Source organism: Miscanthus floridulus, chromosome 11 (genome assembly GCF_019320115.1).
Source record: "Miscanthus floridulus cultivar M001 chromosome 11, ASM1932011v1, whole genome shotgun sequence".
Classification (NCBI taxonomy): domain Eukaryota; kingdom Viridiplantae; phylum Streptophyta; class Magnoliopsida; order Poales; family Poaceae; genus Miscanthus; species Miscanthus floridulus.
In genome coordinates, this window is record NC_089590.1 from 83,387,838 (window position 1) to 83,459,926 (window position 72,089).

At 50.7% G+C, this 72,089-nt stretch overlaps 1 protein-coding gene across 1 annotated transcript; it reads right to left on the reverse strand.

Annotated features, from left to right (window-relative positions):
- Positions 1-25,468: 25,468 nt before the first annotated feature.
- Positions 25,469-29,969, reverse strand: LOC136493629 (probable cation transporter HKT1;4). The gene is made up of 3 exons (XM_066489726.1): positions 28,619-29,969; positions 26,104-26,325; positions 25,469-25,925 (listed from the first exon to the last, which is right to left on the reverse strand). The coding sequence occupies exons 1-3, from the start codon at positions 29,950-29,952 to the stop codon at positions 25,727-25,729; spliced, it is 1,755 nt and encodes a 584-aa protein (XP_066345823.1). The 5' UTR covers positions 29,953-29,969; the 3' UTR covers positions 25,469-25,726.
- Between the last annotated feature and the right edge of the window lie 42,120 nt (positions 29,970-72,089).

Sequence of the window (72,089 nt, forward strand, 5' to 3'; positions counted from 1 at the left end):
TACCGTTGTCCTCGTCATAGCCGCCATACGGCCGGTTCCCCTATGGCCTCATGTCTTCCACGGACGCATACGCCTAGGGACTCCAAAAGGTGCTGGTGCCGCACCCTCTCACGTCTGAGTTCGTGGGGATGGCGAGCTATGCTCCCACCTGTTTCCTCAACAATCATGGATGATGACATCGGGAGCGACGGCTTCAACATCGGCGACGTGGCGCCTAGCCACCGTCGGTCCTGAGAGTATGCTGTGGCGGACGCCCTGGAATAGCCGCTAGGGGTAACAGAGTCCTTCCAGACCCATGCCCCGCTGGGCCCTCATGTGGAGACCCCCGAGCTCACACGTGAGCATGGGGAGGACCTACGACGACAGTGGCCGCATCAGCCACCAACTGCACCAACGCGCTTGGTGCACCACACTTCGCCCCATGCGCATAGACCAGTGAGCGGTGCTCGGGGTCACACCCGTCAGCCCTAGCGCAACGCCCTAGTTTGGGGGACTGACCCCCCACAGTTCGCTCGGGCCAGTCAAAACATTGCCGCCGCGGCAATGCTCCTGCATAGCCTATCTGAGCCGAACGACCCTCAGGAACAGGCGATCCACCGGAACCTCTAGGCACTGGTGGAGACCACCGCCGTTCAACAAGCGGAGTTCTTTGAATCATGACGCCGACTCATGACCTTGCTTCCCATCCGAGGAACAGGGACGCAGCAGATGGGGCACTACACCCTGCCATCGCCACAACCACTGATTGTGGCACAAGAAGCCACAACCGCACCTTGTCTTGACTTGATGACCGCCCTGTGCTGATCGCCGATCTACACATGGCTCAGGCCAAACCAAGACGCGTGCAGCATCAACCGGAGTCCCAGCCCTGATAGCTTGGAACCACGGACCTTTGTCCAACACCCCTAGCAAGCACCTTTTCTGCCACACTTCAACGGGGGCCGCGACAAAGGTATGGCCAAGCGCTAGGATCAAGACGAGGGCCCCTCCACGTAGAGGGGAAAAAGAACAGAAAGGATCACTGCCAATCGGCTAACTTCACGTCGGTCGCCGTGACTGGTCATGTGGGCACATAGCCCCAGCAAGACCCTCTAGGCCATTTCCACGATCTCATGGAGAGCCCATGCACCAACCACGACTACTCCATCAAGCACCTCTACAAGGACTGCCAGCTCCTCAAGCGCCTGCTGAGGTAGGCTGGCAGGCCAAGGAAAGAAGAAGGTGAGGAAGCAGCAACCAAAGGCAGGGGCGCAGTGGACAAGGATCCAGACGACTGAAGTGATCCAACCAGAAGCCTGCCGACTGAAGGGCAACAACGATGACGCCCTCTCTGAGAACCTTGGAATAGCTATGTGTTTTCTTCTTTTCCAAAGTTTCAGTCTTACCTTTGCTTAGCGAACGCTCCTATAAGAGCACCCCGACCTAAACACTTTTTGGCTCGAGGCGCTCGGGGGCTCCACTAGGGGGCTCTACTACCCCTCTATTTTTGTTTTTACCTTAAGTACTCTTTTACTTTTGTATGAAGAAACTCCTTCCTACCCAAACAAAAGGGTAGTTCGTTCCTTTGTTTTACCTTACGTAACTTTGATTTAGAACATTTCGACTAATCGCACCCTGCCTTTTCCTACGGCTATGACCGGCAGAGCCTCGCGGGCCATGCCCCGGGCTTGCAAAATTGTAGCCCATAGAACAAACGAGCAGGTACGAGAAAGAAAGAAATTTAAAACAAAATTATGCTAAGGAAGAACTAAGGAACGAAAGGGAACAAGCTTCCACGAACTGAGCAACTCCATTACAAAAACAAAAACCGATTGCAGTCATTAAAACACACATGAACATTTTACACAGGGGTTCCCCCCCATGAACTTAAACTTCTTACATTTTACTAACTACTTATATTTAAAAAGGTATTAAACCGACCCGACGGCATCTGCTGACGGCGCGACCAACAAAGGCGTAGGCTGCTCGCTCCCCAGCAACATGACGTTTGGCTCGATTAGGGTCGAGGCGACGTTCCCCCCGAACTAGGCTCCGTGCTATCTGCTGGCTCGGAGGCATCCTCTCCACACATGCTTCGGGCCAATGTCTTGACGGCGAACATCCATCACCCACTCGGTGGAGACTTGCTCTAACACCGACCACGCGTGCGGCAGCAGGCTCACCCTGATTGACTGGATGTCCTCCATGCTCAGGCCTTCAGCATACCCACCGAAGATAGTGGCAAAGTCCAGATTCGGGTGGTACATCACCACCGAGGTCAGCACCCCCGATGCTCCATAAAATAGCCCACTCCTGACGGGGTCCTTAACCGCGTCTGGGACCTTTGCCAGCTGAATTACGGGCGCGCTAGTACTTGGCGCCGACCCAAAGACTTCTGTGACGATGAGCTGGGCAGCGTTGTGGATATGGCCAAGCTGCCCTTTGAGAGCATGTCGCTCTTCACGTGACTTGGCCAGCTCCTTGACATTCTGGCTGAAGTTCGTCCTGGTCGTCTCTAGGTCTCGCTCCAATGCCTTCACCTTTTCACCCAGCTCTACAAGAAGGGCGACAAGCTCAGAAATAGGCTGGGAAAAAAATCAACACCACAAGAAAACAAAAAGGTACACACTGATGCGAGAGGCCTCAAGAGTGGAGAGATCCTCTGCCTACCGAGCCACCTAATCACGCAGCCAGGCACTTGCGCCCTCCATCCCCATCACCTGGTCCCAGAGCATGAGCACTTCCCGATCCGCTTTCGACCGGGCCCTCTGCTCTGCCTCTAGGGCCTTCTGTGCCAACTCTAGGGCGGCTCGCTCTGGCTCAAGGGCTGCCAAGGCCTCTTGGAGCGCCACCTCGATGTTCGCTAGGGACGTCCATAGCCCCGCCTCAGTCTCCGCCTGGCGGACCTTTGCTGCCTCAAGTCCTCGCTCGGCAGTAGTCGCCCGCTCTACCGCACGCCCCCCTCCGCCTGTGCCATAGCCGACTTGGCCGCCCGAGCCTAGGACTCGTGGCAGGTGGACTCCACCCGGTGCTCAAGCTCGGCCATCCGGGCGTGTTCCGCCTGGAGGAAGTGCGACTTGCGAGACGACACCTTCCTTATTTCCTATGAAAAATAGGCATGATAAAAACAACCGACGAAAGATTCAAAGGGCAAGGAGAAGTACCAGAAACTCACCTCTGCGGTGAGCTGCAGGTCGACCTCAACCAACTGCCAGGCAAGCTGAGCCAGCTTTCGGGCGCTCTCTAGCTTCGTGGACAACTCGGTGAGCTCGGACACCGCGGCATGCCCTTGCCCGCCAAAAATGTCCCAGAGTTGGTGCTCCCGAGAATCAGGGAGGACAAACCTTGCCTTCGATGGCTCCTTGGGGAAGGGCCACTCCAAGTCACCCTTCGATGAACTGCCAGAGGGCCCAGCCTCCAACCGGACCACCGCTAGCTCCTGCAGTGACATTGGCGGATCTGCCACGGTATCCGCCTCATCGTTAGACGAGATTTCCACCACCATGTTTGCATGAGACGTCGCCTAGCATCCCAACTCCATTCCGGCCATGCTTCCCTCCCGTGACTTTGGCTCTGATGGCAAGGATGGGGCGTGCAGCCCTCCACCTAGCGAGGTGGGGAGCTCGCCCCCCTTGTCTCCTCCACCATGACCGGAGGAGGAGGGGCCTCAAGGGTTACCTATGCCAACGGCATCGGGATCACTGCCAACAATGTCACCCCCACTATCACGTTACTAGCAATTGCCCTAGGGGACACCACCCCCGGGAGGGAAGGCTTCGCCGCTGCCACCCTGCTGCCCCCCCTTGCTCACCGTAACACGCTACAGGGTGGGCCTCCAAACCTCCTACATGGAGGTCAGGGCGATGCTCAACCCCAGCGTCCCCCGGCCGCTAACAAAAATCGTGGGTAAGCTACACTCCAAAAAGACTCAACCACCAAAAGTCGAAGAAGCAACAAAAGGAAACATACCGGGTGGCGAGTAGCACTACTCTGAAGATAGGCTCCGACGATGATGGGCCCATAGGACAAGGACCGCTCCCGAACCGCAACCCGTGCCCCCTCACTTCAGACGGGGTTAGAGTCATCCCAACCCGCTCCTACCCAGCCTGCGGGTTGCTATGACCTCTGGCTCGGGGCTCCCCTACTGGAGCAGCGGGTAGGGCGTCCCCTGACTATGAGTCACGCATCGACAGGGCTCTAGTCTGCCCCTCAGACCACCCGGACTATTCGGCCGCACCCATGGTAGGCAGGGCCTCCTCCGGCCGCAAGTTTGGCATTGACACTGGCTCCATCGCCGCATAGTCGCCAGGCCGCTCCACGGACCGCCCGGCTCGTCCAGCCACGTCAGCCACAGGCGACAACGGAGCTAGCAATGTCGCCGAGGGGCACGGTGACTGCGTCTGCTTCGCCACTCACTCGCCAACGGCGTCTGCACCAGCTGCACGCTTCCTTGATGCAGGAACCTCCGTGTGCCGCATGGCCTCCTGCTCCTCACTAGCAGACATCGCCGCAAGGTTGCAACACATCGCCGAGGTCGCAATGACATCCCAACTCTCCTCCTCGTCTGAGAAGACCATGTTGTCTAGATCCGTAGGATCATCCGACGTGAGTTCTGACTCGATGTCGCTCGCATGTTCCCCGGCTCTCACACGCCGAGCGACCTCCTTCTTCTCTTCTTTCAGATAAACCTCCTTGGTTTTCTTCTTCTTCTGGGCGTCTGCCACCTCCTTCTGGGTGGCCTGCCGGGCCCGGCCCGCCGGCCCCTTGGGAAGGTGCGGCCGGGACTTATACCTCCCAAGCCCCTATGGAATGAATGAACCAAAATCAAAAAAGAAGAGGGGTAGAGGAAAAAAGCACGAGCAAAGTAAGGGAGCATACTAGCGTGGACACGATCGAGGCATTAAACGGTATGGGTTTTCCCACCACCGTCTCTTTGGGCCTCGGCTACAGCACTCGGCTGATGTGACTCCAGATCTTGTCGTCCGGTAGCTCCTTCGGCGACGCGCGGTCTGGGTCTGACCGACCGTCACACTTCCACATCGGGTGCGTCCTCCGCCAACGGCGTGACCTAGCAGCGGTAAAGGGTGTGGAACACCCGCACCTCATCGAGGCCGCCCCTTATGAGCTTTTGGAGCTCCTCCTCGATGGCCTCCACCTTATGCTTCTCCATGTGGGCGTAGCCCCATGACCAACTCTTCTGCTTCACCGGCCTCTCGCCAGTAAACACCGGATTCCTAATGTAGAACCACTCCCCATGCCATCCCTGGTTGGAGTCACATGGGGAGTATGCTGGATACAAGCCTCCTATGCGCGGCTTCCTCTACAGGGCAAAGCCTCCAACCAGAGTGATCTCGGCCGAACTCCAGTCCACCATGGCTCTCCTAGAGAAGAAGAGCCGGAAGAGGTCCACGTGCGGCTCCATCCCAAGGAAAGCCTCGTAGACGGTGATGAAGCCTGCAATGTGCAGCACCCCTGTCGGATTGAGGTGCTATAGTTCTAAACCCCACTCGTTGAGGAGCCCACACAGGAACCAGTGCGCGGGGTATCCTAACCCATGCTTGTGGAAGGTAAGGAAAGACACCACCTCATTGGGATGAGGTTGCAGGAACTCCTCCTTCCCGGGGATCCTCCAGTGTGCCACCTCCTATGGTGGTAGGAACCCCTTCATGACGAACGCCTCCAGCACCGACGCCCACATGGTGGATGACCTCCAGTCTGACGTTTTGATGAGTTCCTCTCTTCTCCTTTGCTCTCTCCCTTCTTTTCTAGAAACCTCCACAGCTCTTAGGAACACTCACGGCAAAGAGGAGGAGAGAAGGCGGCGGCAGACGAAGAACGGGCAAGAGAGTAGAATGAAAACCCTCTCCCCTCTCCTACTTAAGATAAAGGGAGTGGCGGTTATGGAGGGACGCACTGATCGGGGAAGCTGGAACGATGGGGTGAGATTTTCTCTCTCTTTCATTTAATGCAGATAAGATGCGCCCTGCTCGATGGAATGGCTCCTGATTGGATGGGACGTGGCCTGGCCGTGGCCCACCACTACCGCATGATCAACCACTACCACACGATGGGCATAGGAATCGAAGCACCACCGCACATGGGTGGCTCCCCACTTCCCTAGGCCAAACCTAAAGGAACTAGAACGATAGGTAAGGATAGACATCGACTAACAGGTAAGGAAGTGAAGGGGCACCCCATGTAGGCCATGCCGACTCCATCATGGACGACGAGCACGGGTCCTGGTCGGACATTTCTGACTGAAGCTCTCCGAACCCCATCACTCAGGTCGTCAGAGTCCCAGTCAGACTTTTCAGACTAAGGCTCTCCGAGCCCCGTCACTCTAGTCGTCATTGTAAACATTACCAAAACCCCCTCTATTTCATTACAAATCATTCATACATCCAAAAGCACATTCATCTCATACGCCTAAACCCCCCAGACGGTTAGGGCATGAACCGCTCGAGGGCTCGGGAACTAAGCATCGCACGTGCAGCAAAATTCACCAAAACGCTCTGTGTTGCGCCATGAAGTGGCAATTTGCCTCATTCAACATGAGCAACCAAATAGAGCCAGGGGAGAAAACCGTAGATGAGCACTGTGCGGCCTTCGCCTGGTCTGGCAAACTGGGTCATCTCAATCTTCTCATTCAATCCTGAACCTCTCGCCAAGCCCACAGAAGCTCCATCGAGGGGAGGCCATTAGGCCACCCGGGTCGGTCTATGAAATGACCTAGGCATCTGCTAGGCTACAGGTAAAGGAGTAGTGAAGAATGCCATAAGAGGGCTATGCTGACCTCATCACAAACGACAGACCCAGATTCTGCTCGATCACACCCGTTAGCGAGCTCACCGAGCTAGTCTTCGAGCCCGAGCGATCGGGACAGGCAATGAAACTCAGCCCCTCCAATAGTGAGGAACCAGATGGGGTAGCACAAAATGACTCACACCAACCCCCGCGAAGGCCTGGCAAGGATTAGGGGCTCAAATGCCAAGGGACCATGACTCTGAACTCGCGTCGACTGGATCAGTGACATCCAGCTATGGCTCTTGGGACTGTGACTCCAAACTCGCGTCGACTAGATAGGCGACATCCGGCTATGGCTCTTGGGATCGCGACTCCGAACTCGCATCAACGGGATCAGTGACATCTGGCTATGGCTCTTGGGATTGCAACTCCAAACTCGCATCGACTAGATCGGCGACATTCGGCTATGGCTCTTGGGACTGCGACTCCGAACTCACGTAATGGCTTCACTAACTAAAACTAAATCTCGATCCATGGCGTGCATCGACGCCTAGGTCTACCAGCGACTCCACCTTGCCTGATCCCACGGCGCGCACCGACGCCTAGGTCTACTAGCAACTCCACCTTGCCTGATCCCATGGCATGCATCGATGCCAAAGATCAAACTCTGTTGCATCAAAACTAAGCTATCTCCGTTCACAGCGCGCACCGACGCCAGGGTTTGTCTCAAACTAAACTTCCTCGCTCGATCCCCGGCGTGCACCGACGCCGGGATCAGTAAGTTCTGTCTCAATCCAATCCCTACGCTTAAAAACACCTTGGCTGCACAACGACACCATGGTTAAACAAAATTATGTCCCAAAACTAAAAACACGCACAACCATAGGTGCGCTCATGCGCACCCACCGACACAACACAAAAACCCCGCAACCGGTTCCTCCTGAACCACTTGGGGGCTCGGGGGCTACACCCATGGGTGCTCTCACGCGCACCCACCAGCAAGACAAAAAATCCCCCGGATGATTTGGCTCAAATCGCCTGGGGGCTCAGGGGCTCCTGTCGGGTTCATAAATCAGGGGTCCCTCAAGGACCGGCTTCCATGCCTGGGCTCGGCCTAGGAAAACAACATACAGTTCATGGGCCAGCCCAAGAGTCTAAAACACAATGGGCTAGAAGGGTGGTCTGGTCGCCGACCGGAAGGTCTACCCAAAAGAACAAGTTCCTGTTCATCAGCTTCTTTGGCCCACCTCTCCGACCAGAGCACTCGCTTCAGGCACCAACCATCTCCAAGCGGTCTCTCCAATTGGAAGGCCTGGCCCAAAATGCTGCTTCCTACTCTGACCCCACGACTCTGACCCTATGACCGGGGCTCGTGGGAACCCTGCTCATCGCTCTTCTTCGACTAACGCATGGAGAGCTGACTGGAGCCCTAGGCATGGTTTAGAGCATCCAACATGGCCATAATCCCATTGCTAAGGCTCTCTTGGTCCATGCCCTCGGCACCATCATCGAGGGTGAAGATCACCGACGACGGATCCTGTGGACTCCCCCACCAGAGCAGGGGCTCATCCCGCGTGGGTGGGTGGCTACCCCTTGATGTTAGAGACTAGGACAACTCCCTGCTGGTCTCCTTGGTGACCACTGTGGTGTCCGAAGGTCCCTCGACAGTGACCCCCTCCATCCTGCCCAGGACGGGCGTCACCTTGGGGGCCACCGGCGGCGCAGAACGCACCACCACCTTAGGCGCCGCCACCCTAGCTTCTGGCTACGACCCATCCGTCATAGTCACCATCACCTCCGCCTCCATCGGTGGGACCTTGTCTGGCTGCGCCACGACCGCCGTGGTCACCACAACAGATGCAGCCAATGGCTCTGCCTGCTCCGACGCCGAAGGCAGAATCACTTCCATCACCGATTGCGCAGCAACCTTTGAAGGTGATCCCCTGGCTACGCTGATTGCCTGACCCACCAAGGGTGCAGGCACCATCACGAGCGGCGCCAAATCGGCCGACGAGGCTGTGGCGCCGGCTCCGCTCTCACCAAGAATGGAAGCAATGTCAGACGGTGGCCCCTGCCTCGCCTAAAGGGCGAGGGTCTTCTTGGGCACCAACGCTATAGGAGTGCCCCGTCTGACTAGCCCCCTGGCGCTATGGAAAAAACAAAGAGCATGAGTCACTGTAAAAAATAGAGAAAAACAGAGATAACAGAGGAGTTAGCAAATTACGTTGGCGCTATTAGGCGATGTTGGGGGACGAACCCCTAGCTCCCTGCTCCACCTCGTTAGGGCAGGGCTGCTTCGTGCCTGCCCCTTGCTCCCAGGCAGAGGGGCTCGCCTCCCTTATCTCCAAGGGCATGGCAATGGAGCCGTCCCTCTCTACCAATACCTTAGGCGTGGTGGCAGATCCACCCGCCTCCATCAGCTCATGGGGCGTAGCAGAAGAGCCACCCCCCTCCATCAGCACCTCGGGGGTGGCGGCAGATCTAGCTCACCCCATCCACCAATCCTTCGCTAGCACCCCTGGTGAAGCTGTAGATCCTCCGGCTCCCACCAGCCTCGAGGATGGGCCGATGGTTCGGCCCACCTCTACTGGCCTCACGGACTCACTTCCCCCAATGTGAAATGAGAAGGGTCCCTGCATGGGCAATTGGGTAGCTGTCAGTGAATCCTCGCCCTCTAGGACATCCCAATCCACGTTGGCAACTACCTCATCGTCGTCGTCGTCATCACTGCTTGTCTCCTCTCCTCGATCCCATGCTTGCTGCTTCCGCGTCATCTTCTTCTTCTTCTTGAGCTCCCTCATCCTCTTATCCCACTCGGCCACGGTGCGATTTGCTGCCGCTAGGATCCGGTCCTTCAGCAGCGGAGCCGGGCTATCCCTGAGGATGAGTCTCTTCGGCTGGCCCCGCTATCCCGAGGTCAGTATCAAGGGGTTAGAAATTCAAGTGAAGGAAAGGCATAGGAAAGGGGAACTTATGAAATCAATGAACCCCGGTTCTGGCCGCATTGGAGGGTGTCCCAGAACCAGATATATGAAGTCAAGGACAACGCCGGTGGTGTCCTTCGAAGGCTCCATCGCCTCTATGATCCACTGCGCCACTTCAGTGGGGGGAGCACTTCATCGGTGAGCGCCATCCCTTTAGGCGATGCCCTAGGTGCCATCAGGTACAGGGGGAGTGCGTGGCTCATCAGCTACGCCACCATCCACATGTGGTAGGCGCTAATGATCCCTGATCCCTTCACACCCCTCTCCTTCAGAATTTGGGGGCGGTGAGATGGTCCCTGATCCTCTTCTTATCTTTGTTCGGGACACCCCACTTCCACGACCTCGGGACCTCTTCAATGAGGCACCCAAAGTACACCGGCAAAGGGGCGGCCACGTTGTCCTTGATGTAAAACCACTACGAATGCCACCCCTTGTTGGAGGTCGACAGACGCATCAATGGGTAGTCGTTCACCCAGTTGTTGCGCAGATGAATGCTAGCACATCCCATCGGCACATTCAGCTCCTGCTTCCCAACCTGCTTCTTCGATAGGTTGACGGCAAAGAAATGCCACCACAGATCGAAGTGGGGACTAATCCCCAGGAACCCCTCACATAGGGCGACGAACGTTGTGATATGCTGGACCCCATTGGGATTAAGGTGTTGCAACTCCACCTAGTAGTACTCCAACAGCCCCCGAAGGAACTTATGAGCAGGTATGGTGAATCTCCGCTCATGGAAGAGAGCAAAGGACACGACATACTCTTTGGGCGGCGATGGCTTATCCTCATCACCAGGTAGCCACCACTCCTCGACGGCAGACAATGGGCGAAGGAGGCCACAACGGACGAGGCCCTCTAGGCGCTGAGGGGTAATGCTGGATCTGCACCATGGCTCCATTGAAACGACGAGAAGGGGGGGTGGATGCGAGCTCGGCGGCTGTGATATGGAGGCAAGCCTGATGGTAGCAACAGTATAGGTGTGGGAAGCTTAGGCGATTGGCAGTGGAGGCAGTAGATATGAAGATGAAGAGACGAAGTATGAAACCCTAGGGGTGAACCCTGTGCTTTTATAGGGGCGATGGATGCAAGAAGGGCAACCGTCCACCTTGATCTCTAAGCACGCCACGACACACCGCCGCATCACGTTACAGGATACGCGCCCGCGATCCCTATCCTTTCCCACAAAAATCGCGCCGGACGGTTTGCTTTCCCCAAGTAGACTAGGACTCTTTTCCCACCGTGGGAATATGGGTCAAAAGGCCTTTTCTCTAGCCTGCCTAGGCCTAGAAGTCCAAGGGACAGCCCAACTGTCTCAACGGCCATCCTAATGAGGGATGGGCCCACAAGCGACCAGGACTCAGGAACACGAGCATCAGTGGGGCCTCGACCCATAGTCAAGCCCCAGCCAAGCTGACCTTGGATGAAATCCCTATGAATAGGATACTAGGGTTCCCTTAAAACTATCCAGTTGACAAAAACCAAATCTTACAGCCTTACCCGTGAAGGGTCTAAAATTACCCCTAGGCGATTCTGCCCGAATCACCCGGGGGCTCGGGGCTACACCCGATGGGTGTGCTCACGCACACCCTCTAGCGAATTGAAATACCCTCAGGCAATTCTGCTCAAATCACCCGGGGGCTCGGGGGCTACACCCGTCGAGTGTGCTCGCGCGCACCCTCTGGTGAATTAACTCTGGCAAGTCAAAACACCCCCCGGGCGATTCTGTCCGAATCACCCGGGTGCTCGGGGGCTACTGTCGAGGACCTAATACCGGGGTACCCAATGAGGTGGAACTAATAACCATCGAATGTTGACACTTCTGGTCAGACAAGAACACTACTGTGCTTCTTGCCTGAATGACGGAAGATTGGTTTCGCCTCGCCCGACCACCGAGGGCTAGACTCTACCTCGCCCGACGGCTAAGGGCTAGACTCTGTCTCGCCTAACCCTCGAGGGCTAGGCTCCACCCCGCCCGATGGCTAAGGGTGGGCTCCGCCTCGCTCGACGTCTGGGGGTGGGCTTCACCTCACCCGACCACTAAGGGCTAGACTCCACCTCGCCCAATGGTGAAGGGCTAGACTCCGTCTTGCCTGACCCCGAGGGCTAGGCTCCATCTCGCCCAATGGCAAGGGCGAGCTCCACCTCGCTCGACAACTAAGGGCTAGCTCTGCCTCACTCGACGCCCAAGGGTGGGCTCAACCTCACCCAATGACTGAGGGCTAGCTCCGCCTCACCCGATGACTGCACCCTAATCCTTCATAAAGACAAGCACAGGGTACGATAGGACATTCGAGTCAACCATAGTCTCGAGGGCCATGCCCTATGTGCCTACAGGAGGGTACCATTAGGATATGATGGGACAACCGCTTTAAGCCCTTTCTGACATAACAGTGCCTAAATAGTGTTGTAGGCGCCGACTTTTGTCCCATAGTGTAGTAGGCGCCGCCTTCAGCCCTCGGGCACAGATACTAACACAGGCATACGACAACCGCTACAATCCAAGAAAGAACTCACATCATCTACGGTAACAGGCATATAGTCATTTCCTCGTCTACCCCCCCCCCCCAGAGTCATGGCTCAGCGCCTTGACACCCCGCACCATCTACCGGGGGAGGACGGGACGTAACCACTTGCTGAAGCAAGGCCAGGGCATGGCCTATCAAAGTTAGCGGATGCGCTATCCCTGCCATGATCTGCCTTGATAGTGGGACAGGCTCAAGTGAACAGGAAAGCTTGGCACCTCCGAACGGCGACCACTGCCGTAGGTTTTTTCCTCTTTCTCCCATCTGTAAACCCCCTGCTCCCCCTTGGTCTATAAAATGGAGGGCAGGACACCCCACGAAAGGGAGATTAGTTCGACACACACAACACATCACACACATAGCCAAGCAGTGACTGAGCTCTTGGCATCCTTCCGACCATTCCATCAGAGACTTGGGAACTTCCCCTCTCTCGACCGTTTGTACCCCCTACTATGAACCTTTTTCGGTACTGATAACACAAGCAACAGCAGACTAGACGTAGGGACATTCTGCCCAAACCAGTATAAACCTTGTGTCCTTTAGTGCACCATCCGGGCCTAACACACAACAATTATAAATTTACTAGCCAGTTTTTGTTCGAAACACCGACAAGTAGCATTTGTGCATATATATATTACCCAACTAATAGAGATTTAGTGCAAAGTTTAATAATAAGTCTACATAAAGTTCACATACAACAAATGCATTGTTTGATTGGCTCCATACAACAAAGTCCACCTACTGTTATACAAAACAAAGCCTACAACAACTTTCAAATAACAAAAGCAATGACCATAGCTATAAATAAAAGCATGACATCTTTACAAGACCAAGGAGCAATTCTCCTAATCTTCATATCTCCGCTGGGTAGCTCCTCTTCAATCTCCAGTGCCGGTGGATGGCCATGGTTTGCACTCATTAAACCATAGTTGGCCCTCAAAGCTTCAACTTCTGTGTTGTATTTTTTGTAACAATTACCTAGGTATTGATTGACTTGAGCATAGCAATCTTCCTAGGTCAGGTAGATCCCAAGCACTCGACCAACATGCACTATATACCTTGCCATTGTTGCCTATACATTTAACCAAATTAGGTTGATAGTGCTATGTCATTCAAACATGTTGTAGACCAAGCAAACTAAGTTTAGTGTATCGAGCAAAGTTGTAGACTATATTCAAATATTCAAACTTCAATTTCCAACACAACTAAATCATGAATTTCAACATCTAACTTATTTCAATGTTTGTTTGAGCACTATTATGTATTCAACTATGTTTCAAATGATCATAGTGTTTTAATCTAATTTGTTCGCCATAGATCAAAGAACATTTGCTACTAAGGAAATTTAAAGTGTTTCTACACAAAATCTAGAGAAAATGGGATAAATAGGCTATTGTCATCCTCATGGGCATTTCAACAAACACCTAAGGGGTAGTGCTAGACACACTCACCGTGGGAGGGGCGGTAGCAGCTCTCCGCGTGCTCCTAAGGGCCTTGGTCTTAGGAGATGCAGGCGTGGTGGTGGGGGCATGGCCTGCATCGTGGAGTACCATAGGGTGGACGAGGAAGATGAGGGCAGTGGTGGTGTTCTGGTAGCGTCGAGGAAGAAGAGGGCGCTAGCATGGCAGGGATGGCGTCGGGCATTGAAAAAGAGGATGGCATGACTATTGGTATAAATTAATGCACATAGAATAATCCACAAGCGCACGGATATTATACCGATGTAGCACTTCATCGGGAGTACCTAGTTTTATATCAAACTCGATGAAACGTGTGTGAGAATAACCAAATCTAACTTATCCCAACTTTACAATCAAGGTTAGATAATAGGAGTGTGGAGGAGACTGCTAATGTCTTCTAGTTCTAACTTTGGTAAGCTTTGTCTTCTATTGTTCAATTCTAGGGATATTACTAGAGAAAACACAGGCAGAGTATGTTTTCTATAGTAACAATGTCCTGCTAGGCCTACTAATGGGAGTTGGACTACAAAGGATTCAATGAGGCTATATAAGTCACCCTCACGAGCTACCACCAATTTGGAAAATAGGGTATATCCATGAGTAACCGAGTCTAAGCACCACGCTTACACTATGAATACTAGTTTAACCCAGGAGCTATAAGGATTAAAGTACTCAAAAGAGAGTCGCAAACCTAAAGAACAATATGAACAAGATGCTTACTTGAATTAGAAGTTGATTACTAGAAAAATCTCAAAATCAAGCTCAAGAAGAACTTGATTACGCCAGGGTACAAGCCATAGAGAGAGCACCAATAGACCGAGACTCCTCCAAACTCTTCCCTCTCACTCTATCTCACTATCTCTAATACAAGACTAGATCCTATTGAGGACTAATCTTCTCTTGATTGCTAGCCTTGATCCTGGTGGATATATGAATTAGGGTTTCTAGCTTCTCAGCTCTCAGGATCAAATGAGGCATGCCCTGAAGGGGGTGCAGGCTGGTATATATAGCCCAGAGCATCCAACGTGAGCCCTTGGATCAAACTGACTTAAAGAATGGTGGAAATGCAATCCTTAAGGCGGTGGAGAACCGACATAACAACGAGGCTGACAGGTGGGGCCCACAGGGGCCAGGTGGCATCTAGGTGGGGCCGGGCGACCGCACATGTCAGAGCCACATGTCCCACTTCGGTGATTCGCCTTCTACAGTCTTCTAGAGTCTTCCCACGTCGATTACACGGTGAAATTCCATGATTTCTTTTGATGAATAGGTCCTCCTTGACGGTTTTCTGATTAAATCCTGCTGAAAACACAGATTCACCAAAACTCGTGAAATTTATCGGTTTAAACTCCTAAGTCTATATTGGTGATCCATTTTAGCCATTTATACAAGTTATATTGACGGTTTGTGATGAATGTTAACTACCGTCAACAGCGATAGCTACGGACGGCGGCGTGGGTGGCGGCGCAGCTCCGTCGGCGTGGAGGAAGTCGGCTTGGGTGTGGCTGGGATGGCAACGACGGTTAGCGACAATCCGTCGAACACCTAAGTGGCGCAGTGAGGGAGGCGCTCACCCTGTCGGTTGGGGACGCCGCTGTCCGCGCTCTCCTTCAAATCCACGCTGTGTTGGGAGTTGCTGACGTCGCGGTGGGAGGGGTCATGGATGACTAGGGGTGGGGGACGCCGGCGTGGAGGACCATGGGGTGGGAGACGCCGGGGTGGAGGATGGCTTCACATGTCTTCCTCGCTGCTGTGGGCCGCACGAGGACGCGCGAACGTCAGCGTTGAAGATGAGGAGAGTGCTTGGGTTGCGAACGACAACATGGGGGGTGGCAGACGACGGCGCGGGGTGGCGGCGGTGCTCCATCGGCTTGGAGAAAGTGGATTGTGCGGGGTTCAAATGACTTAGAAAAAATTCACCCCACGCCATCGGGCTATATACTCGTGGCACATCACTGCCGGTGCCAATGGCAAACCGACAGTGATGATGTAACCGGCAAAACAAAAAAATAACCTACACAAACAAACTTCCTATCCTAACGCAGCGGTTAAGGCCGCGCACTCTCGACCCCGCGACCCACGTTCGAATGCCAGGCAGCCCAAACTTTTTAGTTTTTTATTTTATAATTTAATAGTGCGTTAGAAGCCAAAGCGCATCTAGCTCAAACGGTTAGGTGACCCGGCAGCACTCCTCAGGTCCTGGGTTCGACTCCCCATTGGAGCGAATTTTAGGCTGAGGTTAAAAAATCCCCTTGTCCATCCCCATATGTCAAAGCACAGTTATGGCCCAGCCCAGTTCTCACAGGGCAACGGATACCGCTGCATCATAATGGGGGTAAGGGTTCATGGGTTTTCTCGATCTATGTGAGAAGATCTTCTTCTTAAAAGGGAAACCCAGGGGCCGTCATAACCCCCGCAGGTCAAGTTTTTTTAGTGCGTTAGAACATGATATAAAACAAAAAGAACCTAAACCTAATGAACTCCCTACACTACTGCAGTAGTTAATGTCGCTCACTCTCAACCCCAAGACCTGCATTTGAATACCAGGCAGCCCAAAAATTTTTGTTTTTTATTTTATAATTTAATAGTGCGATAGAACATGACAAAAAACAAAAAAACCTAAACCTAACGAACTCGCTACACTATCGCAGCGGTTAAGGCTGCACACTATGAACCTCGAGACCCGCATTCAAAGTCCAGGCGAGCCAACCTTTTTTATTTTTTATTTTCTAATTTAAATAGTGCGTTATAACAGGATAAAAAGAAAAATATATAAAACATAACGAACTCACTAGACTACCGTAGCGGTTAATGCCGCGCACTCTGGACCCCGAGACATGCGCTTGAACTCGAGGCTGGGCACAATTTTTTGATTTTGATTTAAAAAATATAGATATCACTGTTAGTTTTCAACAAAGAAGCGACAATGATACTTGTCATCGCTGTCGGTTTTGGGCCCATCACTGCAGATTTGTGAAACCGACGGTGATGATTATAAATAATCTTTTTCCTTTTTAAAACTGAATAAATTTACACATTTATATTCCTATTGCACCTATGTCCAAATGGTTTGATTTTTTTTGGAAGCGTGTACATCCAAATTATGGTCCCACACAAGATCTTAGATTTTTCTGATCATTTTCTTTATTATTATATTTTCTTTGTGCTAGACGGGACAAAAGAGACCCAATTACATGTTGAACATACTACAATTTTGCAACCACCTCGACCAAAAATTGGTCCCTAAGGCACATGATATCCTGTGGAAAAGTTTGGCACCATTCTAGATCGTTTCGGGGTAGGCACAGTTCAACCTCTAATTAATCAATGACGTCGCGCGGAAATTTATTTAAACAGCAGAAAGTACCAAATCATCTCAGAAAAATCCCAAACTTAGGGGTTCCTTCACCTGTGGCACGTGCAAGCCTGATAAAAAGTTTGAGACCAATATGACATCAGAATGCACATGAACCACAGAAACCTTAGAAATAGTGTTTAGTCATTGTAGCGTGAGACACCTTCTATAGGTTTGTGAAGCAGGTATATACCGCCTATGTCCAAATGGCTTTAAACTTTTTTGAAAGCATGCACACCCAAATTATGGCTCCACACAAGATCTTAGGTTTTTCTGATCATTTTCTTATTATTATATTTTTTCTTTGTGCTAAAATTGACAAAAGAGGCCCAATTACATGTTGGGCACACTAGAATTTTACATCCACCTCGACCAGAAATTGGTCCCCAGGGCACATAAGACCCCATAAAAAAGTTTGGCACCATTCCGATTCGTTTTGGGGTAGACTCAGTTCAACCTCTAATTAATCGATGACATCGTGTGGAAATTCAATTAAATCGGAGAAAGTACCAAACCATCTCACCAAAATCCCAAACTTGGTGTTTCATTCACCCGTGGTACATGCAAGCCTAAGAAAAAGTTTGAGACTAATACGGCACCAGAATTTAGAGTTCTTGTTCCACAGCACATGAATTATATGACGAACATAAGCCGAATTAAACTTAAACCTAGCAAATTAAACCTAAACAAACACTAATAAAAGGGTGGACGCGCAGCACCATACATTTGCATTCAAGCATGGTAATTGATGTCACGGATTCTGTAACCACATCTATCAATGAAGGCCAATGCTCGTACGATTGCACTCTCTCATGCCTCAAAAGACCGGTGACATGGTCGTCCATAGATGTAACCTACTAAATGACCATTGGCCCCGTTAGTAAATGTTATGCAAAACTGATCTCCTACAGTAGTGTGCTGGTCGAGATTCCCAATACAGTTTTCCTAGTCATACCTGAGTCTCTCCGTAGCTTGGTCTAGAATGGCTTACAAGCCCAATGCAGCATAGGTAATGTCATGGGGCACCACCTGCAAGCGAGCAAAATAAAAAATGAGAGATCAGTATTACAATAACAATACAATAAATAACCATGACTCAGGTATTAGTGACGTTGACTTTACCACATCCATTTGGTTATAGCTCGCCCAGTATTCGCTTACTTGTAGAATGAGGATATCACTAGCACGCAAAGCTTCTATCTTGAAGTGCGAGAAATCAGGCACCTAATAGCAAAAGTGCTGAAGTGCCACTAGACAGTTGCGCATGTTAGAGAACTGGGCGCTTCTCTTGCTAGGCATCTGTGATCCCGTCCACCAGATAAATTCCTGATGCCCTGATGGTAGCCTCGAAGGGATGTAGAAGCTTTGTTCACATGTCCAAGTTTAACCATCATTAGCAGATGTTGTGTTCTCAACGATGTCCGACACCATAAGCAAGCTAAGTGCTGCTTGCAGCCACTATATCGGGGCTATCGTCTATGACATATGCAACAATGATATTATTTGAATAAGTCCATGCATATTATGAAACAACACTTATTATGGAATTTAAACTATAATCATCTAGAAATAAGATGTTGGAAAATATTTCATACGATAGCTGGAATAGGGTGGTTTGGAATGGCCACATCAGGATCGAATGGATCATCGCCAGGGTGAAAACCTGGTTCTTGGGGTGGGGGAGGCCCGTTCATCCCACCTAATAAAATTCAAGAAATATGACTATAAATATATATTTCATTATATAAAATGTACCAAGTAAAATATAGCAAACTAAATAAATATAGATCAATGCATATATATACATAGCTAGAATATGGAAGAGGAGAATATATATATTGCATTGTACCTAATAAAATTCAAGAAATATGAATAGAAATATATATTACATTATATAAAATATATGCCAAGTAAAATATCACAAACTAAATAAATATAGATCGAGGTTGCATATATATATATAGCTACAATGTGAGAGAGGAGAACATATATATACCTGCAATGAAATATCCAGGAGCCATGACCAAATCATGTAGAGTGAAAAGAATGAGAAGTGACAGTACGTGAAACTGAGAAATGAGAGTGAAGTGAGGATGCGTGCGTGTGTATGTTCTTGGTTCCTTTTTATAGGGGGCAGACATATGGTGTCCATCACTGCCAATTTTATAATGAAACCGACAATGATATAACCCAATCACTATCGGTTTTATATGAAAACCGACAGTGATGTGGCTGACGGCAATACTTCCATGCATGCATGCATCATGCTGCAATAAAGGTTATTACTTACAAAAAATAGTAATCCCGTGTTCTATATTTAATGCTCAAATAATGTCCAAAAATTTTGTATCAAGTGCATAATTTCATATATGGGTACAAAAACACCATCATCCACCCTTAAAACGCTAGATAATTAATTATTAGGGCACCATATATATGTAAAATATCCATACATGCATTGCCATTTGAAGAGACAAACATCGATATATATATATATATATCGGTTACAGAAATAAAACATAAAATAACAGAAACCTTGAAATAAAAATTACATATACGATAACAAAGACATGACACTAAAATTAAATATATGATAACAAAAACCTAATTCCGTCTATATTAATGTTACAATCAAAGTGTACAAACACACTATAAGATAACCATCTCAAAAGCATTCTTCTAGCACCCAACTAGGGTCAAATAGTCGTCAAAGAATGCCAGATATGGCTAACGAGCTACACCTTTGGGAGACGAACGGAGAGGTTGCTGAGCATTGTTGAACCCATGCCTCTCCGGACTGACAGTCCAGAGCACACCGGATGGTTGCCGAGCACCGATGAATTCATGCCGCTATGGTCAGACAGTCCAGAGCATACCGAATAGGATGACTATGTCAACCTCGCGGCATCCCCAAACTTCGGCGTTGCTTTATCTTCAAAAACATTCTAATAGTACTTTTTGTGTGCATCATCCTTGCGGATGACCACGCTTATTAAAATTTGTATGTGGAGGGCTTTCTCCCACAGAGAGGCCATAGATGTGTAGGGGCTAGCAGTCGTGGTATATTTCTTTTTGAACTAAAGCTGTCAATGTAGGTGGGAGCAGTGCTCCTGCTGTGGTGGTCAGCGGGAGCACTGTTGGTCTGTGAGGTTTGCCTTCTATGCCAGTTTTGGTTTAAAAACCGATAGTGAAGTTTGCCTTCTGTGCCGGTTCTAAGAACCGACAGTGATAGCTTGTATCACTGTCAATTTTTAAATCAAAACCGATAGTGATGGGCCCCACCATGCTGACATCTAGCAGCTGGGCTACCTAGCGTCGCACACTTTTTATAAAAAATATAAAAAAAATTCCCGCACCTAAGATTCAAACCCAGGTCTCGGGGTTCTTTGTTTGGAGCCTTAACCACTGCGCTAGAATAGGGATTATGTTAGAATTAGTTATACATTTTCTTTTATCCCATCGTAACACACTACTACTACATAATAAATGAAAAATCAAAAAGGTTTGGCTCGCCTGAGATTCGAGCGTAGGTCACGGGGTCGAGAGTGCGCGGCCTTAACCGCTGAGCTAGGATAGGGAGTTCGGTTAGATTGATTTTATTTTTTCTTTTATCCCGTCGTAACGCACTACTAAATAATAAATGAAAAATAAAAAAAGTATAGAGTGTGTGGCCTTAACCGCTGTGATAGGATAGGGAGTTTGGTTAGTTTGCTTTTCTTTTTTATTTGTTAATAGAAATAATGCAGTTAGTTTATATTCTAAAATAAGACAAAAATCTGTGTTTTAATTATTTAATTCTATGATAATTAATTAATGGTCTATAATTATCAAATAATAGTATTTGTGAACATAATTTCAATATTTGATTACATAGTAAATAATTTAATTATAGAGATGCGCACAAAATATAAATTAGACATTCAGTGCGAATTACTGATACAACGTCTGAATAATTATTACATAGTTAATAATAATCTAACTATCTTCATTAGGTCCAACAATGATGGCCTCATCATGATCACGCCGGACGTAAGCAGGTTGTCACCCTCTTCAAGGATAGGTAAGGGTACGTTCGCCCCGAATGCAGGCATTTCCTGATAGCTTCTATAGTCTTCTTCGTTTGTCACTCCATCAATATCGACAATCTTCTTTTTTTTTCTTCTAGGACTACTTTTAGCTTTCTCTTTATCTTGTTGTCCCCTACATAGAAGATTTGAATAACATCTTTTGCAAGGATAAAGGGGGCATCTCTGTAAGCGGTCTTGGTGAGATCAACGGTAGTGAACCCTTCTCTGTCGGTGGTGATTTCCTCGAGCTGGACCCACTGGCAGTGAAAAAAGAGCTTCCTTCAACCAACCATAGTCTAGCTCCCATATCTTCTCTATGAAACCATAGTATGTCGCCTGCACGTTGTTGTTTTATCGTGAGCATCGAAACAAACACCACTATTTTGGTATGTGCTCTTTCCATTTTGCTTTTTTGTGTAAAATGTAAATCCATTGATCTTATACCCTTTGTACTTAAGCAATGTACTCGAAGGTCCCTTGGCTAAGATATCCAGCTGATTACCCAATGTTGTTCCAATCAAGCGGCATCGCAACCAGCTGACAAATTTCTCCATATGTTTTTTATCAAGCCAAGCCTGTGACTTGCTCGGATACAAAGTTTGTAGTGATTGCCTATGCTCATCAATGTATGGCATGACATCCTCTACTTGCTGGAGAACAACAAACGGTGCCTATCTGAAAGAAATGGGGTCATCTACTATAATAGATTTCTTCCCAATCATTTCTTTGTCACCTAGTCTTCTCTCGTGATAAGATTCTAGAACTCCAACCCTATTGATGTCTAGATAATATGTGCATAACCCAATGGCCTCCTCCATTGACCATCCTTCAATCATACCCCCCCCTTCTAGCTTGAATCAGTTCCTACCATACCTACTAAAAACTTTCATCAACCTTTTGAAAGTGAACATCTAATGTAGGTACATTGGGAAAGGGCTCTAATTTGATCAACAAGATGAACGAGCAGATGCACTGAGATATTAAAGTAAGTCAGCGGAAAATGCATCTTAAGCCTAACGAGAGTTTCGGCTATGTCCCACTGCAGCTAGTCCAGCGTGGACACATCAATGACCTTTTTTGAGATCACGTTGAAGAACGAGCATAGCTTTATGATTGGGGTGCCGACCTTTGGGGGAGGACACCACGCAGGACAACAGGGAGCAGCTGAGTCATAATGACATGACAGTCTTAGGCCTTCATACTGCCATAGTTGAACTTGAGTTCTCTCATGTTCACTAGCCTCTTAGGGTTCGCACAGTAGCCTATCGGGACTTTGAGTTCACTAAAGAAAGAAATAAGAGCATGCTTTTCTTCTTTCTTTAAGGCCCACGACCTAACCAGAAGTTCAAACTAGCCATCCTCTAGCGCCATGGGATGCAGCTCCTTCCTAATTCCTAAGTGTTGCATGTCTAGACATGTGGCTAGTGAACCCTTTGATGTCCCCTCAGTGGCCATCATGGTGTTAAGCATGTTACTGTACACGTTTTTAGTAATGTGCATGGGATCAAGGCAGTGGGGTACACTCAGCACTGGCCAATAAGGTAGTTTCTAGAAAACCGATTTTTCTTCCAGACGCTCCCATCAAGCGCTACTACTGCATTGTCCCCCTTCCCAAGGACAACCTCTGGTTTGTTGACTTCTCAAAGTATCGCATGCCCGTCTCGATATTTTGGAGGTAAGCGTTTCTCAATAGTCCCATCAAAATCTTTTTTGTTCCTACAGTAAGGGTGATTCTTAGGTAGGAACATACGATGTCCTATATAAACTATCTTTAAATTCTTTGGCAGATGTACCACATCGATGTCGTCGAAGCACTCGACACATCCAGTATAGCCTTTTGTCTTCTCTTTGGACAAGCAACCTCGACCTAGTAGGTCGGTGATTATAGCGATAAGTACTGCCTTAATCGTTATAAGTTCCTTTTTGTACTTGTTCCAAACATCCTCCACACCTTTTTCAAACATCTCCACTAGTTCATTGATCACTGGTTATAGAAACACATTGATGTCATTTCTATGTTGTCTTGGGCCTTGGATCAGTAGTGGTATCTAGATGAACGACTGCTTCATACAGAGGTAAGGTGGAAGGTTGTATATACAGAGCGTCACTAGCCAGGTGCTATGATTGCTTCTAACCTGATCAAAAGGATTCATCCCATCTGTGCTCAAACCAAACCAAAGGTGCCTTATCTCTCCACCGATGTTCTTATAGAACATAGTATTGACTATCCTCCAGTCCTTCCCATCGGCGGGGTGCCTCATCATTGTTTCTTTCTTACGCTCTTTGACATACTAGCACAACAGCTTGGCTGACTTTGCACATGCAAACAGTCTATGCACCTGAAGAGTTATAGAGAAGTACCAAACGACCTTCACGGGACCTCCTCTGGTCTTGGTACCCTCATCTGACGGCTCTTCCTTGTACCGTGGAGCTTCACACTTGGGGCACGCATCCAAGTCTTTGTATTCGTCTCTATGGTACAATATGCAATCATTAGAACACGCGTAGATTTTTTTAACCTCGAGGCTGATGGGGGAGATCATTTGCTTGGCCAGGTATGTCTTTTCTGGCAAGTTTTTTTTTCTAGGAGCATTTTCCTTTTTATACCTAACAACTGATCGAAGCCTTTATCGCTCAATCTATTTGTCAATTTGAACTCTAACAATATGATGTCGGCCTCCAATTTACTCATTGAACAATTCTTAATAGCATAGATGCATCCACTCTTGATCCACTTGTGCAAAAAATATTGAGACAATAATTACAAAAAAATCAATAAGAAGTCAAGCTTCATAAACAACAATTGTAGCTCGAAAGTATCATTTATTCTACACTTATTTAATTTAGTCACCCCATTTTTGGAAAATTTTATTGTACACTAATTATTGGAAAATTAAAATTTGTAGCCCCGGCCATATAAATTGAAAATCGTAGCCCCATAAAAAATAGTTATTGCACAATAATGAAGAACAATTATTCTACTCAATGCCACATAAAAATAGAGACATTAATTTTAAAAATCGATAAGAACTAGGAATTAGATGGGAGTGTACATTATTGTCTACTAAATGTTTTCAGATTTCTTGATAGTCATAGTTCTAAAATTATGATCTTTATCGTGTCCAAAACGATAAGAACTAGGAATTAGATGGGAGTGTAAGAAAGAGAGAAAATTTGAAAGAAAAAAAAAAGAGGACATTCCCATTTGGTGGGGATTTTGTTCTTTGGTTTTGACATTGTCCCTGGTTTTAGTGGGCTCACATATCGGTCCAAAGTCAGCGGCCTGCATTGGCCCAAGGCCCAGATTTTGTTGCCTAGAACGTTAAATCGCAGCCCAAGCATGGCCCAAGCTGCAACTGCAACCCCAAACCTCCGCTAGTTCGTCGCGACGGCGGCGTGGGTACATCTCGTCACTTCTCGATACTTGTCTTCCTTACTATATCGGGACGGCACATAGTCTGATGGCAGACACCGCCGTCGGCCCGTCGCATCGCCGCCCCAAGCGATTTCGCGGGCCATACCATCAGTTGCTTTCGCTTGCAAATTTGCTGCAGAATCAGTTCGTCGCCTTTCTTAGGAATTTTTTCTTGAGCTAGAGCTTGTGGCCTTGTGGCTGTGAGTGGCAAACGAATTCTGTAATATAAACCTAATGACTAATAAAGTAATAAACTCTTTCAGCCTAGCTAGGCTTCCTGAAGATGGTACGTGTAACACCTTTGCGCTCTTCTTACATAATAAAAAACATGCCACGGCACGGTCCCGACTCTCGAAAATATAAAGGCTGGATGTGAGTTTGGTTTGCAACATTTGCGTTCTCTTACTAGACTTCGAGTTTAGTATAACACAGAAGATTGCACTTACTTTTCTTGTTCTTTTTTTAGTGTAGCTGTGGGCTGTGGCTTTATTATCTTTCGAATTCTTAAAGCCCAAATACTAACTTTATCATTATATTATAATAATAACTTCATCGCTCATGATATCTGTTGCTGTGGAACAAATGAGCCAGCAGCATATAAGCTCGGCTGGTTGCTGCAGGTTTGTTGTGAGAGGAAAACACTGTTGACTGGCTGATAAGCCCTGGCTGAAACCAACAAGCAAGCAGGCTGAAAGTGTAGTGGAGCTTTTATCTTTTTCTTTCCCTCCTTTTTTCCGATAGTGTATTGTAACCTCAGTTGATCACTCAGTAGTCAGTCAATGACTACTGAGTGATTTAATCCAGTACTATTTCCTCCATAAAGCAGTCTTTATGATGGCAGGTACTTCTAGATGAACTAGCCACTACTGGTTGACATCTCTGTAAGCACTGCAACAGATTTTTGTACACGGGTATTAAAAATTGCACGCGACCACTATAACATCCAGCTTTCTTTGTATTAGGCAACTGCAAATGTGAAGAGAATCAGGCTAATGCCATATCTTTGATTTTTTTTTTCTTTCGTGAATAATTTTCTTTAGTTAACCTAATCTACAACTGCCAACACTTGCAGCTGCATCTGTGCAAGCGAGAAGAGAACAAAAGACATCTCTTTTTGTTTTGCGGCTTTGTGGTTTTTTTCATCAGACTACGTATACACACAAGCACCTGCAATATGTGTATCAGTTGTTGTACCTGTACCTAACTAAGCTTCCAGGCTTTGCCTCCTTTCATGCTGAACTTCTTAAGCCTCCCAAAGAACATCACAACAATGAGTATGAGTTTGCCGGAGTCGCTCCACCTCCCGGCAAAACCAGTCCATCTGTCTGTACAGACTCCATCTGGATTGATCTGCCTGCTGCAGCTGTAGCCCATTGAGAAACCAACATTTCCATAAGCACTGCATGCAGAACGTAGCCAAGACATGTCAGATCAAAGGTAGCAAACCTTCCAAGAAACAGAGCACAAATGTGAATTCGTTTCAGTCTCCATTCTAGTTAGGCATGTGGCATTTACACATATATTTTCGATTTGTTTTATATGCATGGGAATTTTTTTTCTCCTTGAACTACTCTTACCTGACGACTTCGACAACAATGCTGAGCACGTTGAAGTTCAGGGGATCTTCTTTGAGCTTTCTCCTCTCGGTGATGCAGATGGCGATCACAAAGATGGTCAAGTAGGAGAGTTGTGACAAGACTGTGCTCTTGGGCAGCCTTATTCCTTGACTCTCCGTGGAATGATGACCCCTCTTGGAATTCTCTTCAAATGGAAACCATGTCGTGTATGGAGGAAGATACCTAGTAGAAGTAAAAAAACAAGCAGATTTGAGATGAGAAACACTGGACAAACAAAACATCACCTCCTATTTACCATTTTTTACTTAAGGTTACAGTACATGACCGGCAATTTTTTTTTTGTTGGTCAGATGGTACAGGTTAGACTGCTTTACGCAAACTGAAGGCCATGATCTACAATAACTGCCTTCATTTTCAATATCTGTTCATGCCAGGCTAGAGTCCATCCACTTTATCGAGAGAATTCAGGAAGTTTTTATGTGAATTATTCTGTCCTGATGTTCTTGACCCATATGGGATCCGATCCTCTTGGTATGCGGGCAAGGTCAGCTGAGCTCTTTACCTACTTTGCCTGTCTGCAAAACTAGATAATAGTGCTTGGCTTGGCTTCAAAGAGCCCAATTTGGACAAAACTACCCAAACCAATCGTGGTGCACCCCCGATCCATAAAACTGATAAGAGTCTCTGTTGGATGCTGTCATTCGTAAATGGTAGGCTTCCATTTCACGGGAAATTTAAAGAAAAGGTGGTCTTCCTACCACCAGGCCGGATTTGCTTGGGAATTGGAACGCCACAGCATATTCTCGGAAGCAGCTGAACGAAGGTAGCATGTGGAGGTAGCATGGGCCTTTTTTGACCTGGAAGCTATCAATCAACATCTTGAATTCTTGATTCTCTGGTTGTCTCGACTGAATTTGAATGTTGCTTTGTGCTTACGTGAAGCTCACCGGTCGCTCTTCATTTCCGGTCCAATATTGGGTGCTTGCGGGGAAAAAAAAACTTTTTTTACGTGTTTTTTCGCTGACTCTTCCATTTTTTCTAGTTATTTTGCTCTATTATTGGCAGAACGGTGAAGCCGAGGAGGTAACCTTGGATGAATATAAGAAATTGTGCCGTCACCTACCTAAGGCGGAAACCTAAGTACCTGCCAATTTGTCCCTTAAAAAAAAGCAGCAATGATTCATGAGTCGAAAATTCGGTCCCGGTGGTTGTCCCGTAGCACGGAGAAGATTCCCAAGGATCGCAGATTACCATTACTTAGTTTATTAGGATTCACAGGCAAGTGAACACGCATCAGAACTTTTAGTTTCATAATCGTTCTGCTTTCTATTGCATCGTGCATAATGATATATGAGCTATGTACTTCACTGTGTTCAATGATACCACAGGCTAAGAGCATTTTGCAGTTTCGGACGGATGGAACTAGCTAGTGTACTAGTGATATGCAAGTGCATGCAACGATTGAAAGTACACGCGTCATATATATGGATATGGAGTGTGTTTGGTTATCATCTTAGACCTAGCTTAGCCCAGCTTGAACTTATCAGCCTGACATATCAGTAATAGAGCAGTGTTTTTCTTTCACAACAAATCAGCGTCAGCCGACTTATCAGCCACAGAAACCCATAAGCCGAACAGCTCCGTTGTTGTTTGATTTACTTGTCTTAGGTAAGCCTGGCTTATCTAGATCCTATTTAGGAGCTGTTCGGTTCTCCCGGATTGCACCAGGAATAGTTCCAACTGATCAAAAGGTCATGTAAATTAGGCTAACAATCCGGATAGGAATTGTTCCAGGATGGATCCCCAGGAACCGAACAAGCCGTTGATTGGTTAGTTCGGATATACTCATCTTGTTCCTGTGAAGGTGAGCTTAATTTAATTCAATCACCGCTCATGCAGTTCACCGCCACTGCATCTCCTCCTAGTGTGAGGAGGAGGAGGTCAGCCACGAGCGCACACCTGGCAGATGGAGGAGGAGGAGGAGGACGGCAGCGACCGTGGTGCATGCGGAAAAGGAGACGGCAGCTGTCGTGGCGCGCGACAGGCCGTGCAGGAGCAGGGGCGGGGAGGCAGTGGTCCTCTGACGGACAGGCACAAGAAGGCGGTGGTCCTCCAGCGAATTCCGTGTGAACGGGGGCGGCAGGAGCAGACGACGACGATGCTACGACCTCTGACATTGACGAAGAGAAAACACCGGGTGGTGAAGCGAGCGCGGGCGCAAACCTGGGTAAGGGAAACGCCCCCCCCCCCCCCCCCCCCCCCCCCCCCCCCCCCCCCCTTGTTTTCACCTGGCTTGACTAGGTGGGGCCTAGCTTGGAAACATGTTCAGCCAACCAAACAGGTTGTTGGCTCCGTGGACCAAACACAGCCACGGTGCATTCTAGTAGGCATCGGCAACTGATAGCGTACCGCTGCCTCGATCGTGAGCTCCAAATCCATAACGTGAACTGCGATGCACACGGAGCCGAGAAGCCGCCGGAGTGAGAGAGGGGGGGGCAGTCAGGGAGACACTCACATCATGAGGACGATGAGCACGAGGATGGCCGTCGCCAGTGTGGAGAGGTCAAGGGTGGACTCGCCGGTGTGCCGAGAGTTCACGGCGAGGAACAGCGCGTTGGACAGCTTCTCCCCCGCGCTCAGCCCCCGCAGCGCGCCGCCCCACTCCATCGCGCACACCAGCGCCACCTGCACAGCGATGAAGAGCGCCACCGTCCCGGCGAGCATCCAGCACCGCCTCGCCGGGAGCAGGTGGTAGTACTCCGTCGCCTCCCTGCCCTTCCTGACGATCTCCGCGATCTCCTCCCGCCGCGTGGCCGCGGCCGCCACCCACACGCACGCGGCCACCAGCGGCGGGAACAGCGTGTTGCCCACCAGCGCCTGCGGCACGAGCAGAAGCTGCAGCGGCACGTCCCGGCTGAACACCATCATGTTCTCGTTCGTCGGCATGAACCCGCAGCTGGAGAACGTGGACACCGTCGTGAACACCGAGAAGGTCCACACGTTCAGGGCCTTGCGCCGCAGCGTCTGCCTCGCGCCGGGCGCGGCGTAGACGTATGCCGCGACGGCGACAGCGCCCACCGCGTGCACCACCACGAGGATGGCCAGGACGATGTAGAACAGCGAGCGCACCGCATTGCGCCGCAGAATCTTCGCGTCTACCGGGATGTCTTCGTTCTCTTCGGTGACCGTAGTAGTTATCGACCTCGAGTCGGCGTCGGCGTCGGCGTCATCGGCCTCGGCGCCGGTGGTCTCGAGCTCGATATCGTCGTCGTGGCTATCGACGCGCCGGGATCTGTTTATGATCTGCTTCCTCATCTTGGACCATTTGGATGCGAGGCCCACGAGCGACAGGAACACCTCGCCGCCGCCGAACATGAGAGCTGTGAGCACCAGGAGCTGGCCGTTGGAGAACACCTCCATCTCGACGGCGGACATGCTGGACACCGTCGCGGCCGACACGGCGGTGTAGAACATGTCGATGCCGCGGGGTCTCCTGCCGGATGCCCGAACCTTGAGCGCCTCGAGGAGGCCCCACCCGACGCAGGAGATGGCGACGAAGTAGACGACGTGGACGAAGAGCGAGTTGAGGCGCGCGGCAACGTCGACGGCGCGGCGCCACGCCTGGCCCGCGCTGCACCGGAGCGTGCGCCGCGACCGTGCCACGCGGTCCGTGACCTGGTGGTGCGTGTAGGCCTTGGAGACCGAGAACACGAGGGACATTGCGCTGTCGAGCACCGCCGCCGAGCACCGGCGCAGGTGCTGCAGGAACCCGGCGAGCTTATGCGCTCCGGTTGCCATTGTAGCGCTGGCGCTGTTATGTGGGACTCGCCGAGCTATGTGCATGTGCATGCGTGTTCTCTGCGTGCCTTGGGTGCCTTCGACACACACCTGCACCTGTATATATATATGCAAGTGATGCGGAGGGCTTCAACGTAACCTCCGCTTCTAGTTGCAACACGTGGATAGTATTGTGTGCTCAACTTGCCTCCCTCTGCTATAAAGAAATTCACAACTGAGAAATTCACGACTTATTCCCGTGACTAAAATTTAGCTACTAAAACCAATAACTAAACTTTAGTCATCTCTGTTTGGTTCTAGTGATTAAAAATGACTAAAGATCATTAAACCAGTTCAACAAAGACCAAACTACTCTTAATAAATGCACAAATCAAGGTGGAGGACCAGCAATAATGAGGGACAGCCCCTGTCCACTGGGCACTTTAGCCCACTTTAGCACATCCTTGGGTCTATTTTAATTCCTTCTTAGTTAGTTTATTTGGCAGTTTAGTAGCTAAAGTGACTAAAGTTTAGTAGCTAAAATTTAGTAGGGAAAACCAAACACGCCCTTTAGTGAAAAATACCATCCCACTTGTACTATCCCCACCCCCTCCTTTTTTGGGGAAAAAAACTTCCAGAAGCCACAAGTGAGATGAGAATATTCACGCTGCACCAAACAGTAAGAATGAAACTCTTCTAATATACTCTCTCCGTCCCAAAATAAGTGACGCTATGGGATGCGTGCGGAACAAACTTTCTCAACTTTGAATAGGTTTGTAGAAAATATTAGCAATATTTATATGCCCAAATAAGTTTATTACGAAAATATGTTCAATTATTCGTCTAATAATACTAATTATGCACCCTAAAGATTTTTATATATGTTTGGTCAAAGTTAAAAAAAAGTTTGACTTTTCGAAAAATGAGAATGACACTTATTTTAGGACGGATGGAGTAAGTCTTCATATTTAGAGTAATATATTTTTACATAGGTATTTACGGTCCAAGTGCCATATTAAAAACCATGTTGACGTTGTACCGGGCTTATTATGGATCTGTTTGGTTCAGTCATGAGTCGAAAAAAGCTAATGTGAGATATAAGCTATGAAGAAACTGTTGTGAGCTATGCTGTGCTATAAAAAAATTATAAAGCGTTTGGTTAAAATAACTATAAAACTTATTTCTCTTTATCTTCCTTAAGCAGTAAAGCGTCACTTTATTTCTACTTATTTAGAAAAGCAGAAAGTTGAAAGTCAAAAGTAGGATTCAAGGGGCTAAAACATTATATTACACAAAAATAGTCTGGGGCGGAGCCAAGAAGTTAATTTTTTGAATGTTAAAGGGGCCAGCAATGTTAAATTTTTCAAAATTTATTTGAATCTCAAAAAATTCAGTTAAGATTTCACATTCAGACACTACCGGAATCCTCAAATTTGCCAGAGTATTTTTATGTTTGCCGAGTGTATTCCCTCGGGCACTCGGCGAACAAGTTCTTTGCCGAGTGCTGCGCTAAAAACACTCGGCAAAAAAAACACTCGGCTAAGAGGGGATTTGCTGAGTGTCAAAAAAAACACTCGGCAAAGAGGGTTTTTGCCGAGTGTAAAAAACACTCGGCAAAGAAATAAAATCTTTTTTTCTGGAAAAGGAGAAGAAAAAAAATGAAAAAAAAACTTTGCCGAGTGCTCAGATCTAGAACACTCGGCAAAGAAATAAAATCTTTTTCTGGAAAAGAAGGAGAAGAAAAAAATAAAAAAAACTTTGCCGAGTGCTCAGATCTAGAATACCCGACAAAGAAATTTTGCTACAACTCTCTGGTCGTCCTCCTTTCCCGCACTGCCCCGCCTCCCTCCTCCTTTCCCGCCCCGCCCCGCCTCCCTCTCTCCAAACCCGCGCGCCTGTCCCTTCCTCCTTTCCCGCACCGCCCTGCCTCCCTCTCCGGCCGCTGCCCCGGCCCCTCCTCTCCCTCTCTACGGCCGCCGCCCCACCCCTCTTCCCCAGATCCGGCCGTCTCACCGCCCCTCCTCCCCGGATCCGGCAGTCCTCCTTTCCCCCAACGCCCCGCCTCCCTCCTCCTTTCATGCACCACCCCACCTCCCTCTCTCTAAATCCGTGTGCCCGGCCCCTTCTCCTTTCCCGCACCGCCCCTCCTCCCTCTCCGGCCGCTGCCCCGGCCCCTCCTCTCCCTCTCTCCGGCCGCCATCCCGCCCCTCCTCTCCCTTTCTTCGGCCGCGGCCCCGCCCCTCTTCCCTGGATCCGGCCGCCGCACCGCCCCTCCTCCCCGGATTCGCGCGGGGACTCGCGGGGCGAGGCCTCGCGTCGGGGGCCCCGCGAGAGGCGGCGGACTTCGTGGTGGTGGGCGCGATGGCTGACCGCGAGGTGGTCGTGGTCAAGGCGGGCCCTAGCTTCGGCACCGGCAACTCTGGCGTGGTGGCATGGCGGGCTTGGTGGCGGCGGGAGGCAGCTCGGGCGTGGTGGCGGCGGGAGGCAACTCGGTGGTGGCATGGCGGCGGGAGGCAGCTCGGTGGTGGCGGCGGGAGGCAGCTCGGTGGTGGGCGGCAGCCGGTGGTGCTTGTTTTTTTTTATTTTTTTCGAAAAATGTTTGTCGAGTGTCGGTTTATCACTCAGCAAAGTGTTTGCCGAGTGCTCGACAAAAAACACTCGGCAAAGCCAGCTTTGCTGAGTCTTTGTTCACTAAATATAACACTCAGCAAAGCCTTTGTCTAGTGTTTCTTTAGGCTTCCTCGTGTGCCCTGGACACACGACAAAGCTACTGAGGCGGCCTTTCTGTTTTATCAGTTTGGTTAGTGTTGTGCTTTTGACAGCTAAAATACAGCCTGTATCTTGGATCAAAGCAAAGTATATACCCATCGATCACGTTACATCCATCGTTTTTGTCAGTGCAGGAATTAAAGGCAGCCACTCTTACACAGCAACAGTGATGGATTATCATGAAAATAGCTTGGCCACACTACTAACTAGCTCCGTTGAATAAGGAGATGATGTGCACGTTGATATCTTCTGTGTTATGTCTATCGCCTGTTTGTTTGGCTTATAAGTCGTACTTTTTCAGCCAACAAATAGTATTTTTCTTTCACAATAAATCAGTCAAAAATACTTTCAGCCATGACTTATCAGCTAAGCGAACAAGACATATAAGGTGAGGGCGTGCATTAATTTGGTACTACAACAAACAACTGTGGCTGAAGCCGTAGTTCTGGTCAAACTATATTCACTATAAGATTCACATTCACATTTACCACTGGTTTTTAATCGCCGTGCGCTACACTTCGATCTATCAAACACGTGGCATTCAACAAGAAGTTCCGTTTCATACTTCAGCCTCCATGTGAATTGTGCGGAATATTTTTTAGCACCTCGGCGACTATGCTGTGGTAATAATCGAACCAGCGTGTGGTCGTACATGTTCGCTTTTTTTATAATCCGATTTCTTTAGCTTCTTTTTCTAGTAGGAACAGTGTTTTTCTCTCACAACAAATTAGTCGGAATAGTATTTTGACTTCTTTTTCCAGCGAAGCGAACGGAACCATAATATGCACTCCCCATTTCAAAATATAATAAGTCGTGGCTTGACCCAAAACGGTCTTTACAGTTATACTTTAGAGATGTATTTCTGGCAACAAAATCATGATCACACATGATATATAGCGCTTTCAAATATAAATCCAATTATATATAGCTCTTGTACGACAAAGTTTGCAACTTATATGACTAATTATAATACTGTAGTAGTTGAAAAGTGCCAGGTTTGAAAATTGCTAAAGTGCATAGGCGCTTTATAAAAAAAATGGCGGGAGTACCATTACCATGTGTATCCTCGTTTAAAATGCATGCGTGCATTTTTAGCAGTTTGCTTTATTTGTTCTCTAGTCTCTATTTATCTGCCCCTCTCAGCATGTATATATAGTCAAACCTTGACAACACAGGGTTATAAAATGTGATTGTTGGTACGGTTAACCAACATTCTAGAGTTTTTTTTTTTTTTTTGCTTGTTTGTCAGAACACGCATTTTGCACTTTTGTTCCCTTGCAACTCGCAAGAACCAACATGGCCCTTGTTTAGTTCCACCCCAATTTCCCAAAAGTTGCTACAGTACCTGTCACATCGAATGTTTGCGGCTCGTGTATGGAGCATTAAATGTAGATGAAAAGAAAAACTAATTACACAGTTTGGTGGGAAATTGCGAGACGAACGTTTTGAGCCTAATTGTTCCATGTTTGAACACTATTTGCCAAATAAAAACGAACGTGCTACAGTAGCCCCAAAATCCAAATTCCTGGAACTAAACAAGGGCATGGAAGAAGGGAAGCAGTGGCAGTACGCGCTGTCAGAAGCTTGGAAACACGTGACCTAATTGGCGCCTTGAGCTGAGCATCCTTTGCCTTTGGGGCTCCATTCCCGCCGTGCTGGGTCCGCCGCTGCATGGAAGGGCGCAACACACGGAGCTTGGTGAGCCGAGCCGGTGTCCGTTCAGATCGGCGGCGCGCGGCGGTGCCGGTCGCGTGTGTGTGGGCGGCGCAACCGCAAGTCCGCAACCAAACCCGGCTGTACACATCGCAAGCAAGTGAACATTAGATCGATGTTGATACGTGTATATTGTTATGTGTCTTTATACATGCATAATTCTAACTTAATTTTTCTGCTTTCTGCCGTACGTACTTTATTAATTTTCGTATGTCTGTATATCCCAATTCCATTTTCAATCCTGGTTTTTTCTAAACCCGGTTCCATTTTCACCATAATATATATAGAAATGGAAAAGAAAAAAACTTCTGCCCGTTTCCATTCTTTCTACGTGGCACTCGCTGGCCTGAGGGAGGTGCACTCCCAAGTTAAGAATTCAGAGCCTCCTGGAGGGGGCAACTGGTTATATGACCGAGATGAAGAATGAAATGCTTGATTAGTCAGCAGGTGCACCGTTGTGTTTAGGTTTACCTTGAAGACCCTGAAGTTATTTGTAGGTTTCATCGTCAGCCGGCCGGACGACGCGACAGCTGATGCCCTGACTAGCTTTGGCGGGAATTTACAGTTCCGCTCGCGCGCGGGTCTCGCTCTCGCTCCCTCCCTCCCAGAGTCCCGCCAGTCGACTATCTAGTTAGCGCACGAATGCACGATCGTTACGCCGGCCAGTGACGCACCCCGCGCCGCTTTCAGTCGTCGTCTTCGTGGTGATCTCTCGTAGGCTTCCGTTTGCCCAATCATGCCGTTTTGAATATGGCGCCGTCGGGTGGGGTTTATCTGATCGGACGAAGCAATCAAAGACGACGGACTCTCTACTCCGGTAGTGGGTAGTGGTGGCTTACGGCTGCGCGCAATTCAACCGCAAGGCACATGACTGGCGCCTAATCTGGTTTTCAAATCGCGCATAATGAAGGCGTAGAATACGATCAATCAGTGCTACATATACTCCATCCAGTGCCCAGTGGCATCATGCATGATTGCAGCAATGAACGAAACAAAATGTAATTATTGACCCGGCGTTACTAGAGAACAGACTTTAGAACGATGTCCCAATTTGGTATTAGCCTCGACATTTTTTGCCCCCGGGACTAAAGTTCCTTTAGTCCCGGTTGGAGCCACCAACCGGGACTAAAGGTTCCTTTACTCCCGGTTGGAGCCACCAACCAGGACTAAAAGTCCTCCAACCTTTAATCCCGGTTGGCCAACCGGGACTAAAAGTAGACCCTTTAGTCCCGGTTGGTAACACCAACCCAGACTAAAGGTCCCCCGATGTGTTAGTTCAAAAGGAAAGCATCGCATTCATTGTTAGATGTGTTGTGTAGGTGGGGTGGTAAGCTCCGCGCGAGGTAGTGCATGAGATCTTGAGTTCGAATCTCACAGGGCGCAGCGGTGAGAGGCATTATTTTTTTTAAGCTGGGAGGATCTTTAGTCCCGGTTGTGGCAAACCAGAACTAAAGAACACCACCTTTAGTCCCGGAACGCTAGTCCCGGTTGAGAAACCGGGACTAAAACCAGTTCCCAACCGGGACTAGATGTCAGTTCTGTAGTAGAAACACCTTTTGTTTAATTTCTTGCAGGGCAGGCAGGAGGGAGTTCCCATGCAGTGGCTCTCAATTATACATATAGGATCGTCATTTCTCTTTTGACTATGGTATTAATTTCTTGATGAACTACGCGAGGCTCGCGCCCTCTCTCCCTCCGGCGGCGCGCAGCGCCGATGCTGTCCGGAGCTAGCCCGGCACGCCCTCTCTCCCTCCGGCGGCTCGGTGGCATGGTGGCGCGGCCTCCCAATGGGCTCCAGTGGCGACGGAACTCGGTGGCTCCAGCGGCGGCGGGTCTCCCTCACCCTCTCTCCTCCCGTCGGGGTGCAGCAGCGGGTCTCTCTCACCCTCTCTCCTCCCACGCGCTGCTGGAGGGCGCGATCTCCCTCACCCTATCTCCTCCAGCGAGGATGAGCTCGATCTGGCGAGGATGAGCCCAGATCCGAGCGGCCACCATCAGATCCGGCGAGGAGAAGCTGGATCTGGCGAGGTGGAGCCCGGATCCGACGAGCGGGTGTGGCGACGGGGATCGGTAGCGGCGCAGATCCAGCGAGCGTAGCGGCGGGCCTATGGATGGGCTCGTCGGGCTTATCCACGGTTTTTCCTTTTTTTGTTTTTTTATTCAATTTACCGAGGCGGGTATCGAAACGCCGAGGTAAATATCTCATTTATCGTGACCTTTTGATTAAGGCGGTTGTGATGCCCGCCTCGGTAAAGTTTCCTGTAGTAGTGTTAGTCTTCACCGAAAATCCTGTCATCATACGAGACGCACAACCAGCCCGGCGGTCACGTGATCACGTCTGTTCAAGTGCTCAGCTGGATCTTTAGCCGGCCGGTTATGTATATTATTATATATATGCTGTCAATTAGTACTCATTAATTAAGATTCTTATAGTATTCGCAAAAAAAATTAAGATTCTTATAGACGTTTAATAATTCTATTATTGTCCAATTTTGTATTACCCTGAGCCTCAGTTGATTAACGTAGGACGATAGCGAACACCTGACGCCCAATCATGCCGTGGGAGTAGTATATAAACTGGTCACCGCATGATTGCCGTACTATATACTACAAGTTACTAGGAAGAAGATGCCAAATCATCAGGCGCGCACATATCATCATGTCGGTAAAGATCTCTATTATTGTCCAATTTTGTTTTACATGTGGGCCTGTTCGGCTCCCATTAAAACTGACTGTAGCTATTTTATTATAAGAAAAATATTATAGATTCTAGCTGATAAGTCGATCAACAAGTTCAAGCGAACAGGCCTACATCTCATCCCGTCATCCGTGGTCTAAATCCGTTGGTTTAGTGCCCTTTTCTGAGCTTGAAATAATTGCACAAATTACGCGCCTGCACGTTGTCGATGTACGGTCTAGGACATGCCTTTGGTACTACGCTGGTCCGAACAGCTGCTGCTACTGCATGCATGCACATTCAATGGAACAGTGCCTTCAATTCCTTCGATCTTGCTGATTATTCTCTCTATCTCTGAATAAATTTATTCCTAAAATTCGTACAAGTTAAACTATTTTAAATTTAACTAATTTTATAAAAAAACTAACAATATATGATATTAAATGAGTATATTATGATAATATATTCTATAATATATCTAATGATATTAATTTAATGTCATAAATCTTAATGAATTTTCTAGAAATTCGGTCAAAATTTGAAAATTTTGACTTAAAATAATTCTTGAAATCTATTTATTCAAGGACGGAGAGAGTAAAAATAGAATAATAATAATAATTAATGAGGCTGACCTAGCGTCGTTCCTGGCTTCCTTCGCCCCTGGACATGTTAGAATCTGGTTGTGTTTTGAATTAAAAATAAACAACAAACTTCAAATCTGACCCGGCCTTATGCATTGGGCGTGAAATGTTCGAGCAATATCCGTCCGTAACTCTAACATGCGTCCCATTTGGAGTGCAATTAATATATTATCGATCGCTCGTCGCTATAAGATTCTGCAGGTGACACAGCGGACTTTAGCAACCAAGCAAGCTCCTCACCCGATTAGTGGTTGGACTCGATCACTAGCAAACCTCTCAATGATTCAGCTTATTTTATCCCTAGAGCTGGCAATAATGCACATTATTATTGTTACTAAGCGTTAACTCTAGGGCTCGATCGTCCGCGAGCAGAGGCCGGCCGGGCCATATATGCCGGAACGATGCCATTAGCACTTTAGCAGCACCATGGCATCGACATTGATCAAGCCGTCAACTCACACATGCTCTGCCACGTGCCCCGTCCCTCTGTCGTCCTTGGTAGCACGGTCCGGCTTTCTCTAGTCTAGTTTAAGAACAACAACCAGTCAACCGCCAAGAAAAAAAAAAGGACAGGTTGACAAAGGAGCATAAAGAAACGCCTTCATTTCTCCCAGCTGAGTGCTCGTGGCTCTGGACTCTTGAGGCCGCCGCGGATAAGACGCGTCGGGGGCATCCAAACCGCCGCGCCACCTGGTGAGTGGCGCGTAGCATGTACTGATGGCTCGCGCAAGCGTTGGAAGCGGTCGTGGATAGCGACTGGGGGCTAGTAAGATGAGACTGCGCCCCTTGGCAGCCATGTTCTCGGAAGAGAATGAAAATGCAGAGCGATACTTTATAATACTTTTGTAATGTCGTCACGTAAATTTTGAAACTGAGAATATAAAATGGCTCTGTTTAAACTTGCTGATATAGTTCTATCTCTTCTAAATGGTTTTATGGTTTTGGTTAGTTTGGGAATACCAACCCGAACCTCAAATATCGGGTACTATATTTCCTTAAGACAAATTTCAACAAATTTGAAAATCCAAATTAACCGATCCAAACTTTTCGGGTAAACCGAATGCCCACCTCTAAGCATAGCACTTTTACTCTCGTCCTTGCTGATCGGTCTCGTTGAATGATGACTTTACTACACTAGCAACTACTTCCTTTGTGCCAAATTATGTATCTAAACATAACATATGTCTACGTGTGTACCAAAATTTATGCATCTAGAAAAGTCAAAACGTCTTTAGTTTGAAATACAGGGAGTACTAGTTAAATACTCCCACTTGCCCAGTTTATAAGACGTCTTTTGATAGAGCACCGTCACCTAAATTACACTTTAACCATTTACTTATTTTATTGTACTATGTTGTTTATGTTTCTATAAACTTATCATTATTGCTAGAGTAATTGGGCTTGGCCCATAACTAGTTTAGCAATTAATGAAAGAATTCCAAAGATCCACAATTAGTGCTAAGTGAGAGAGAAATTAGTACCATATAGAAAACAGTAATGCTACAAATAGGACATCCGACACCAGCGACTCGATCCCTTGGCGTGACGTGCACCACAACTTTGCCTTTTTTTTCCCTGCTCATTTTCGTGTCTCTTATTCTCATCCGGACGTCGCGCCTTACTCTGCTCACTGCTGCGGCGTTCTCCCACCACGCCCCGACCCTGGGCCGCTCGCTCGCTCGCTCCTTGCTCCTGCGCCATCGCGCGCCCCACCTGCGCCGCTCACTCCTCATTCCTCTCCTCCGTCCGTTGCGCGCCCCACCCGCACCTCGCTCCTCGCTTCGGCCGTGTGCCATCTCGCCCGCTCCCTCTCGTTGCATGCGTCGCCCGCTAGGCTGAACCAAGGCCGGTGCTATTGGTGCTGGATGGTGGTGGTGGTCGTGCACCGCCGCTCGCCGCAGGATCTCACCACGATGACCAAAATTGGCCGACCCCAGCCTTCCCCTCCCCTATGTTGCAAATGGTAGGGGCTTTGAAATTACCCTTATCACGCTTGGATTGAAGCAGCCACTGGTAAGTCTCCTCGGGGGGCTTGCCTAGGATAGTGACCGACACGACGCTATACCGGAAAGGCCCCTCGGGGTGTGTTGGTGTTTTATAAACTGGACTAGTAAACTTATACGATTGTCGCGCTGCTCTAGGAAGATGATGGTAGCATCCAAAAGACACAAGGATTTATACTAATTCAGGCCGGAGCCCTACATCCAGTCTCGGAGATGATCAAGTGCGTGTTCCTCGCTTGAATGCTCTAAAGTTCTTACAATGGGGGTGTAAGAATGGTGGTAGAGGTAGGAGAGCTAGAGCTAGAAGATAAACTGCAAGAAAGGAAGCTTCAGGAGTCCAAAGGTAGTGTAGAATGAGAGAATCCATGGAGATGGTGCCCTAGCTACCCTTATATAGAGTTCGGGGCCAGGGTAGGTACAAAGAAGAGGTTCTCCCGACCGAGGGGTCATAAGCCTGAGGGAGGGGCCTATCTAACTTGGCTTGCAAGCTACACCGTCTTATGGTGCACGTCTAGGAGTGGTTGTCGTCATGGTATTATGCCCACGTCGTGGTAAGGTGTGGCATGGTGCTACTATGTCGGTCGTGGTAGCACTGTAGGCATGGTGGTGGTTCGCCAACCATCCTATGCGACGTGGTCTCCACCGTGGCCTTCATCATTGCTTCCTGATCTCCTTGGGGCGTTGTACAGGAGTTGGTGGCTACCCCTAGGTTGTCGATCACCTAGCTAGCTCATGGAGCCGATGGCTACGATCCCGAGCTTCGGGGTCATGGGTCCCGTAGGTTTGGATGGCCTCTAAGTCAAGGCCTCCGTCATGGATCCCATCCCGTAGTGGGTAGAATTGTACATGCGTCTTGCTGGACCATATTTGGACGGTGGGTTGCCGTACTGATAGTCACCGCCATGCGGTGTAGTCTTATCCGTGCTGCGTGGCGTAGGGATGGCGTCTGACCAGACCGAGGTGACCGTTGTCCCCTCGGTCCTTGCAGGGTTAGTGCAACGTGCTCACTCCTGTCAGAGCAAGCACGCTTGGCTGGGTTCGATCTCTCCCCATTCCTCCCAGGGGTCAGGATGGTGGAGAGGTCGTGAGTTTCTCGTGCATCGTGTGGGTAAGGCAAAAGGGAGAGGTCGTGGTCGACCTTGGCCTTAGCATCTAGCCTAGTCTGTTTGGCTTAGCTAGGCCTCGATCGTTTGGGCCTTCGCCAGCTGATATATTGTTTAAGCGATCACGAAGTGATCGTGAAAGCGCTGAGATGCGTGCATGTTGAGTGTGGGTTCATAGTCGTGGCTTGTACGAGCTTCGTCGCTCGACCCCTTGCAGGTTGGTGCGGTCAATGAGGTAGGTGGTCATTATGTTCTGTCCTATCAAGACATCCTAACGATGTGGTACACAACTGCTGAGCCCTGTTATGTCAGTGTGCCGTGTATCAGGGTTCATGACTCATGCAGGGTCGAGTGGTCTCGTCGACGCTGTATCGGCCCTATCTTTGGGAGGGTCTCGACTTCCTTGGCCTCACGTAGTCATCTGACATTGGCCGTGACCTCCCATGGATCGCCACATGGCGTGGGGATCCGAGGCCGCTCAGTCTACCCTTGGCCTATAAATAGGGGTGTTTCTATTGTTTGGGGCGTTCATGATTGTGACTATGAACTATTCTTTGCCTCTCTGAGCGGTTAGATGCTGAGAGAGTGAGGAGATGAGGGAGAAAAGTCTGTGGAGAACTGTGTGGTTCCTGTTATGCGTCCCACTGGGGGATGCTTGTGGTGGCCTAAGCTAGTGTCGCCCTTTCCATCAGCCGGTGCTAGAAGGAGATTTGCGAGCAGGGGTGTAGGAGATGTTGCAGGCACCGAGTTTGGTCATACTACACCCTCGCCTCGGTTGGACACGCTCAAGGGCTTCGCCTCCCCATGCAAATTGACTCCGTCAGACTTCGATTACGCCTGTTCACCTATGACTCCGCGTACTCGTCTAAGCTGTCAAGCGAGCCATCCGAGCTGCCAAGCGAACCATCCGAGATGTCAAGCGAGCCATCCGAGCTATCAAGCGAGCCATCCAAATCACACCCATCTACTCGGACATCATGACTCACTGACTACTCTACTCCACTTTGCATCAATCAAGTTAAGTCACACTTTAATATTCTTCTAAATATTCTCTAGTCTTCATATGTCTCTGATGTCTCTCCATGCTGTTTTCTCCATAATCATTCTCCAAATGACTTTTTTCTCCAACGTATACCATCTTAAAGATGACACACACTTTTGACTCAATAAATCCCTGAACAGTCATGTTGATGCTCAGATGTCCCCAAAGACGGCCCTGTCTTTGGCTTCTCCCTATACGTGCACGAGCGTCTGCCCTTTGCGTTACGGGTGGTCGGCAGCGGCTCCTTGACGACGCTTTGTTTTTCCTATACGCACACGGGCTCCGCTCTCCACGTTATGGTTAATGCGCTAGCCAAGGCTAGAGACTCAGCTATAAACTAACTGTTCGGATGGTTTATATTAAATATAAACACTTCATCCAAAAACGAACATAATGTTCATCTACATCTGATCACCGAGTTGCATACGCTATTTCATCACTGCTGATTTTCCTCTAGGTTTCATATATTTTATTTTTTTCATCATGAACTACTCATTCTACATATTTTTATTTCAGGGTCCTGGTTCAGTCAACGAGCTTACGCTCAGGGACTAGATCTGTCAGGAAGGACAAAAGGATCATTGTCTAGGTGGTCGCGCCACCTGGCACTCGGACTTCACCACCGACCAACTGGTTGGACCATTCGGTTCATGGACTTCATTGCCGACCAGTTGGTTAGATTGTTCGATGCTCACTTCCACTCATGCATTTACTTCACCACCGATCAGATTGCTCATCGCTTTAGCTTCATCGACAGCTATGCTGGGGACTCCTCGGTGCTTGGATTCTTCATGCAAGAGTTGCCAGCTAAGCTAGGGACTCCCTTGGCGTTTGAATTTTGCTATGTCTCATCGTTGTGCTTTCAAGTTGCTCCATGCTTTTTGGATTAGGCTGCTGATCTTGGGTAGCACGTCTGGGGTGTTGAAAAGTACATGGCAGATGACGTTGGCAAGCTTTCATTAAAAATCTTTAACCCTGCTACAAGATTACTTCTCAATCTTCTAGCAGGTTCGAGGACTAAGTGGCTACACTTCATTTAGCGGTCAATGTAGTGCTTTTTCTGATTTACCCTCCTTATTGACTAAGGAGTCTAAGTGGCTACACTTCACCAAAGGTGGAGAATTTTCAAATTTTATCTTGAGCCCCTTACATCCTTCTGGCAAGCCTTACTCGCGCAAGTCCGAGGCCTACCGACCAGTTTGCTTCAATCTTCACCACTTAGTTTACCAGTCAAACTAGTTGGTTTCAATCTTCACCGCTTGGATTACCAGTCAAACTAGCCGGCTTCAATCCTCACCGCTTGGCTTCATGATAAACTGCTCGGACTTGATCAAGATGGTGTCGCTAAGCGGATACAAGGCGCTCGAGAACTAGCTGTGGGGGTATGACCCCCGGTATCCATAGGACAAGACATGTGCCGCATAATCAGAGGTGGCCCAACCCACAAGATCAAGGCGTGTCGCACACAACACTGGTTGACGTGCACCGCAAGGCTACAAGAAGATATTGTAATACCAAATAGGATATTTTCTTTATAACCCTACCCCTTCAGAGTATATAAGGAGGGGTAGGGGTCACCTAGTATCGAATCTAATACACAATCAATATAAAATAACAAAGCACGAGACATAGGGTTTTACGTCATGCTGATGGCCTAAACCTGTATAAATCTTGTGTCTTGTGTCTCTGTTATCATCTAGTTCATATCACGCGCACCTCCACCTATTCCTCTACTATAGTGGGCATACCCCTCGGTAGACTACCGGCCGTATTTCATCGACAGTAGCGCTCCAAGTAGGGGTGTGCGTGCTGATTCTATGGCGAATCAGATGAGAATCTTTTCTTCAACCAACATCGCCGACAACTTAGTATTCGGTGGCAACTTGACGCTGGCATGCAGCAGATTGCTTTCCTCGGCAAATGGCCGCACGTGCTGGAGTCTGACACTTTGCCATGAGCCTCCAACAGACGTAACACGTGACAACAAGATTGGATTCAAGCAATCTAAGAAAGCTAAGTCAAGTCGCTTCCTAATTAAATATTGTTATTATACTTCTAGATATATTCGTATGTCTGCATTATTTTGGTTGGGAGAAACCTAATCGCATCTTGTTGTTGCTCATGATTTCTGATCGGATACGCAAGATCATTTCCGCGGATCATGACAACCAGCAATCGGGAAAGACGGCCGGTGATAACGCGATGTGGAGCAGTGTTTTCACCAAAGATGCTGATCAGCCATACAAGCTAATTAGAGTAGTTGAAGAGATATATATGCACCTGGATCTACACCACCATGCAAGCAACCTCACGTATCTCAGACATGCAAGGAAGATCTTGGACTGCGCCCTCGCCTTGGTCGAACACGCCCAAGGGCTTCACCTCCCCACGTGGATTGACTCTATCAGGCTCCTATTATGCCCGTTCGCCTATAACTCCATGTACTCATCCGAGCTACCAAGCGAACTATCTGAGCTGTCAAGCGAGTCATTCAAGCATCAAGCCACTACGGGAGCCACTGCACCAAGCAAGCCGCTAAGCGAGCCATGTTGAGCCGCTAGGCGAGCCACCCAGGACGCTAAGCCACTAAGTGAGCTGCCCGAGCCATCAAGCGAGCCGTACCGTGTCGCAATGATAACCGCCACGAAGAACGGTGCTACAATAACCACGATTGCCTCCATGACAATGGGTCAGAAAGCTCTAGGACCAGGCAATTTTGTCGACGCCGACCGAATAACGTCATACGCCACCGACCAGCCATTCTGACTAAAGATAAGTACCCTTCCTATATACGTATTTATTACAATTTTCTCCTCGATGCTTCTCTAATTATTATTTCTCTGGTTATTCTCCATGTTTAGTATCTTTAAGATACTCTATTTAATTTCTATGTATACCATCTCAAAGATGACATGCAAACTATGCCTAAGGTAAATCCCCGAACAGTCATGTTGATGCTTGGATGTTTCTAGAGACGGCCCTATCTCTGGCTTCTCTCTACACGTGCACGAGCATCTGCCCTCTATGTTACGGGTGGCCGACAATGGCTCCTTGGTGATGCTTTGTTCTGCCTACACACACACGGGCTCCGTGCTCTGCATTACGTTTAATGGGGTAGCTAAGGCTGGAGGCTTAGCTACACACAAACTGCTCGGATGGTTTATATGAAATATAATCACAAAACCCACCACAACACTAAGTGTTCACCAAAAGCTGCTAAGCACTTTTACACAACATTCAAACATAAGTTTTTTTTCTAATCTACTAGACATTGTCTTGTCCCTCACCGAACAGGTTGACGTCTCTGGCAAGCTTCACCGCTGCTTTCTCCTCCGATCAACTGGTCAGACCACTCAGTTCATGGACTTCATCGTCGATCAGTTGGTCGGACTGTTCAGCGCTCACTTCTACTCGGTGCTCACTTTGTCTTTGACCAGTTGGTTGAGCTGCTCAGTGCTCGATTCTTTGCCAACTAGCTGGTCGAACTGTTTGTTGTTTCATCATCAGCTACGCTGGGGGATCGCTAGCTAAGTTGGAGACTCCTTGGCATTTGGATTCTTTGTGCAAGAGTTGCTAGCAGTCTTGGGGATTCCTTTGGTGGTCGAGTTTTGCTACGTCTTATCGGTGTACTATCTAGTTGCTCCGTGCTGTTCAGATCAGGGTGTTGATCTTGGGCAGCACATTAGGGGCCTTGATAAGTACATGATAGATGACGTTGGTAGGCTTTCACTAAAATTCTTTGACCCTACTACAAGATTCATTTTTTCATCTTCCAGCAGGCTCGGGGACTAAGTTGCTACACTTCACCTAGCAGTGAATGTAGTGCTTTTTATGATTTACCCTATTTAATTGACTAAGGAGTCTAAGTGGCTACACTTCACCTAAGGGAGAGAATTTTCAATTTTTATGTTGAGTCCCTTACATCCTTCTGGCAAACTTTAATCGAGTAAGTCCGAGCCTAGCTCCTAGTTGAACTACTCAGACATTTGCTTCAACTGTTCGGACGTTGTTTTCAACTGCTCGGATGCCTAGTTGATAGCTCGGATGCTTGTTTCAATAGCTCGGCTCCTAGTTAAACTGGTTGGAAGCCTGTCTCTAGTGATCAACAGCAAGTTGGACATCTCAGACAAGCTTAAGATAGTGTTGCTCAAAGGATACAAAGCGCTTGGAGACTAGTTGTAGGGGATATACCCCTGGTACCCACAAGACAAGACATGGGCCGTGCCCCAAAGGTGGCCCAACCCACAAGATTAAGGCATGCACCGCAAGGCTACAAGAAGATGTGATTTACTGTACAATATCAAATAGGATATTTTCCTTATAACCCTATCTCTCTAGAGTATATAAGGAGAGGCAGGGCTCCCCTAGTGGGTATCTCCACATATCTCAATGCAATACATCGAAACACAGGATGTAGGTATTACGTCATACTGATGGCCGAACATGTCTAAATCTTGAGTCTCTGTGCTTGTATTACCACCTAGTTTGTATTTCGCGTACCTCCATCGATTCATCTACTACAATAGGCATACCCCTCGGTAGACTGTCGAGCGTATTTCATCGACAGCGACCTCAGTCCTCCATGCCACCATCGCTTCTTGCTTCAGACCTTGTTGGTTCGGATGCCCAAAACAAACGATGGCTAGGGACATCTCCGACTTCCTCCTGAGTCCTATGCGTTGGCTGGCGGTGCATCGTGACCTTTGAGGGAGGTCACTTGATGCCTGCTTCATGTTGTTCATGGAATGGGAGAAGGATGAAGTAGCACTACCTTATCATGCTGCTAGTGCTGAGCAAAGCGTGGTCGTGATACGGGTGCACTTCAGTCACCGGTCGGTCTCCTTTTGCCATCATGAGGATAGGGAAGACTCCTATCGGCTTGGTGGGCTCCATGCTTTCTAGGAGTGCTTCTTGGAAGTCTCCTAGTGCATGCGGGAGCATGATGCTTGTAAGAGGCTTGGTGGGGCAAACCTTGACCTCACGTTCCCTGCTTTTGTAGCATCTGCCCTCTTGCCTTCAGAGGTACCACCATCAAGGTGGCACTATATCCTTTGTACTTTTCATTTGGCACAGTCGCTCTCGTACTTGTGGATACTAAGGAGAGAGTTCCCTTTCCTTAATGTTGACGCTCCCTTTGCGGAGGTGGGAGCCCCTAAGTCACAAGGAATGGGTTTGTGGGTTTAGCCTGAGGTCATTGGTGGGCCCTTCTTGCCCTGATTATATGAGGAAATGCTTCCTCGACCTCTGTTTGTGCGGTCGTGAGGCTTTTTGCGATCGTGCGTTGGCTCCTAGGTCTTGGACCTTCTTGTGTCTTCCATGTGACCGAACCATGATCATGCTTTGGGCTCCGCGTTGCTTCATATGGAAGACACCGCTGTGTTACCTAGGCTATCTCTTCATCGATCTCTCCCAGAGAGGTCGTGGACCTCTAACGGTTTGTGTCTCTAAAGCTAGCCTCAGGTCTTTAGACCTAGAGATGCTAGGAGGAGTTTTGGTCGTGTCTTAGCCATGACCTATTACGAGGTCACGATGCCCCGGCTTTGTTTTCTCCTATGCATCCTCGCCGACCTTGAGGGGTCATGTTGCCCTATTACAGACGGGTTTGGTTTCGCCCCACTTGGGGAGAGGCATGTCCACCATAACCACGCAGTCGGAGCAGTGCACCACATCTAGGTCGATGGGTAATTTGAGCAGGACCCGATATCCACCCCAATCGATGTGGAGTTCGGCTATGCCTCATCGAGAGATGTCCCATAAATCATTGGCCATCAAACTCGTCGGTCCCCGATCACCTACGCAGCAGTTAGAGGGCAAGATACATCCCCCAGAGGAGGCAACCTAGGTGACTTTCAAAGCGAATGACTCTAATACAGATAGAGATGGTCATGTGGCTCTGCACCACCGATTAGAGCCATAGGAGCCCATCTCCTCCCCGCCCCTATCCCTTTTGCGACCTTGAGCCCTTCTAAGGGCTGGCCCAAGAGAGGTTTTCCTAAGTACAACGCGAGGTCATGATCGCGGTGGGTCATTCTGCACATGGGCTCGGAGGGCGGTTGGCCTCCCCTATCATGTTGTGGCATAATGACGCCCACTCACAGGCAGTAATGCACCATGAAATGCGGGCACATGAATCAAGACAAAATGGAGAAAGTGGGGATGCGCAAGGCTAACTTGGTCCATACTGCTACGTGGGCAACAGTCGCTCCGCCTCCCCTCCGATCGCTTCACCTGCTCTGCGTGATTTCCAAGGTGGTTAGCAAATGAAAGTGAACACGCGTGCGCCCGAGGTATACATCATGGCTGGTTCCTATGGCTATAAATTAGGAGATCTAGTGCAGCAAGAGGATCTATCTGTTCTTTGGTGCTTGCCCTGCTGCTTCCTCCTTGCTTTCATGCGCTCGTAGCTTCCCTTCTTAGCGGATACAATGGATCATAGTAAGCGTTCATGAGAAGAGGTACTAGAGGCAGGAGGTCCACCATCATGTCTCTGAGTTTTGCAGCGCAAATAGGGGTGAGTGTTTAAACAATGCTTTGTGTTTGGTACTGACCTGAGTTGATCATGAGCACTCCTTAGGGCCATCTCCCATGCCATGTCAGGAGGCGCTGCTAGCGTTCTGCTGGCTGGGGCCCCACCAATAGCAGGGTCGAGCTCATCTTCGTCGTCTCCAAGTGACCGCTGAGAGTTTTGCCAACTGCTCATCAGTGGTATTATGTGTCTACCTACGAGGTGAGGCAGCTAGAGCTCGACCTCAACACTATCAAGGTCGCCCTCACCGCCTCAAAGGGCAAGACCGCCATCGCACAGGCGACGACCGCTGACACCTAGGCCCGCATCATGGGTAAGGGTCTCCCTCGCCTTGATATCCTGATGGATGTTCATAGCTTCTGATCTTCATGTTGTCTTGTTGCCAGCACTAGAGGAGCATCTAGCGGCCCCTTACCATGAGGCAGAGGTGGCTTGTCTCTAGGAGACCATCATGGTGGAGGACCACTAGGGGGCCATGGTGGCAAGGATCTAGTAGGGAGCTAGTGTTGCTCTCGCTGCCATGTAGCTATGGGTCGAGATGAATCTCCACCGAGTGGTGCCATGCAGCATGTCAGGCAGGAGGAGCAAACAGAGCTGGTCAATGACTTCACCACCGCTATGAGCACCACTATTGCTGCCGTAGATGTGGAGGGTATCCTCCGCGATGATGGTTAAGAGTCCTGAGATGTACCCAGGGTCTTCAAAGATTTAAAGTGAAAGTGTTCTCTTTGACTCGTGTCCCTTGATTTTGTTTCCTTCACGCATCGCTGTCTTGCCACGACTATCATCGATCTGATCGTTCGAATGCCACAGCCACATGGTCCTGCTCAGGGATTGACCCATGAGGCTTGACCCAATGCATGTTGTTTTCACATCTGAGGTGTCTACAAAATAGGTTCGGTGGCATCACGCTTTTCTTCATCTTTCTTCAGATTGTGCAAACACTTTCTTTCCCTTGTCGATCGATTGACGTAGTCGTTCATTGTTTGGCTGCCTGGGTGTCAAAGGACCCACACTAAGGTGATGCTTGTCTCGATGTTGCTGATCGAGGCCATGTGCCGGGGAGGTCAGATGGCGATGTCGCCGCCATGGATGATGCCGCCACTCGTGGAGCAGAAGTTCTTATAGGTAAGATGTCAGTCGCCTACATATGCCACCAGTTATGGGCTTTCAGTGTATGATGATCTTTGTGTAAGGATTCTATGTTATATAGGTGCTTTTGCTACGGTGAACATATATTGGGTTTGGCATATGTAAGGCGCGGGATCGGCACATTCGCTTTGTCACTTCTGCCGTCTCCTCATTCTCTTCTAGTTTGAGCTAGGAATGTACACCATCCCCCTTAGTCCTGTGCATGTGGGTGCACGTTTTAGACTGGGGGCTAGCCCGTGGGGCTAAAAGGTGCACGTCCGAATCACGTGGCAAGACGTCGGAAAAAAGGTTGTAGAGCCGGTGTGATGTGAGAAGAAAGTGAGCGAGCAGCTAGAGCTCTCTTTCCTTTTGCTCCCTTCCCCTATAGCGAAAAGGTTCCCATCTTCCTTTTAAACCCATGCGTGGGTGCCTGGCCTTGCCCGGGAGCTGGTCCATTAGGCTTGGCTGGGGTGACCTTTTAGGTGCGAACGAGAAATCAGGGCTTGGGTCACCGATTCATCATGGCTAGAGGCGCAATTGGGAAGAACTCAAAGATGCGTCAATCACTAGGGCGATGACAAGCAGTGCTACACTGTGGATCATGCATATGTGTCTATATATGCTACCCTCGCAAGTGAATCATGTTCGGCTGCGAGTTTGTCCTAGATTGAGTCGCTTGGGAGTCTAAGCACAGCTGGGATGAGGTGTATGGGCATCATGTTTTCTAGTGGGCTCTATGGGTCGGCTCTAAGTTTCTTGGAACTACAGGTGAGCCTATACGTGTATGTGGACGTGCTTAGGTAGAGAGGCTAGGGTCAAGGTTGACGTTACTGACCGATGTACCAGAACCTATCATGAAACCAGCCATCATTGGTCAGGCCAGACGAGCCCCCAAGCACCTGTTCGTGGTGGTGTCATTGTGGTCCCTAGGCTATGAGCTTGCGAGGTCGTTTTCTTATTGATTGGAGCAGTCATAGCTATCGTGAGTCATCCTTTCGGGCTACCCTAGGTCGGCCCTTACTGGCTCAACATCCTCAATGGGCTCATGAGCCCCTAGGGATGGCTCCTTCATGTCTAGCCTTGTCGATGTTTCAGACCGAGGGGGTCCTCAACCAACCAGTGAATTTGTTCTGCGTGCTCCTGATTCTGGATGGTGATGCAAAGAGACACAAGATTTATACTGGTTCGGGCAATCGGTGCCCTATGTCTAGTCTGAGAGATCAAACTTGTATTCCTTGCACCGAAGTGCTCGTAGTAGGGGGTTACAAGCTAAGGGGGAGAAGGAACTAGTCCCAGGTCTCAGCAGAGTGTCGTGTGGGCCATCTGAGACGTTGCTCTCAAGTGGCTGGAATGTGTGCGTGTGTGTTACCAAGTGTCCTCCCCTCCTAAGTGGCCCAAGTCCTCTCCTTTTATAGTTGAAAGGAGGACAAGGACCGTACAGGTATTACTATGCGGTGTCATGCCAATAGGGGTGGCACGTCCGAGCCCTGTGGCCCATTCCTGTGGCGGCGTGGTCATTGGAGTCGTCCATCCTTGGAGTACTAGGGCGGCGTGGTTGTCCCATCAGATCCTGTGCGTCGTGGGAGCCCCGGGAATGCCTCGGAGTGGATGCAGCGACGAACGTGCAAGCCACTGTGGATGGACTGTGCGCGAGACCGGGACTTAGTTGGTGTCGAGGCTTGCACTATGGTGGGGAGGTCTCGGCAGGCATGAACCCCAAGATCGCCGAGGCCCTGATGCACAGTGCCGAGGCCTTGAGTGGGCGGCTGATCGTGGGTACAGCGTTAGGACACAGTGGCCGGTAATCCCCATCGTACTCTGTCCTAGCCGGTATGGTGCGGATCATGGACACAGTGTTAGGACACAGTGGCCGGTAATCCCCGCCGTGCCCTGTCCCAGCCGGTATGGCGCTGATGCGACCTCGGGTCATGTCGGCCATTCTGTGGCGTTGAGCCACCGTCCGGCTGAGATTGCGGGAGTGGTTGGAGTATTAATGAGACGTGACGTGCTGTCGGGAGGTTGACCGAGGCGGGGGCGATAGGCTACGGACGAGCCGGCCTCGAGCGGTATAGAGAATGAGGCCTCGCGCAAGATGGAGATCTGGCTCCTTGCCGAGGCCTCGCGCGAGAGGCCTCGCGTGACACAGAGAACGCACCTCCTGCCGAGGCCTTCTATGGAGAGCCTCGGGCGAGGCGGAGACGGCGTTCCCTGCTGAGGCCTTCTCCAGAGAGCCTCGGGCGAAGTGGAGTTTGTGTCAGGATGCCGAGACCTCCTGCTCGAGGCTCAAGGCGAGGAGGAAAAGGACCCAGTGGGCTTGGTCGTGGCTCGTGAGGGGCCCACGACTTGCCTTCTAGTTTTTATTTATTAGATGGGACTTTAGCGACCCTTTCAATGTTTGCTTGGGGTACCCCATTCTAAGGTACCCGATAGTAGCCCCCGAGCCTCGGGGGGAGTGCGTGCACTCCCCCTGAGGGCTTGCCGAAGCTTGTTTTATACCTGCCCCGTAGGAATTGGAGTTTGTTTTTTGAGGTTCTGGTGGGTGCGCACAAGCGCACCCGCCGGGTGTAGCCCCCGAGCCCTTAGAGGAGTGGAGTTACTCCTCCAGGGGCTTTCTTCATTTTTGCGTCTGAGCGAGCAGTTCTTGTTGCATTTGCCGAGCCCCCAAGCGCAAGTTCGGGTTGCGGGGGTCTCGGCGAGGCTGCAGGAAAAAGCCCTCTAGCCTCCGCATGGAGCGAGAGGTTTGTCAGGGGTCCCCTGACTTTGGGTATGATCCTCACGCTTTCTTTCGCTCGGAAGGAGAGGTGGAATGTGCCAGGCTACCCTCGATGGGCACGAGCATGGACACTTCCAGTGAGCTGTTAGCGGGTAGTCCGAGTGGAGGCCCGAGCCCCATTCGCTGGGGAATAGCTAGTGGTCCAGAGACACACTCCAAGAGTACCAGGGGGTTTCTCTAGTGGGTGCCGAGGCCGTTCGCAGGCCTCGGTGGCTCGGTGCCTCCCTACAGTGGGATCCCATTCGGATACTTCCCCGCCGGTCTCGGACACGACTTAGGACGCCCTGAGCGACCGTTCGCTCGGGCCTGGGCCATTCGTAGGCTCGTCCTGATGTCGTCCCTGACTTTGTTGCCCTAGGGCGGCTGTCAAAACCTTTTGGAGGCCTAGCCTTCGAACCCCTGGACCGTAACGGGCTCGGTGCCCTTTATCGAGTTTGTAGCGAAACCTCTAGCGTGGTTTTGGACTATTTGCCTTCATCTTGGGTGTTCTGGCCCTTTCATCTGATCTTCACATGTCCTTTTCATTCGGATGGAGGGTTAGTTTGCTGAGCCCATTCTGGTCTCGACAAGGTTGTAGGAAGAGCCCCTAGCCTCTGCGTGAGAGGGCCGTCGGGAGTTCTCCTGACTTTTTATATGCCCCTTGCGCGTGAGGGTTTGTTTGCCGAGGCCCCTTTGGGTGTGAGCCCGGGTCATGGGGTCTCGGCATATTTGTAGGAGGAGCCCCCTAGCCTCTGCATAGGGCGAGAAGGCCGTCGGGAGTTCCCCTAACTTTTTATGCGACCCTCGCGCTTCCTTTTTGCTCGGAAGGAGGGGTGGAATGTGCCTCGCTACCCTCGATGGGCACGAGCGGTGGCACTTCCGGTGAGCTGTTATCGGGTAGTCCGAGTGGAGGCCCGAACCCCGTTCATTAGGGGATGGCTAGCGGTCTAGAGACACACTCCAAGAGTACCAGAGGATTTCTCTAGTGGGTACCAAGGCCATTCGTTGGGCCTCGGTGGCTCAGTGCCTCCCTACAGTGGGATCCCATTCGGATACTTTCCTGCCAGTCTCGGACACGACTTTGGGCATCCCAAGCGTTTCGCTCGCTTGGGCCTCGGCCCCATATAGGCTTGCCCGCAGTCGCCCCTGACTCTATTATCCTGGGGCGGCTATCGAAACCTTTTGGGGTCCAGCCTTCGAACCCCTAGATCATAATAGGCTCAGAGCCTGGTTCCTTCCTATGAAAGGAACAGGCCGTGGGGAATATCTTCCCCATTGGCTCGGCAACGGGTGGCGCGCCTTTTGAGGCGGTTTCATGGGGAGGCAAAACGACGCCTGCTGCCATAGTGGCCGAGCATGACGTGATGGACGGGACGTAACTGTCCTCACATTTAATGCGAGAAACGTGGGCGTGTGGGCCGACAAAATCGGCTCATGGTTAACCGCGCCGGACGGGGGAAAACCTCCCCGATTTCGTCGCCCGTTCATTTCGCCTCCTCCCTGCATAAATACCCGAGGAGCCTCGCCCCTCCTCATCTTACCTTGCCTGCATTAGCACCGCCTTCGCCGAGCCGTTGCCAGAGCAGCGGGTGCCGGGAAGAAGAGGAGAGAAGAGCGAGCCTGGGTAGAAAGCGAGAAAAAAGCGAGAACGTGGGAGGGAGAGAGAAAGACTCACCGCTGCACCCGATTCCTCCATCACACCCATGGCCGGCAACGTCGTCATTGTCGAGGCGAACCCTTGGGATCCGTCGAACGTCACCGAGGAGATGCTCAAGTCGCTTGTCAACGGTGGACTCCTCCGCCCGGTGATAGACCCTAGTAGGCCAGAGTGGATTGCTCTGTACGGCGAGCCAGAGCCGAGGCCCCGCGATGGCTACGTCGAGAGCTTCGTCTCCTTCCACGAGCGTGGCCTCGGTGTCCCGGTGGACCGGTTCATGCAGGCGCTCCCGCACTACTACGGCGTGGAGCTCCACAATTTTAATCACAACTCCATCGCTCAGGCGACTATCTTCGTTGCCATCTGCGAGGGGTATTTAGGGATCGCTCCCCATTGGGAGTTGTGGCTCCACCTGTTCCGGGCGGGGCACACTACCAAGCCGACGGGCACGTCAGGCAAGAGGAAGGCGTCGAGGGCCGGAGGCTGCACTCTCCAAGTGCGTCAGGACCACCTGCACCTCTACATCCTAGCCCAACTCGCGTCCTCCAACCGCCGGTGGTACACGAGTTGGTTTTACCTCCGCAACGACGATGGAGGACTTCCCCCCTACACCGGGCGGATTATGGGGAGTTGCCTAGAGAAATGGAAGTGGGGTGTCCCGAAGGTCGACCAGCCCAAGCTGGAGCCGCTCCTGGAGGGGCTGGCGAGGCTGCGGGGCCATGGCCTCACCGTAGCTATGGTCGTGGCTGCCTTCCACCGCCGGAGGGTGCTGCTGCTGATGGCTTGGCGGCGGCGGCTGTTCGAGATGAAGCCGGGTGAGCCCATTGAGGGCACCCGAATGTCCTCCTCCGCCCTCTCTGACGAGGAAATTCTCCGTCGGGTGGGGGAGACGGTAGATGCGAAGTTGAGCGGCGGCAACTTAACCCCCTTCGCGATGCGACCATCGCGGGGGTTCCTTTCGCTGGTAAGTCGAGTGCTGCTGTAGCCTCTGAGCCTCCTCAATCTCTCCTTATCCCTTGTTTCCTTATGCGCGTTTGTCGTTCCTTCAGGGGATGAGGGACGTGCGCTCCTCTTCGCCGCCCGTTCCCGAGGACGCGGGGCGGCGGGCGATCAATCGCGCACACGCCGATGCGTAGAAGAAGCGAAAGGATGCTAAGGCGGCGAAGCGCACGAAGCACATCCTCGCGCGCGAGGAATTGGATAAGCGCCGCCGTCAGCAATGGAAGGATGGTCTCCCATTGGAGGAATCCCCGTCGACGTCGTTGTTGACGGAGGCCTCGGACGGGAATGACAAGGGCGAGGGGGAGCGAGGCCCCCTAGACCACCTTCCTGATGTCGTGGAGGTGGTGCTCGGGGCATCGGCAAGCAGCCTGGCACCCCCGGGGAGGGGAGGAGAAGCGAACTCAGGGCCGGCGGTTGCCCGCTCTGGGGCCGAGGCCGACACGCCCGAGGCGCGGGCGTTAGGCAAGCGCGCCGTTGGCCCGGTAGGCTCGGCGGCCATGGCGGAGCAGGTGGCGGTGGAGGTGACGCCACCGCCCCCGCAGAGGACCGAAGGGGCACCGGGGTCCGCTGAGGATCGACCGGCGCCGATGGATACGGATGCGACGCCACTGCCGCCGCCTCCGCCATTGCGGATGAGGTTCGCTGTGGCGAAGCGGGGGCCGCCCTGTTCAAAGTAAGTGTATTTTTGGTAGGGTCATAGTGTCTTTTGTTCGCTTTTTAGGTCTCGCGCTGACCCTGTAGGTTAATTTTTCTTTAGTCAGAAACGGCCTGCGGACGACCTCCCCTTAGCGCCCCTTAAGGCGAGCCCCGGCTCCTCCACCCACTGGGTGGCGGAGGCACAAGCCGCCATCCAACGCGGCGTGGCGTCGGCGAGGGTTGACCCGAAGGGACCGGCCACCCAAGGAGGGGTTGCCGAGGCGGCCCCTACACAGTCGGATGGGGCCGTCGTGCCCTTTGTTGCCGAGGCTCCCGGGGCCTCCGAGGCTGGGGCGATGGACGCCACGGCACCCACGACCACCAAGACCGCAGTGGCCGCGGTCGGCGTCTCTGCGTCCGCCGAGGCCACTATGGCGGAGGTCGGAGCCCCCGAGACCGCCGAGGCCGTGATGGTAGAGGCCGGAGCCCCCAAGGCCACCAAGGCCGTTGTGATGGTGGTGAGGCCGTCTGTGTAGGAGGCAGGGATGCCGGCGGCAGAGGCCTCAGTCGTGCCCTTGGTTCAGGGCCCGCCTTTGTTGCGAGAGAGCGCCTAGGAGACAGAGGTCTATCTGATTTCTTCCGATGATACTTCCCGAGCACGGGAGATGGTTGACGCCGGGGAGACCGATGCCGTGGAGCAGCCGGCGCCGCTATTGGACGAGGGAAACTTGGCCCTCGTGCGGGTGCGACCCGAGCCTCGTGGGTGGGATCACCCATGGGTACTGTGGCGGAGCCAGGACGACCCTGAGGGGGAGCCTCTATTCGCCCTCGAGGACGCAGCCGAGGGCGGGTGCTGGAGCACCTTCGAGCAGTACCACAAGCTGGCAGAGCGGTCGCTATGGACGGCGCTATCTGTGGTGGCCGACGAATTGCCTAGAGTTGCCCAGGTTCGTGTTTTCCTTTCTCGCGTGACGTTGTTCTTTTCTTAGTTTTGTCGTAATCGACGACCTCTGTTCTGCCTCCTCAGGAGCTCGAGACCCGATCCCTCGGGAAGTCGGTCTTTCTCCGGTGGGAGAGGGGAATCTAGGACCAGCTTCAGCGATAGAGGGGCCTTCTTGCCGATGCTAACGAGCTTCTATCGGCATGAAGCGCAGAGGTGGAGGACCTTTGCCTTCGCTGTGCCGACACAAAGGTCGAGGCGGCTATAGCCTAGACGCAGCTCGCCCCCTTGGCGACGCGGGTCAAGGAGCTGGAGGAGGAGCTTACCCGCGTCGTCAGCGATCGGGATGCCTTCAGGTCCTGGGCCGAAGAGGCGACGGCCTCAGGCAAGGCGCTCACCGAGCAGCTAGGGGCAGAGGAGAGTGCGCACCGGCTGACCAAAGGCGCTCTGAACGAGGCCCTTGCTACGGTTGTGGCCTCGCAAATCGAGGCTATGGTTTTAAGGGGGACGGTCGAGGGTGAGTTCTAGTCCCCTTGTTTTGTTTCCTTCTCCTTGCGTTCGCTCCCTAACTTCCTTGTATGACGCAGAGCTAGGGAGTGAAGCTTCCAGGGCGGCCGAGGCCTCTCGGGTTGAGGCCCAGCGGTTGAAGGAGAAAGCCGAGGCCTATCAGGCCGAGACCTGACGCTGGGAGCAGAAGGCCAAGGGTGAGTTCTGTGGGCTTCCATCCCTAGCTTAGGTTGTTTTTTCTCTGGCTTGACCTCATTTCATTTTCCGTGGTGCAGAGTCAGAGGCGGAGTTCGCTCGGGCCGCCGAGGCTTCCAGCGTGGTGCAGACAGTTCTCGACACCAAGATCGAGGAGCACGAGGCGCTGAAACGTGCTGCCCTTTCCGCCTGCGAGGCCTTGGAGGTCGAGGGGGTTCAGTCAGGCAGCTCCCTTGGGAGTCGCTTGATTGCGCTGAGCAGCTAGATGCGCGAGCGACTCCGAGGGGCGCTGCACACGGGTGTCAAGCGGACGATGGCCGTCATCTCCTCTCACTACCTTGGCGTCGACCTCCCGGCCATCAGTGATGGCTATGTTCTGCCTGATGATGAGGAGGAGGCCGACGCGGCGGTCGTGAAGCTGATGGAGGCGGCGGAGGGCCCTGGGACGGCGCTGGCGACGCTCTTCGAAGAGGAGGTGGTTCCTCCCCTACCAACCACTGGTGCTGAAGGCCCTGAGCCTTGACCTGGGCCCCAGGGGTTATGTAAAAGTAGAATAGGGGCTATTTTTGTATCATAACGTTTGCAGCCGTCGAGGCCTTTACTTTTGAAGTACTTGTGTTTCTTAGTTGTTTTTCTTATGTCTCCGAGCCTCTGCCCTCTGTTGCTCCTGATCAGATTTCATTTGCAAGACACCCCCCTGGGGCCTAAGCCATCCCTTGAGCGAGAGGTAGTGAGGGAGTGCCGTAGCCTGGAGGCGTAGGTAGTCTCGAGACTCTACTGACCTCTTGCTTAGGAACTGACCTTGGTCTAAGGAGTTTTTGCAAATGATTCATCAGAGCCTGCTAGAGTCTTGGCGTAGGAATTTTTGCGAAAAACAACTGAAGAATGGTGCGTGGGACTTAGGGGGAGTCCCCCCTCTAGCCCCTGAGGGAGGCTTGGTTTTGCCGAGGTAGAGCCGAGTCTCCCTTGTCGTGTTTATTGTGCTGCCGAGACCTACGATGGGCTCAGGGGGTTTCCCGAAAAATTAGACCAACTAAAGAACGCTTTTTAATTGTATTTCGAGAAACGACATATACAATGCTTGGAAATTTAGGGAAAAAAGTGACGTAGCTGTTCTATGTTCTAGGCGTTGGTGAAGACTTCACCCTTCTCGTTGGCCAGCTTGTAGGTCCTGGGCTTCAGCACTTGGGCGATGATGTACGGTCCTTCCCATGGCGGGGTCAGCTTGTGGCGACCCCTGTTGCTCTGTGCTAGCCTCAACACTAGGTCGCCTACCTTCAAGTCTTGGCCTCAGACGCGTCGGGCCTGATAGCGCCGCAGGCTCTGCTGGTACTTGGCCGAGTGTAGTAGCGCGACGTCTCAGGCTTCCTCTAGCTGATCAAGGGCGTCCTCTCGGGTGGTGCGGTTACTCTGTTCGTTATAGGCTTGCAGCCTCGGGGAACCATATTCTAGGTCAGTGGGGAGGATGGCCTCGGCCCCATAGACTAGGAAGAAAGGCGTGAATCCCGTGGCTTGGCTTGGAGTGTTCCTCAGGCTCCAGATGACCGACGGCAGTTCGGCAAGCCATTTCTTGCCAAACTTTTTCAACCGGTTGTGAATCCTTGGCTTAAGGCCTTGTAGGATCATGCCATTGGCATGCTCTACTTGGCCGTTGGTCCTTAGGTGTCCTACGGCCGACCATGCCACATGGATGTGGTGGTTGTCGCAAAACGTCAGGAACTTTTTACCGGTGAACTGTGTCCCGTTGTCGGTGATGATGGTGTTGGGGACCCCAAACCTGTGGATAATGTCAGTGAAGAATAGCACCATCTGCTCAGATTTGATTCGACTGATCGGACGAGCCTCGATCCATTTGGAGAACTTGTCGATTGATACCAGTAGATGGGTGTAGCCCCCGGGGGCCTTTTGCAGAGGCCCGACCATGTCGAGCCCCCACACGGCGAATGGCCATGTGATGGGGATGGTTTGCAGGGCCAGGGCCAGGAGATGCGTCTGCTGAGCATAGTACTGGCATCCTTCGCAGGAGCGTACTAGCTTGGTAGCGTCGGCGACCGCCGTCGGCCAATAGAACCCTTGGCGGAAAGCGTTCCCTATGAGCGTCCGAGGCGCCGCAATGTGCCCGCAGGCGCCTGCGTGTAAGTCCCAAAGCAGGGCTTCGCCTGCCTCGGCACTGATACAATGTTGGAGGACACCTGAGGGACTTCGCCTATACAATTCGTCATTGTAGAGGGCATAGGTCTTGGCTCAGCGCACGAGCCGTCGCGCTTCGGTTCTGTCATCAGGAAGCTCCCCCCGATCAAGCCAATCGAGGAACGGGACTCGCCAATCCACGTCCTGATCAGTCTGCGGAGGCTCGGCGTTGACTTGCATGACCTCGGGCTCGGTCGAGGGGGTCTCGGTAGCAGAGGGGACGTCGGGCTTTGCTATGGGTTCCACAGGTGGGCCCCCCTCTGTTGTCGAGGTGCAACCAATGGAAGGTTTGTGGAGGTCTCTAGCGAAGACGTTTGGGGGGACCGGGGCTCGTGCCGAGGCCATCTTTGCCAGCTCGTCGGCGGCCTCGTTGTACTTTCGCACGACATGATTTAGTTCGAGACCGTCGAACTTGTCTTCTAGGCGTCGTACCATCTTGCAGTAAGCCTCCATTTTGGGGTCGAGGTAGTTTGACTCCTTCATCACTTGATCTATGACAAGCCGCGAGTCGCCTCAGACGTCGAGGTGCCGTGCCCCAAGCTCGATGGCGGCTTGCAAGCCATTGATGAGGGCCTCGTATTCGGCCATGTTGTTGGAGGTGGTGAAGTGGAGCCACATCATGTAGCGCATGTGTACTCTGAGGGGCAAAATGAAGAGCAGGCCCACACCTGCCCCAGTCTTCATCAGGGATCCGTTGAAGTACAGGGTCCAGCACTCCGTCTAAATTTGAGCAGGTGGCAGTTGGGTATCTGTCCATTCAGCCACGAAATCAGCCAATACCTGAGACTTGATCGCTTTTCGAGGTGCAAAGGTCAAGCTTTCCCCCATAAGCTCGATAGCCCACTTGGCTATCCTACCCGAGGCCTCCCGGTTATGAACTATCTCGCCCAAGGGGAAGGATGATACCACAGTCACTGGGTGCGACTCAAAGTAGTGGTGTAGTTTGTGCCAGGCCAGGACCACGGCGTAGACCAGCTTTTGGACATGGGGGTAGCATGCTTTGGTCTCGGAGAGCACCTTGCTGATGAAATAAACAGGTCATTGGGTGGATAGAGTATGCCCTTCTTCTTGCCTCTCTACCACTACGGCGGCGCTGACCACTTGGGTTGTTGCAGCGACATAGAGTAAGAGGGCCTCATCCATGGCCGGGGGTATCAGGACGGGAGGATTGGTGAGCAGCCTCTTGAGTCTGTCGAGGGCTTCTTCAGCCTCGGGGGTCTAGGAAAAGCGCTCGGATTTCCTCAAAAGTCGGTAAAGAGGTAACCCTTTTTTGTCGAGGCGTGAGATGAAGCGGCTCAGGGCCGCAAGGCATCCTATGACCCTCTGCACTCCCTTGAGGTCTCCGATTGGTCCCATGCTGGTTATGGCCGAGATCTTCTCTGGGTTGGCTTCAATGCCACGCTCTGAGACTATGAATCCCAAGAGCATGCCTCGGGGGACCCCGAACACACACTTCTCGGGATTGAGCTTGATGCCCTTCTCTCTAAGGCATTTGAAGGTTATCCTCAAGTCATCAATGAGATCCTCAGCCTTTCTGGTTTTGACCACGATGTCGTCTACGTAGGCCTCGACGGTCTGCCCGATGTTGTCGCCAAAGACCTAGGTCATGCACCGCTGGTACGTGGCACCTGCGTTTCTGAGACCGAAGGGCATCGTTACATAGTAGTACATGCCGAATGGTGTGATAAAAGAAGTCACGAGCTGGTCGGACTCTATCATCTTGATTTGATGGTAACCAGAGTACGCATCAAGGAAAGACAGGGTCTCGCACCCTGTAGTGGAATCAACGATTTGATCGATTCGAGGTAATGGGAAGGGGACCTTTGGACAGGCTTTGTTCAAACCAGTGTAGTCTACACACATCCTCCATTTCCCACTTTTCTTCTTGACTAACATGGGGTTAGCCAACCACTCTGGGTGGGACACTTCTTTGATGAACCCGGCCGCCAAGAGTTTCTGTATCTCCTCACCGCTGGCCCTACGCTTTTCCTCGTCGAAGCGGTGCAGGCGTTGCCTCACGGGTCTGGATCCAGCCTGGATATCCAGGGCATGCTCGGCGACCTCCTTGGTATGCCCGGCATGTCTGAGGGGCTCCATGCGAATATGTCGGCGTTCGCACAGAGAAAGTCGACGAGCATGGCTTCCTATTTGATGTTGAGGGTGGCACTGATCCTTAGCGCTCGGTCATCGGGGCAGGCGGGGTCGACCGGGATGAGTTTGATGGTTTCAGCAGGCTCAAACGCCCCCGCGCGACGCTTGGAGTCAGGCACCTCGCCACTGAGTTGGTCGAGGTGGGCGATGAGGGTCTCGGCCTCTGCAAGAGCCTCAGCGTACTTGATGCATTCGACGTCGCAGTCGTATGCATGTTCGTACGTGGATTCAATCATGATGACACCGCTAGGGCCTGGCATCTTGAGCTTGAGGTAGGTATAGTTGGGCACTGCCATGAACTTGGCGTAGCACGGCCGCCCCAGAATGGCGTGGTAGGCTCCCCCAAACCTGACTACCTCGAAGGTGAGGACTTCCTTGCGGTAGTTGGAGGGGGTGCCGAAGCAGACAGGAAGGTCGATACGCCCAAGGGGTCATGTGCGCTTCCCTGGCATGATGCCATGGAAGGGTGCGACGTCGCCTCAGAGCCTTGACCGGTCGATCTCCAAGAGCTCTAGGGTGTTGGCGTAGAGGATGTTGAGGCCACTGCCTCTGTCCATCAACACCTTGGAGAGTCAAGTGTTGTCGATGATCGGGTCGACGACCAGTGGGTACTGCCCGGGATTCGGAATATGGTCAGGGTGGTCATCTCGATCGAAGGTGATCGCCTCTTGAGACTAGTCGAGGTACTAGGGGGTGGCCACCTTGACCGAGAAGACCTCTCGGTGTTCCCTCTTGCACTGCCGCGCCATAAGGCATGCCGAGGGTCCACCGAAGATCATGAAAGCGTTGCGTACCTCGGGGAACCCGTCGTCCCAGTCGCCGGCGCCCTTCTGCTTGGTGTCATCATCAGGGAGCCCGAGCCTAGCGTAGTAGCACCGCAGCATGGTGCAATCCTCGAGAGCGTGCTTAACCGGGCTCTGGTGGTAAGGGCAGGGTTTCTTGAGCATGTCGTCGAAGGGCCTAGGGCCTTTGAAGCCTCGGGGATTCTTGCGCTCTACGGCCGTGACCAGATCAGCCTCCAGGACCTCCCGCTTTCCTAGGCGCCCCTTTTTCTTTCTCTTGGGGAGGTGGGAGGCTGAGGCCTCGGGGGCCTCGTCCCTCTGCTTACCCTTGGTGCTGGTGTCGGGGAAGATGGCTCCGACAGCCTCTTCACCCAAGGCGAAGCTGGTGGCGATGTCGAGGAGTGCGGTAGCGGAGCGTGGCACATTGCGACCTAACTCTCGGACCAAGTCCTGACAAGTGGTGCCAGAGAGGAAAGCTTGGACGATCTTCGAATCGCCGACGCTGGGCAACTCGATGCACTGTTTGGAGAAACACCGGATGAAGTCTCGGAGAGACTCGTCCAGCTTCTGGCAATAGCTCTTAAGATCCCAAGAGTTCCCAGGGCGCATGTATGTGCCCTAGAAGTTCTCGACGAAGATCCTAACCAAGTCGTGCCAGTCGTGGATTTGCGAGGGGGGAAGGTGCTCGAGCTAGGCTCTCGCCGAGTCCGATAGGAGCAAGGGGAGATTGCGGATGATGAGCAGGTCATCATCTGTGCCACCTAGCTAGCAGGCTAGGCGGTAATCAGCAAGCTAGAGTTCCGGGTTGGTCTCACTGCTGTACTTAGCGAGATTGGCGGGTTGCCGAAACCGGGCGGGGAAAAGAGCAGCGCGGATGGCCCTGCTGAAGACCCGAGGGCCTGGCGGTTCAGGGGAAGGACTGCGGTCCTCCTCGCTGTCATAGCGACTGCCTCGGTGTGGGTGGTAGCCCCGAGCGGGCCCCTCGTTGTCGTGGCATCATCGCCTGCTGACCACCTCATGGTCTCCCTGTGCCTCACGTCGATTGCCAAGGCGGTCTAGAAGCACGGGGACCCTATGGGCTATTGGCACTCGGTTGGGCTTGGGACGAGCCGAGGCTTCCCTGTCTTGCTGAGGCGGTGCCATGGGAAGGTTCGAGGCACCCACGTGCCATCGGGAGGCGGAACTCTTGGCCTGCTGAACCGCAGCGGTCTCTAGGAGATTGTGGAGCTCGCAGCGGACCAGCTGCCCCTCCATGGTAGAAGGCTCGAGCATTGCACGGACCAGCATTGCCGCAGCCGCAACATTCTGGCTAGCGCGATTGAAGACTGGGGGTTGCTCACTCCCTTCGTCGTCATGGATGCGGTGATGCACATCGTGGGCCCTCCGTCGGGCTCCCCCGCCTTTGCCACGACCTTACTATTCTTGTTCGAGAGAGTCTCGAAGCTACTGCAGAAGGAGCTGGTCTTGTTCGACCTTGGCCTGGAGCACACGGAGCTGTTCTAGGTCTGGGTGCTGAGGTCGTGCAAGAGCGACGTTCTCATTTCGTGCGGTCGACAGGACATTGCGTGGGGGCGTGGCGGCACCCGCCCCTAGACGAAGCGGGGAATGGCTACCTGCCCCCTCATCCTCTTCGCCTACCCTCGGCATCCCAAGCCCGACGTGAAAACACTCACGAGTGGGGTCGTAAGTGCCTTCGTCGTCGGAGTTGGAGTAACCGAAGCAGTAGTCGCTTGCGGCCAAGAACTGGCGCAAAGCCTCAGGGTCGTGGAGCCCGGAGAAATCCGCTCTGGGCCATGCCTCGTCCTCATCCGAGGAGTCGGCATGGGTGCTTAGGTCAAGAGCGAAGCACTGGCGAAGTTTCGAGGGATCCTCGTGAGTGGCAGTGTAAGCGTAGGCGTAAGAGGCGGCGGCATTTCTCAACCCAAAGGGGTATGGGGATGGTGCCGTTGCCAAATTCTGCTCCTGCGGAGTCGGTTCTTCAGGGGGTGGTGGAGCGGAGCCTAATGACTGGGCATCGCCGCATGTCACCGGCGAATTTCCTTTGTCCAAGCTCAGGCTAGACAGGTCCCCAGCTAGGGACCCTGCGCCAACAGCTGGTCGTAGGATATCGGCAGGGAATGGCGTGCCGCCCCAGGTTCGCGTAGCATCAGGGTGGCCTTGCTCGTGTCGTGCATGGCGAGCGCGGCGAGAGCGGCTGCCCGGGCGCCGCCTGCGCATGGGCTGCCGGTGCGTAACTTCATCGTCGAACAGTGGGGCTCAAGGTGTGAGGAGTACCATGTCATACTCATGCCCTAGAGACATGAACTCTAGGCTCCCGAACCAAACTACGGTGCCGAGACACAATGGTCGTACGGGGTCTGCCATCCGGAACCTGCTGGGATGACGAAACTGACACGCAGATGGCCCCTACCTGGCGTGCCAACTGTCGGTGTTTCGGACCGGGGGGGGGTCCTCAACCAACCAGTGAATTTGTTCTGCGTGCTCCCGATTCCGGATGGTGATGCAAAGAGACACAAGATTTATACTGGTTCAGGCAATCGGTGCCCTACGTCTAGTCTGAGAGATCGAACTTGTATTCCTTGCACCGAAGTGCTCGTAGTAGGGGGTTACAAGCTAAGGGGGAGAAGGAACTAGTCCCAGGTCTCAGTAGAGTGTTGTGTGGGCCGTCTGAGACATTGCTCTCAAGTGGCTGGAATGTGTGCGTGTGTGTTACCAAGTGTCCTCCCCTCCTAAGTGGCCCAAGTCCTCTCCTTTTATAGTTGAAGGGAGGACAAGGACCATACAGGTATTACTATGCGGTGTCGTGCCAATAGGGGTGGCACGTCCGAGCCCTGTGGCCCATTCCTATGGTGGCGTGGTCGTTGGAGTCGTTCGTCCTTGGAGTACTAGGGCGGCGTGGTTGTCCCATCAGATCCTGTGCGTCGTGGGAGCCCCGGGAATGCCTCAGAGTGGACACAGTGGCGAACGTGCAAGCCATTGTGGACGGACTGTGTGCGAGACTGGGACTTAGTTGGTGTCAAGGCTTGCACTACGGTGGGGAGGTCTCGGCAGGCACGAACCCCAAGATCGCCGAGGCCCTGGTGCACAGTGCCGAGGCCTTGAGCGGGCGGCTGATTATGGGTACAACGTTAGGACATAGTGGCCGGTAATCCCCGTCGTACCCTGTCCCAGCCGGTATGGCGCGGATTGTGGACACAGTGTTAGGACACAGTGGCCGATAATCCCCGCCGTGCCCTATCCCAGCCGGTATGGTGCTGATGTGACCTCGGGTCGCATCGGCCATTCTGTGGTGTTGAGCCACCATCCGGCTAAGATTGCGGGAGTGGTTGGAGTATTAATGATACATGACATGCTATCGGGAGGTTGACCGAGGCAGGGGTGACGGGCTGCGGATGAGCCGGCCTCGAGCGGTATGGAGAATGAGGCCTCGCGCGAGACAGAGATCCGGCTCCTTACCGAGGCCTCGCGTGAGAGGCCTCGCACGACACGGAGAATGCACCTCCTGCCAAGGCCTTCTGTGGAGAGCCTCGGGCGAGGTGGAGACGGCGTTCCCTACCGAGGCCTTCTACGGAGAGCCTTGGGTGAAGCGGAGTTTGCGTCAGGATGCTGAGACCTCCTGCTCAAGGCTCGAGGCGAGGAGGAAAAGGACCTAGTGGGCTCGGTCGTGGCTTGTGAGGGGCCCACGACTTGCCTTCTAGTTTTTATTTATTAGATGGGACTTTAGCGACCCTTTCGATGTTTGCTTAGGGTACCCCATTCTAAGGTACCCGACAAGCCTATTGTAGTCTCTGGCCAGGAAGGCTCAAGCATTCTGGTGCCTGAGCCCTTATGGCACGACGACATCGTGGTTGTCACATCTCTGCCTCTTGGTGTGGCTTCTGCTCTTGATGAAGAGCTAGTGTGACCTATCACTATGGAAGTAGATTCTGAGGGCCACATGGTTTGGTCCGCTTGACGTGGCTCGTGGTGTACTCGGGGAGTCTGCTTCCTCTGATGCATGTGCCTCCAAATGAAAGCTAATAGTTCATTGAGGCATGATGGGCAGTTTGTCCGTTAAGCAGGGCTAGACTCTGGTTCCAGGCTCAGCCTTAGGTGGTGTGGTGCTAGGCAGCCACCTGATTGCTGACGATGATGATGCATGGTGGTGGGTGATTTTGTCGCTCATGCGTGCCCTGACACACTGCGCTCCGCTAGTTGCGCAGACACTGCTCAGGACATGGTTCAACCACCAGACCTAGGCTTCCCATGCGGTTGGTTTAGATAGGGTAGAAGCTCATGATGGGCATTGACCCATTAGTGTGGACAGTCTTGTGATTCCCCAAAAGGATGTGGCCAGCTAAGGCCATTCCTTGGGTGAGTTCGCCATGAGCCGTGGGCCTCTGGCTTCCTAGATGGAAGACTTGGCCATGGCTGGTGATAAGAAAGGGTGCTGGCCCCCCTATGTAGGTCAACTCTAGGATGCTGCCATGGAGAGCAGTTCTGAGAGTGTGTCCACCGTAAACCATGGGGTCCAGACCTCTAGAGTGGAGGTCCAGGCTATGGCCAAACACAGACGCGGGCGCTGGCCCTTTGATGCCGATGAGCTCATGGTTTTCATGGCAGATGTGGCCTCTGTGGGCCATTCCACGAGTGAGTCCATCGACGGTGCAAGGAGCCAACGCTTCCTTCTCAACAATCGAGAGTGCGCGACTATCCCCTACCTGACACGCCAACTATTGGTATTTTATAAATCAGACTAGTAAACTTATATGATTGCCACGCTGCTCTTGAAAGACAATGGTAGCATCTAAAAGATATGAGGATTTATACTGGTTTAGGCTAGAGCCCTACATTCAGTCTAAGAGATGATCGAGTGCGTGTTCCTCGCTTGAATGCTCTGAAGTTCTTACAATGGGGGTGCAAGAATGGTGGTAGAGGTAGGAGAGCTAGAGCTAGAAGATGAACTATCTCAAGGGAAGCTTCAGGAGTCTAGAGGTTGTGTAGAATGAGAGAATCCATGGAGATGGTGCCCTGGCTGCCCTTATATAGAGTTTGGGGCCAGGGCAGGTACAAAGAAGAGGTTCTCCTGACTGAGGGGTCATGAGCCTGAGGGAGGGGCCTATCTAACTTGGCATGCAAGCTACACCATCTTGTGGTGCACGTCTGGGCATAGTTGTTGTTATGGTCTTGTGCCCACATTGCGGTAAGGTGTGGCGTGGTGCTATTGTGCTAGCCATAGCGGCACTATAGGCACAATGGTGGTTTGCCAGCCATCCTATGCGACATGGTCTCCACCGTGGCCTTCGTCATCGCATCTTGATCTCCTAGGGGCATCGTACAAGAGTTGGTGGCCACCCCTAGGTCATTGGTCGCCTGGTTAGCTCGTAGAGCTAGTGGCTACTATCCCAAGCTTTGAGGTTGTGGCTCCCACCGGTTGGGACGGCCTCTAAGTCAAGGCCTCCATCATGGATCCTATCCCATAGTGGGTAGAATCGTATGTGCATCTTGTTGGACCGTATTTGGATGGCAGATTGCCGTACTAACAGTCACCGCCATGCGGTGTTGTCTTGTCTATGCTACGTGGCATAGGGATGGCGTCTGACCAGACCGAGCTAACCGTTGTCCCCTTGGTCCTTGTGGGGTCAGTGCGGCATGCTCACTCCTGTCAGAGTAGGCACGCTTGGCTAGGTTCGACCTCTACCCGCTCCTCCTTAGGTTGGAGATGGGGGAGAGGTCATGAGTTTCTTGTGCGCCATGCGGCTAAGGTAGAAGGGAGAGATTGTGGTCGACCTTGGCCTTAGCATCTAGCCTGGTCCGCTTGGCTTAGTTAGGCCTCGATCGTTTGGGCCTTCGCCAGCTGATGTATCATGGGCCGCTTGGGCCGCTATCTAATCGATGTCTTGAGACACCCAGGGATCATAACCCCAACAGGGTGTATGAAAGGTAATGAAGTTTATTCATGCATAGCTTGGAAAGCTGATCCGGGCAAACCCCTAAAAAAGGTTTTCCCTCGGACCCCCTTTCCAAAAATGATGGATCAGTGAACCAATCTTTTTTTATTTGATTTAGTGGTTAGGTTCACTACTATGAACAGATAACTAACTCCCCACCCACCCCTCAGGGGGAAGGTGTTCCCCCCAACACCCTCTTCTTTTTTATCTTTATCACTAGAATCAGGTTGGTCGGTTTGGGATTAATATTTTGTTAAACTTGTTCTATCCGACCTTCAGGATAGAGAACCTCTCTAAAATCAAGGCTTCACTCTCCATTTTGTCTCAGGATATAGGTTTTCCATCACTCTGCTATGCTTCCCTGAAAATCAGGATTAAAGAAATAAAACTTCCTTACCTTTCAGGGAAGTAGAGCAGAGGGAACGGAGCCATCGCCCTAGAGGGGCATAGTTCTATGATTGATAATTCAATTCAGAGAACTAAATTAATATATCGCATAAATATAAGTATAGATCCCTATCTATACTTGTATTTATTAACAGCGGCATCCCGAAGGGATGTCTTACTATCCTTCGAGTCTGATCTCAGGGTAGCACTTAGGTAGGGATAACATATAAGGTCAGTTGTCTTCCCCAAAGGGAAGATCTCCCTTATCTCACTAGGGTTTCTCAACCTAGCAGGTTGGGTCCTTCCAATTACCTTTCCTATTAATTGGAATTCCTCCCTTTGGTCAGATACTATGTTATCTTTATCTTATGTTTCAAGTGTTTTAAATGTTTCAAAGGTATGTTACAATTATTACATATGGATGTTGTAAAAGTAGATCAGGATGTTGCACATGTTGCATATTTTTGTAAGTGTTTTTAGTCTTATGTTACAAGCATTTTGGAAAACAATGTTTTCAGACGTATGTTGCAACAAGTGTTTTATCTAGATGTTGCATATGTTTCACACATATGTTGCAACCGTATGTTTCAAATGTTTCATCTATGTCTGACATATGTTGCATCCAAGTGTTTCACGTTGCAAGTGTTTCATGGGGGCACAGTGAGTGATGGGCATACAACCCAGGCGCTAGGGGCTGGGGCACAATAGAGCTAGGGACTGATGGATGGGGGCACAACGAGCTAAGGGCTGGCTCTTGAGTCCCGCCCACTATGGTAGAACAACCTAATCTAATGCCTCCTAGGAGTACTTGTCTTTCATTAGACACTAAGTTTCCAAGAAAGAACACTAAACTACGCGGTTCCGTCGAGCACACCTCAAGGGAGAGCTAAAAAATCCACATTTTTCCACCAGGATCATAAATGAGAGAATAAAGCTTACAATATTCTTAAGTCATTTCTTACATCACTTTATTACAGTACTAGAATATTACCTCAATTTATCATAACAGCAGAATATAACAATGTTATCAGAATTACAGAGGAAGCAGGATTAATTTAATGACATGATGGAGCATTAACATAGTGGACATTTTTATACAAGAGATGCTAGCAGACTTTACATCTTTTCTTATAAAAACCTTTCATGAGGGTTATAAATAAACACTACAGTCATAGCGTGAAAGGAATCCTCTCTGAACCCACCAGGAGGTATCCACATACAAGAGTCGGCTCTAAGTATCCTTCGATCACCTGCAACAGGGGAATAAAACCCTGAGTACTCGATTGTACTCAGCAAGACTTACCCGATAGGAAAAAAATAAAAGACTCCAAGGATATGCAAGGCTATTTGGCTTATGGGTTATTGCATCTACGAAAGCATTACTAAACATATGTCCTTATATTCAATTTTATTAGCAATCACCATTAGTTTATTAACTAACCATTCTATGTAAGCACCTATGCTACTTTCAAGCAGGTGTTAAGCAATCAGAATCATTTTACCATCTTTTATATTTTAGTTCTTACTACGATGCTAGACCATAGCCAACTCGTACTGCATCACACGGCGATTCGTGAACCAATGTATCCCAGCTGGGTACCCCAAAACACACGTCCCGCTTGTACCCCAGGCACAAGCAAGACCAACCCACCACTCTCCTGTCAAGGGTTCTAGGTCCCTATCCAAACTTGGACTCCAAGTCCCCACTCCTGAGTCTCGGACTCAGTGTGGTGCTTAGACCTCCACCATCTCCGCCTCCAATTAGTCGGTCCGAAAAGAGTTGGAACCCATGATAAGAGAGCAACGAGCCTTTCCGCTCCCATAAGTAAGTATGTGCTCAGGATAATAAGTCTGTGACCTGACTACCATCCACAGCAATGGATGGTCCTCAATCAACACAAGTGAAACAAGTGCAATCCGAGCCTCACTTGAATGGCAAACCAAGTCCAGAACCAAAGTACCATTCCGCCCGGTCTCCAATTATCATTTATATATATTCCCTGTGACAGTAATATAATAACAACAGTAATATCTTTCATATCTCTCACGAGTGACAGGTAATCACTCGACTTCTACCGGATCCTATAACATAGCAATCTATATGATCCTGGCATACTAGTAGGACTCATAGGATAAGGATATATATATATATATATATATATATATATATATATATATATATATATATATATATATATATATGCAAGTGGTTTTCATTCAACTCCTTAAAACTTAATGCACAAGCATAAGATAAAGTGCAGAATGATAGGGGTTATGCACCGGGGCTTGCCTGGGTAAGATATAACCAAAAGTTCATATTCCATCATAGTGACACGATCATCAAGGCATCATCTTTTCTGCTACTTTAGTCGACTCCATGGTCCATTGTTGTTCCTATTATGATATACGTGGATATAACGTAGATGCGCAATTAATCAACGGTAACCGCAACTCTTAAATATACGATTACGCTCCGCAAGCTAATGAGCCAGATTTAATGAGTACCGTACTAGTCTCCATATCCACGTCATCAAGTAAGGCTTTGTCTCCGGAAAATGTTCTAGTTTTAAAATCCCAAGCTGCTTTGGCATTTTATTGATTAAATATAAATTTTTAAACTAGGGCTCATTTAGTTACCTTAGCAAACTAATTATTATGGAGCTACAAAAATTATAGTGAGCACCTTATAATGTTAGAGATTTACTGTGAAAGTTTCAGAGCCAACACTATCACCAATTTATCATAAAAATTCCTTCAAGTTTATATCTTACAATATTAAGCATCTCAAATTAATTATATAACTCCTAAAAATATTATAAAACTATGTGAACAAAATATACTAGCAGATAGATCACAATTTTAGAAACCTAACAAAATTTGTTTCATGATATTTGGACATTCGTACGAATTTATATTAAATATACAAATCTAACTCAGAATTGAAATAGAAAAGCTTTACTAATTCGGCTAGAAAAAGAAAAAGACCAAAACGGCCCAACGCGGCCCAACTCGGACTTGGCCCGCACGCGAAGACGGCCCACGTGGGGAGCCCGCAGGCGCGCTGACGCTCTTGCAGAAAAGCTCTCGGCTTCTGGACAAACAACCCGCGGTCCATGCTACTATTCCTAGAGACAGCACTTATGCACAATGGCCCTCGCATTTCCTCTTCTTTACAATGGGTAGGTCCTCGACACCCTCGCGCTCGCCGGCGTGGCATCGGCAGGCATAGGGTGGTCACGTCGGCCGACTGGGGACCTCCACGCCTCACCTAGAGGTCGATGCTCACCTAGGGGTCGACGCGTGGCACCGGGCCACGGTTCGAAGGCCGGAGACGAGGTACGACGGCTTCCCCCACAGCGGCGGGCAACCTGCAACGGTGGCTGCCGCGTTTCGGTGAGCTGCTACACTCGTGGGGCAGTAGCGATAGCGGGTGAGTATCAGGGACTCACCACGGTCCTAGCGGAGGCAATGGTTC

Excerpts from the sequence above, each read along its gene's own strand:
- LOC136493629 (XM_066489726.1), bottom strand. The coding sequence starts at position 29,952 with ATGCACATGCACATAGCTCGGCGAGTCCCACATAACAGCGCCAGCGCT. Across the intron at positions 26,326-28,618 it reads GTGCTCATCGTCCTCATGAT|GTATCTTCCTCCATACACGA; the intron begins GTGAGTGTCTCC and ends TACTTCTACTAG. Across the intron at positions 25,926-26,103 it reads ATTGTTGTCGAAGTCGTCAG|TGCTTATGGAAATGTTGGTT; the intron begins GTAAGAGTAGTT and ends TTCTGCATGCAG.